This window comes from Rutidosis leptorrhynchoides, chromosome 1, assembly GCF_046630445.1.
Source record: "Rutidosis leptorrhynchoides isolate AG116_Rl617_1_P2 chromosome 1, CSIRO_AGI_Rlap_v1, whole genome shotgun sequence".
Classification (NCBI taxonomy): domain Eukaryota; kingdom Viridiplantae; phylum Streptophyta; class Magnoliopsida; order Asterales; family Asteraceae; genus Rutidosis; species Rutidosis leptorrhynchoides.
The window spans coordinates 510,827,792-510,899,880 of NC_092333.1; positions in this window are offsets into that span (position 1 = coordinate 510,827,792).

The following is a 72,089-nucleotide window of genomic DNA, read 5'->3' on the forward strand; positions in this document are numbered from 1 at the left end:
CAGGTGTTTATGAATCTGGATAATGAACTAATTTTCCGTCAGTGATAATAAACACACTAGACTTGTAGTTGAGAGTCCCACGGATGGCGCCAAATGATCAAGCATATTTCCACTGAATGCTAGAGATACGCTTAAGTGCAATAGAGGAGGGTTTATTATGTACAACGGCTTTAACCTCCGATCTGGATTCCGTGATAACCCTATCCGAGATGATGATCTCGGGAGGGTGGTTATGGCTATTTTAGGGAAAAACCCTACACTTGTGTAGGTAAAATTAGAGGGAGTGGAGAGCATTTAAGCTTCCAGGATATATTTAGGGTAGAGGTCATGCCCTTTATTTATAGAGGCAATATTAGGGTTTTGGGGGAAAAAGGCCAATGGACCGCTAATGGGCCAGGCTTAAGGACAAGACCAATTATTAGCCCGATGCGCTATGCGTATCATTAAACATGTTAAAAGTCATATTACAGAAGATCATGTCCATACATCTTACTAATTTTCCACAATCACAATTTCTTTAGACAAAGGCCGGGTTTAACGCGAAGAAAAGGTCCTTATTTTGTTTCGGTCATAACTTAAGTTTTGTAAAGCGAACACACGCAATATCTAGATGCAAAATTATTGTCTTTTCACAAGGATTACATTTATAAACTTTTAATAACCTAGTTTGAGATGACCCGTCAAGTACCCTTAACGGCTCCGTCACTTGGTCCCACAGCTTGATCGAAACTCTATATGAATTTAATAAATAACGTTGCATTCTTTATTTAAAAACGATTTCCTATAAAGGAAATCCACCAAAATATGCAGTTTAGAAAAACCCAACGTATGTATTAACCAATGTTGACCTAAAACAAGTCAACCAAAACACACACAATGAAACAAAACCAAAATAGAATGCAATGTTTATGTTTAAATCAAAATCTGTGAGAGACAATGCAGACTCTCTAAGCACAGCGGAAGCAATCAATCATGAACCTGAGAATAAGACATGCGAGTAAACTGTCAACAAAAATGTTGCGTGAATTATAGGTTTAATATTGCAAACAATAATTAATTTAAGCCATAAAAATTTATGTTTGAAAACATAAAGACTCATCTTGGACCACAAAATTATATGCTCAAAAACATATAAAAACATTATTTCATTTACCCGTGAGCCACCTGGAAATTCACTTAACAACTTCTTACCCTTAACAAAACCAATATAACAATATACACTGAACATGTATATCTTTCAAAATACGAAGTACTAATACATTTCGTCTGTAACTGCTAGCGCGACTAGCACGAAATAGAGCTGTCAGGCCCGATAGATCTATCCATAGGATTCACGTTCACCAGTAGAAACCATTGATTAAAATTACCAGATTAGGGAATATTTTCGTTCGACTCACAATGAATAATTTAAACCAATTTCCACTTGTGTCCAATATGTAAAATAAGTTGCATGTATTCTCATCCCAACAGATTTAAAATAGAAAAATGGGACTATAACTCACCTAAAAGTAAACAAAGGCAGCAAATGATAAAGTGATCAAGAATGATCACAACGCCGACCTATAAATAAAGCAGGTCGATATAAATAACTAACTTAGGTCATGTCTTAGTATGATAGTTATAGCACTTGTTGCAAATAGACATAGAACAACACTCAGTATGTTTTGGTATGATCAGGACAGCGTATAACACGTATTTTCTATTTTTAGAAAGTTTCTATTTTTGGCAGGTTTCCATTTCCGGAAAAAATCTATTTTTGGAAAGTTTCTATTTTAGGAAAGTTTCTATTTTAGGGAAGTTTCTGTCACGACCCGACTTTTTCCGTTATCTTTTGCCGTTAATTATTTAACGACCGTTAATTGTTATTCGTGCCACGTCATTTTTATGATCTATATTATTATTTTATAGTAATATATTAATTATTATGTGTCATATGAATATTTGTATTCATATCTTTAATTGTACGTTTCTACGTGTCGCGGATTTCTATCCGGCGAATCTTTTCGGTTTTCAAACCAACGGTCGAGCTTTTGGGATTTTTAAGTCCTAATTATTTTAAATATGATATTTTAATGTCATATGATCATATATAGTGTTTATATATTTTATTCGTCGCGTATTTGTTATCTCTTCGAAAAATCAATCGCGTAGCGGTGTTTTCGCGTTTAGGGCTTCGATCGGGCATCCGGGCCACAAGCAATTTATCTTAGCATCAATTTGGCCCAGAAATGGGGCCCACCCCATTGATTTTGGACGGACACCCCATGGGGAGGGGGGTATACCCCTTTCATTTTTGCAATTCTCCTCATTTTCACATTTTATTCCTAATTTTATCAACCCTAAAATTCATTTGGTGCTCTCTCCTCTTCTCCCTCCCTAGCCGTCACCACCACCACCATAATCCATCATCATCTTCATCAAATAATACTTGGATCAAGAAATCATTCACATATTCGGATTCTACACAACGATCTCTACGCGTTCATATTACTTGATTGTTGATTAGGGTATAAACCCTAACCCTAGATTTTCAATTTTTCAATTATTTTTCTGTTTTTACATGTTATATTGATAGTATGATGATAATATGTTATTGTATTGTTGATTGTATGCGTAGAATTGCTCGATTGCATATTTTTTCGGTTTGATAAAATTGGGACAGCAGCTTTTTCGTGTGTTTCTGATATTGTAACTGATGTTGATCATAAAATAAAGTATATAAATGAGTTCCTCTCATCAAGACATTAATTTTAGATTCCGGATTCATGTCGTTTCGATTCCCGGAGCCCTAGATACGAGCAAAGTGGTATTTTGTTAAGATTGAAATGTGATTTTGGTATGAACCAGGTTTGGTCCGACTTTGTGACCATATTTGGTGACTTTAGGGTGTGTTAGTGTGTTAGGACTGATGGTGGGACGAACTTTCATGTTCGGGTCATCTCAATCCGAGCCACGTATCACCCGTTACGTCTAAAACACGTTTTTGATTGAATTGAAGTTCCAAGTAGTGTATTGGCTGTATATCATGACTTGTGGGCTGTTCATTGTATGTTCTTGAGTGTACCAAAGTGTCGGGTGGTTTGCTTAGGCGGAGATATATGTAAGGCTCGCCGAAAACCGACACCCGGGGCTCAGGATACGACCCGATGAACTTTTGATTTAAAACTTGGGATTTATTATTAAACTTTTGATATAAATAATGGATTTCATTATCATTTAATTACTTATGATATAAAAAGTAATTATTATTATTATTTAAGACTTATGATATATATTTAATTATATCATTTAATTAATACTTATGATTTAATTAACATTTTAATTAAACTTGTGATTAATAATACTTTCATTATTAATGGAAAATACTTATGATAAGTATTAAATAAGACTTATAATAAGGATTAATTAATTATTTAATTATTATAAGGCTTAGTTATTATTTAATTATAATTTAATTATTAAATACTTATGATTTAATGATTATAATTAGAAACTTATGATATGATTAATAATTCATTATTAATTAATAATACTTATGATATAATTTAAAATTTATTATTAATGAATAATACTTATATTATGACTAATATTTAATTAATTAATTAAATACTTATGTTATATTAATTATATCATTTAAACTTATATTAACTTTAATAATTCATTTTAATTTAATTAAACTTATGTTATGACATAATTAGACATATTTAACTTTAATAAACGTTATAACTTATGTTATTATTATAACATGCACTTTTAAAATTAATGTTGACTATGTTTGACCAAGGTTGACTTTTGAGTTGACTTTCGTTTGACTTTGACTTTCAGTTGACTTCTGTTGACTTTCTAAATAAGGAAACTTTCCTAACTTAAAACTTTCTAAAAATAGAAACTTTCTAAATTTGGAAACTTTCCAAAAATAGAAACTTTCCAAAAATAGAAACTTTCCAAAAATATAAACTTTCCAAAAATAGAAACTTTCCTAAAATAGAAACTTTCCAAAAATGGAAACCTGCTAAAAATAGAAACTTTCTAAAAATAGAAAGTGTGTGTCCGTACGCTGTTCCGATCAAACCGATGCATGTTGAGTATTGCTCTATGTCTACTTGCAACATGTACAATAGCTATCATACTAAGACTTGACCTAAGTTAGTTATTTATATCGACCTGCTTTATTTATAGGTCGGCGTTGTGATCATTCCTGATCACTTTACTTCATTTGCTGTTCGCATATTTGTGTGGTTACTTCGTTTGCTATTAAGGTGAGTTATAGTCCCATTTTTATATTTTAAATCTTTTGGGATGAGAATACATGCAATTTATTTTATATTCTGGACACAAGTGATAGTTGGTTTAAATTATTCATTGTGAGTTGAACAAAAATATTCCCTAGTCTGGTAACTGTAATCACTGTTTTCTACTGGTGAACGCGAATCCTATGGATAGATCTATCGGGTTTGACAACCCCATTTCGAGCTAGTCGCGCTAGCAATTTGTTATCGGAATGTTTAGTACTTCGTATTTTGTTGTAGATACACTTGTTCGGTGTATATTATTTATTGTGTTTGGCAAGGGTAAATAAAGGGTTAAGTGGTTACCAGGTGGCTCACGAAAAATGGAATAATGTTTTATTATATGTTTTCTAGCATATAATTTGGTGGTTTAAAAAGGACTTTTATGTTTTCAAACATAAATTTTTATTGTTTAAATTAAATATTGTTTGCAATATTAAACCTATAATTCACTCAACATTTTTGTTGACAGTTACTCGCATGTTTTATTCTCAGGTTCATGATTGATTGCTTCCGCTGTGCTTAGAGAGTCTGCATATTTATGATGGCAGCTTTTGTTAAACATTAACTTGCATTCTATTTTGTTACATTAAATAGTGGTTGTTTGTTGACTTTGTTTTGGTCAACTTTTGGTTAAAGTATTATTGTATAGTTTTTCTAAACTTATACATTTTAGTAGATTTCCTTTATAGGAAATCATTTTTTTTAATAAAGAATGCAAGGTTGTTTTATTAAATTCATATAGAGTTTCGATCAAGCTGTGGGACCAAGTAACGGAGCCGTTAAGTGTTTTGACGGAGTCGTCACAGTTGGTATCAGAGCTCTGGTTGTAGGGAATTAGGCTGCATTGATGTCGTTACCCGAGTCAATAGGGTGCATTAGTGAGTCTAGTCTACAGCCCGGCCTATTATATATTACTATATATGATTATTTGTATCGTATTAGTATGTATATTGTTATCATACATACATCTGGTTATGTTCTGAATCCGGGAGGAACTCCCATTCTGATTTAAACGTATTCTTCGACTCATGCGAACTTATCCTTATAAGAACACATCGGGTAGTGAAACCGATGGATGTCATTCTTGACTTCTGAAATTCTCGACATTTCTATGTCATCTATTATGATTATGTATATAACGCTTGAGTTATATTACGCGAGATGTCATTCTTGACTTCTAAATGCTCGGCATTTCAATGTCAGCTATTATGTTTATGTATATAACATTCTTGTTATATTATGTGTCCTTGTGTCATTGTGCCTATGTGCTTTGGTTTTTGAACCGGAAAACGTCATTCTTGACTTTTAGAGATTCTTGGTACTTCGAAGACATTTTTATGTCATCGCTATTCCTATTCATTACTTTCGATGTCTTTGTCTCTTGTGCTATCCTTAGCACATTGTTAAGAAATTGTTTTAGGGAAATTGTGTTGAAATTCGAGGTTGACCACGTGTCCTGACCTTATGTAGTGATATTGGAATGGAACTATGAGTTAGTGAAATATAATGGCGTCAGGCCAACGTGATTATATTACGTTAATTCATAAAAAGTCCCAATATTGTGACATGAGGAATAGAAAGCGAGTCAGAGAAAATTTATACACCACTCATTCGGAAATTCTAACGTTGTTACATGAGTAAGGAAGATACTCATTATCTTATTTGTTGATATACGAGAGACTCATCTTAACCGAACTACTTACCCTATGTTTTATCATTCATAACTCGCTTGTTAGTGACAGCTTCGCACGTGAAGAGTTTTGGCCCAAGGACTTATGTCCTGATAATAGTCAAAACAATATTTAACTCATTGGTTTTCATGACCTCGTAGCATTTATTGATTAGATGTCGCAAGACGATTCAAGTCCATCACCCGAGCTTTAACGATCTTACTTCAACTCGTAACCTCTGTAATGCGGATACCCTGCTTTTCATTAAAATTTTTACACATTTGTGCAATTGGGCGGTTCTCACGAGATTTATGGGCGAATAGAAGTAATGAAATATTTTGTCATGTATACTATTTATAAAATCATATATGTACGTATGAATTCAAATGGACTAATTTACCCTCACCTATTTTGGCTATTATACACTAAATTATACCTTCAAAATTATTTTAAAAACCACTCTTGTTGAGTTGTTTAGTTAACTCAAATTGATTTACGTAAAATGGTACACGTTGTACATACTTCTAAATTTACTAAGAGCTTCGTTCCATTTATGGGGTTACATCAGACGTTTCAAGCTTTTTCAAAACTCCTTTGATTGATTACATTAGAATTTTCGCATTACTCTACCGAGTGTTTGGATCACAGTTCTCCTCATCCTCCGTTTAAGGATGAAACTTACCATTAAGTTCATTGATAGAAACTCATACACCACTTTGGGGGCCGGCTTTGTAAATTTGTTGGAGAGTCTTTGCGCTCATTAGATTTTATCTCTTATGGTTGGACATGGCTGAAACGCGGACCGATAAATCAATTTTCTGGGGTACCCTCGATGGTCACCTTATTGTAGAAAAGGCGCTAGGTGGGTTTCTACCCCAACTGTTGTTATAATGGGTATCATGGATATATATTACTCTAGACCGTTTGAGGAGTTTCTACTCTCAATTTTCACTGTCAACCGCAACACCCTCGTAAACATCAATCCTAGGATTCGATACTTTAGGGTGCACGAAATTATTTTTGGAGATTCATCTAACCTGGAGTCGGCCATTCTTTATAACCCATGATTCGCGTTCTTTTCATTCGCACATAAATTTAAGAATATGGATGAATCCTAGATTGCCTCGCTCATTGTACAAGGAAGTTCACTCTCGTTGAAATATCACACCTTTCGTACGTCTTCCTTTCGGAAATGTAATCAAAATTTACTTTGAAGTCCATGATCCTCGTTATCTCCTTCGAGAGAATTGCCTTAAATATCTATGCCACCGAAGTGACTACTTCATATATTTCTTCCCTCATTGTTGCAACTACATTTCATTCATCCCAGTTCATCCCCTTGGGGAGCTCCTATTTTGTTTGTAAAGAAGAAGGGTGGTTCGTTCCGATGGTATAGTGATTATCGCGAGTTGAACAAGCTTACAGTTAAGAACCGTTACCCTCTTCCGAGAATTGATGATCTGTTCGATCAACTTCAAGGTTTGTCCGTTTATTCTGAAATCGATCTTCGTTCCGGTTATCATCAGTTGCGTGTTAAAGAATCTGATGTTTCGAAAACTGCTTTTCGCACCCGTTACGGTCACTTTGAGTTTCTTGTTATGCTGTTCGGATTGACAAATGCACCTGCTGTGTTCATGGACCTAATGAACCACGTTTGTAGACCCTATCTGGAGAAATTCGTTATTGTTTTCGTCGACGATATCCTTATTTATTCCAAGAGTGATGAAGAGCACGAAGAACATTTGAAGTTGGTGCTTGATTTATTGAGAAAAGAAGAGTTGTACGCTAAATTCTCTAAGTGTGCTTTCTGGTTAAGAGAATTTGAATTCCTTGGACATATTGTTAGTAAACAGGGAATACAATTTGATCCTGCTAAGATTGAGGCGATCGAAAAGTGGGAAACTCCGAAAACTCCTACTCAGATCCGTCAGTTTCTAGGATTGGTAGAATATTATAGAAGGTTCATTCAAGATTTCTCTCGTATAGCGACACCTCTGACTGCTTTAACGCATAAGGGGGAGAAGTATGAGTGGAAGGATGAACAAGAGACTGCTTCTCAAATTTTGAAGAAGAAGTTGACTACCGCTCCGATATTGTCACTACCTAAGGGTAATTATGATTTTGTTGTTTATTGTGATACTTCGCGTCAAGGCTTTGGGTGTGTTTTGATGCAATGAAAGAAGGTTATTGCATATGCGTCATGTCAGTTGAAGATCCACGAGCAGAATTATACAACCCATGATTTAGAATTGGGAGTTGTTATATTCGCACTCAAGAATTTGAGACATTACTTATATGGGGTCAAATGTGCAGTGTACACTGATCACAAAAGTCTTCAACATATTCTTGATCAAAAACAGCTAAATATGAGACAGCGAAGATGGGTTGAGACGTTGAACGATTATGATTTTGAACTTCTATATCATCCTGGAAAGGCCAATGTTGTAGCCGATGCTTTGAGTCGAAAAGAGAGAGTTGAACCTCGTAAGTTTAGGGCCTTGAATATGACCATACGAACAAACCTCGCAAGGCAGATTCTTGCAGCTCAACAAGAAGCCTTGAAGGGGGAAAATTTCGTAACGGGAAGGTCAAAGGCCTAAGTAGACAGTTTGAGGTACGAACCGATGGCACTCGGTATTTTTGCGGGATGCCTTTGGGTTCCGAAGTTTGGTGATCTACGAAACTTGTTTTAGATGAGGCTCATAAGTATGGGTACTCTATTCATCCTGGTTCAGGAAAGATGTATCATGATCTTAAGGAGCTGTATTGGTGGCCTAATTTGAAAGCTGATATGGCTACGTATGTGGTTAACTATTTGACCTGTGCTAAGGTTAAGGCTGAACATTAGAAACCGTCTGGACTTTTGGTGCAACCTGAGATTCCCGAGTGGAAGTGGGAAGGTATTACAATGGATTTTATTACGAAGTTATTGTGAGTTGTGGGTGGTTACGACGCCATTTGGGTGATTGTGACCGACTCACAAAATCAGCTCATTTCTTACCGATTAAGGAAACTGATTCGAGGGAGAAGCTTACCCGTTTATAATTGAAGGAAATTGTTTTGAGGCATGGTGTTCCCGTATCTATTATTTCGGATCAAGACAGTCGATTTACGGCGAGGTTTTGGCAGTCTTTACAAGATGCTTTGGGAACTAAATTGGATATGAGCACCGCTTATCATCCACCGTCGGACGGTCAGAATTAAAGGACCATCCAAACGTTAGAAGGCATGTTGAGGGCGTGCGTAATTGATTTTGGTAATTGTAGGGATAGATACTTGTCGTTGGCTAAGCTTTCTTATAACAACAGCTATCATGCAAGTATTAAAGCCGCACAGTTTGAAGCTCTGTATGGTAGAAAGTGTAGGTCTCCTGTCTGTTGGAATGAGGTTGGGGATGCTCAACTCACAGGTCCAGACATTATTCATGAGACTACCGAGAAGATCGTACAGATTAAGGAAGGATTGAGAACCGTCAGAAGTCGGCAAAAGAGCTATGCCAATAAGAGAAGGAACGATATTGAATTTCAGGTCGGTGATCGTGTTATGTTGAAGGTATTGCCTTGGAAGGGCGTGATACGTTTTGGTAAAAGGGGGAAAGTTGAATCCTCGATTTGTTGGACCTTTTGAAATTATTGAGAGAGTTGGACCCGTGGCTTATCGTTTGAAATTGCCACAAGAACTCAGTGCTGTTCACGATGTTTTTCATGTATCGAATTTAAAGAAGTGTTTGGCCGAGGCCGAGGAAACCATTCCTATGGAGGGACTTCATGTTGATAAGAAACTACTTTTTCTTTTAAGGAACCTGTTGAAATTATGGATCGAAAGGTTAAGACTCTTAAACAGAGTAGAATTCCTATTGTTCGAGTTAGATGGAACGAATCGGTCCCGAGTTCACTTGGGAGCGTGAAGATTAGATGAGGCAGAAGTACCCGCATTTGTTCCCAAATGTTGAGTCAACCCCTGCACCTGTTTAAATTTCGGGACGAAATTTCCGTAACGGGAAGGTACTGTCACGACCCGACTTTTTCCGTTATCTTTTGCCGTTAATTATTTAACGACCGTTAATTGTTATTCGTGCCACGTCATTTTTATGATCTATATTATTATTTTATAGTAATATATTAATTATTATGTGTCATATGAATATTTGTATTCATATCTTTAATTGTACGTTTCTACGTGTCGCGGATTTCTATCCGGCGAATCTTTTCGGTTTTCAAACCAACGGTCGAGCTTTTAGGATTTTTAAGTCCTAATTATTTTAAATATGATATTTTAATGTCATATGATCATATATAGTGTTTATATATTTTATTCGTCGCGTATTTGTTATCTCTCCGAAAAATCAATCGCGTAGCGGTGTTTTCGCGTTTAGGGCTTCGTTCGGGCATCCGGGCCACAAGCAATTTATCTTAGCATCAATTTGGCCCAAAAATGGGGCCCACCCCATTGATTTTGGACGGACACCCCATGGGGAGGGGGGTATACCCCTTTCATTTTTGCAATTCTCCTCATTTTCACATTTTATTCCTAATTTTATCAACCCTAAAATTCATTTGGTGCTCTCTCCTCTTCTCCCTCCCTAGCCGTCACCACCACCACCATAATCCATCATCATCTTCATCAAATAATACTTGGATCAAGAAATCATTCACATATTCGGATTCTACACAACGATCTCTACGCGTTCATATTACTTGATTGTTGATTAGGGTATAAACCCTAACCCTAGATTTTCAATTTTTCAATTATTTTTCTGTTTTTACATGTTATATTGATAGTATGATGATAATATGTTATTGTATTGTTGATTGTATGCGTAGAATTGCTCGATTGCATATTTTTTCGGTTTGATAAAATTGGGACAGCAGCTTTTTCGTGTGTTTCTGATATTGTAACTGATGTTGATCATAAAATAAAGTATATAAATGAGTTCCTCTCATCAAGACATTAATTTTAGACTCCGGATTCATGTCGTTTCGATTCCCGGAGCCCTAGATACGAGCAAAGTGGTATTTTGTTAAGATTGAAATGTGATTTTGGTATGAACCAGGTTTGGTCCGACTTTGTGACCATATTTGGTGACTTTAGGGTGTGTTAGTGTGTTAGGACTGATGGTGGGGCGAACTTTCATGTTCGGGTCATCTCAATCCGAGCCACGTATCACCCGTTACATCTAAAACACGTTTTTGATTGAATTGAAGTTCCAAGTAGTGTATTGGCTGTATATCACGACTTGTGGGCTGTTCATTGTATGTTCTTGAGTGTACCAAAGTGTCGGGTGGTTTGCTTAGGCGGAGATATATGTAAGGCTCGCCGAAAACCGACACCCGGGGCTCAGGATACGACCCGATGAACTTTTGATTTAAAACTTGGGATTTATTATTAAACTTTTGATATAAATAATGGATTTCATTATCATTTAATTACTTATGATATAAAAAGTAATTATTATTATTATTTAAGACTTATGATATATATTTAATTAATACTTATGATTTAATTAACATTTTAATTAAACTTGTGATTAATAATACTTTCATTATTAATGGAAAATACTTATGATAAGTATTAAATAAGACTTATAATAAGGATTAATTAATTATTTAATTATTATAAGGCTTAGTTATTATTTAATTATAATTTAATTATTAAATACTTATGATTTAATGATTATAATTAGAAACTTATGATATGATTAATAATTCATTATTAATTAATAATACTTATGATATAATTTAAAATTTATTATTAATGAATAATACTTATATTATGACTAATATTTAATTAATTAATTAAATACTTATGTTATATTAATTATATCATTTAAACTTATATTAACTTTAATAATTCATTTTAATTTAATTAAACTTATGTTATGACATAATTAGACATATTTAACTTTAATAAACGTTATAACTTATGTTATTATTATAACATGCACTTTTAAAATTAATGTTGACTATGTTTGACCAAGGTTGACTTTTGAGTTGACTTTCGGTTGACTTTGACTTTCTGTTGACTTTCTAAATAAGGAAACTTTCCTAACTTAAAACTTTCTAAAAATAGAAACTTTCTAAATTTGGAAACTTTCCAAAAATAGAAACTTTCCAAAAATAGAAACTTTCCAAAAATATAAACTTTCCAAAAATAGAAACTTTCCTAAAATAGAAACTTTCCAAAAATGGAAACCTGCTAAAAATAGAAACTTTCTAAAAATAGAAAGTGTGTGTCCGTACGCTGTTCCGATCAAACCGATGCATGTTGAGTATTGCTCTATGTCTACTTGCAACATGTACAATAGCTATCATACTAAGACTTGACCTAAGTTAGTTATTTATATCGACCTGCTTTATTTATAGGTCGGCGTTGTGATCATTCCTGATCACTTTACTTCATTTGCTGTTCGCATATTTGTGTGGTTACTTCGTTTGCTATTAAGGTGAGTTATAGTCCCATTTTTATATTTTAAATCTTTTGGGATGAGAATACATGCAATTTATTTTATATTCTGGACACAAGTGAAAGTTGGTTTAAATTATTCATTGTGAGTTGAACAAAAATATTCCCTAGTCTGGTAACTGTAATCACTGGTTTCTACTGGTGAACGCGAATCCTATGGATAGATCTATCGGGTTTGACAACCCCATTTCGAGCTAGTCGCGCTAGCAATTTGTTATCGGAATGTTTAGTACTTCGTATTTTGTTGTAGATACACTTGTTCGGTGTATATTATTTATTGTGTTTGGCAAGGGTAAATAAAGGGTTAAGTGGTTACCAGGTGGCTCACGGAAAATGGAATAATGTTTTATTATATGTTTTCTAGCATATAATTTGGTGGTTTAAAAAGGACTTTTATGTTTTCAAACATAAATTTTTATTGTTTAAATTAAATATTGTTTGCAATATTAAACCTATAATTCACTCAACATTTTTGTTGATAGTTACTCGCATGTTTTATTCTCAGGTTCATGATTGATTGCTTCCGCTGTGCTTAGAGAGTCTGCATATTTATGATGGCAGCTTTTGTTAAACATTAACTTGCATTCTATTTTGTTACATTAAATAGTGGTTGTTTGTTGACTTTGTTTTGGTCAACTTTTGGTTAAAGTATTATTGTATAGTTTTTCTAAACTTATACATTTTAGTAGATTTCCTTTATAGGAAATCATTTTTTTTAATAAAGAATGCAAGGTTGTTTTATTAAATTCATATAGAGTTTCGATCAAGCTGTGGGACCAAGTGACGGAGCCGTTAAGTGTTTTGACGGAGTCGTCACAGTTTCCATATTTAGAAAGTTTCCATATTTAGAAAGTTTCTATTTTTAGAAAGTTTTTAACTTAGAAAAGTTTCCTTAAATAGAAAGTCAACTGAAAGTCAAAGTCAACCGAAAGTCAACTCAAAAGTCAACCTTGGTCAAACTTAGTCACTATTAAATTTTAAAGTGTATATTATATTAATAATATAAGTTATAATGTTATTTAAAGTCATATATGTATAATCATGTTATATCATAAGTTTAATTAAATTAAATTGAATTATAAGTGTCATACCCCCAAATAGGCCCGGGGAAATATGACTTCACAATATCATAACACAAGTATGTATAAACGAGAACGACTCTATATGAGACATTTTAACTGATAACCAATGTATTATAAGCAGCGGAAAGTATTAAGTTATTACAACAGGTGTTCTAATGCAATAATATGAATGAATAAATGCGGACTCCAAAAGCAGCAAAGTCCAAATAGCAAATAATCTTTAGCAATCTTCACCTGAGACAAAACATGCTTAAAGTGTCAACCAAAATGGTTGAGTGAACAACATAGGTTTATCAATAATAACCAAGTTTTTAGACCACAAGATTTAATTTTAAAGTTTAATCAGTTCGGTAGTAGTGCTGGTGTATATGATATCGATACTAACCATAAGTTACCCTAAACACATCACGTTCGTGTGGTGTATCATTATTATGTATCCATTGACCAACGGTCATCCGGATAGAGACGTCATTCTCCATAGCGCTATTCACAATAACTAAGCTTGCCTTTATACGTAGCAACTAACGATATCATGGTAGGGATTTAGCATGAATCAAAGCATGTTAGCACAGTTTGAACTAATCAAAATAAAGTTTGAGTACTCGTGTCTAAGCGTAAAACAGTTTAAAAGCAAGCATGTGTCTCACCCCAAAGTTATAAAACATTTAAGAAATAGTAAAAAGTGGGGCTATGAAGTTCACCTTGGTAGCACAGAAGATTTATTCCACAAAAGAATGAACTGAATGGAAGAACGTGATCAAGATCTCAACCTAGAGATAGAACGTATGATCAGATATTGCCTAACAGACAACGTATGTACTAATATAGTAACTATAGTAATAGTGTTGGTTTCCTAAAAGAATTTTCATTTTCGAAAGGTTACTATTTATGGAAAACTTCCACTTATAGTAACTTTTCAATTATAGAAAGTTCGGGTTATAATCTTTAGCAAGACGTTGTACAACTTTACTCAAACTTCGTTGCAATCAAATAAGTTAGGAATGACCAGATGTAACCGAGGACCCAGGACTCTTGACCAGAATCTAAGTCATGGCATTCGAGATCCACAAGCTATCCCCATAAATGGCAACCTAGACATCATTCACTTACGACAGTGAGTAGCGGTGAAGTTCGCATAAGTCATACCTTATCTTGATTAACCTTCTTTAGATTATATTATATGTTATTATATAATTTATATTATATTCATTAATGTAATACAATTTAATTATTTTATATTATACTATAAGTTTTTAAATTAGTATAATATTATTCTTTTACAATATTATAGTATAATAATAACTTAAGTATTTAATTACTTGTATTACATATAATACACTAATAGTTATATTATATTAAGTATATATAAGTTTAGATTTATTAAGTTATTATTGCCTAATATATCATAACAATGTTTATTATTAATTATATACCTTTGATATATTAATTATTTATTATATATAATACTTATACATACATCTTTTATACATGTATATATTACACAAAATTCACGATTAATCAATTAATTATTAAATAATTAAAATATAAATTTTACAGACCTTATATAATTAGTATAACTTTATAAAAATTTATAAAAATTATTTATCCTTATCCTATTTTTATTTAGTATATATCTTGTATTTATTTTTAGTAAGTATGTAATAAGAGTTTAAATATGGCATAAATAATAATTCGACCTATATATTAATTTCTATATTTTTTACAGGTTTCTATATATTTTATAAACTCAGGAAAATTATATATATATTTTATTTTCTGTTTTAAATATTTATTACGAATTTTGCATTGTTTAACCATATAATTTGAATATAATTAATAACAATACACCAAACTTCCAAAATTTATTTTTATACATACCTTAACTGTTCTAAGTATTTTTAATGCAAAACCTACTGTTCTTATATTTTTATACGAATTATTACTATATTTTACATATATGTATATTGTTTTCAATACTAAATATGTAATAATTATTTAGAACATCAAATAAATTAGGTTTTCGATTCTAAAACTCTTTATACATTAAAAAGAAGTTACAAAAATTTTTGTTTCACTTTTTGAATTCGTTTGCTATTTTTTTTTAATTTTAGCTTATATAAACCCTAGCCGATAGATATAATTAAAATAAATATGTAATACATCATAAAAATAATATTTTCAACTTATATCATCTTTATAACATTAATAGAACCTGGTAAAATTGTTTTTACAAATTCTAATAGTTTATAGCTATTTTATTAAATTTTTGTACATATATGCATATATCGAAAGAAAAAAAATAAAAGAAAAGGAGAGAAAAAGTACCTCAAATATTTTCAAGGCTTGGGAGAGTTTCCAGAAATTTTTATAAAAAAATGAGGGTTTTTAATGTGTATTTATAGGGGAAAAGTTTCTTGAAGAAAAAGGTATTAGAATTCTATTTAAATTTAGCATTATCTTAATTAATTAATTAAATCCGAATTTAATATATTTAATTTAAATATTTTGGTTATAATAAAATAAAAATAAAATCTTATCTAATATTTTAGAAGTTTCTAGATTTTATTTAAATTTGTTATTATCTCTTTTATTTATTTATTTATTTATTTTTCCAATTAGTAATAAATATATAAATATTATATCATTTAATTCAATAATTATATTAATTAATCATTTAATTCGTTTATAGTTTTACATTATAGTTTTATATTTTATAATTGTACCACAATTATTTATTACACGTTAATATCAATTATAGTATATTATGATTAATATAGACTTTAATTATATCGTATTAATTAAGCTCGAAGAACAACACTAGACATTAATACACATAAAGATGCAAAGAAACCCTAGGGGTATAATAGTCAAATTAGAAGTGGAAAAGTGAGGGTTGTTATAGTACCTCCCCGTTAATTTAAACTTCGTCCCGAAGTTTCAAGAAGACTTCTCGGATGCATCAACGGTTGAGAATAGATGTGGATATTTTCGCTTCATCTGGTCTTCACGTTCCCAGGTATACTCGAGGCCTCTTCGTAAATTCCAATGGATCTTAACAATAGGAATAGAGCTTTGTTTCAAACGTTTAACCTCACGATCCATAACTTCTATAGGTTTTTCGATGAAATGAAATTAATGCGAAGATCATTCAAGGGAATAACGAGTATGTCGTCAACAAGACACTTTTTAAGATTCGAGATGTGAAATGTATGAACTTTATTTAACAGGAAGTGTTGACTAAAAATTAGCATTCGGTCAACGTTTTGTTAAAGCAAAGTCTATACTTAATTACAGTGGGGATCTACTCGAGTGAGAGTTGATATTGTATGAAATTTTAGCTAAAAGAGCCTAGGTGATTAGAATATCTAGTCTTATAGACTTCCTCCATGACTAGTTCTTGAACATTTATGATTAATGGTGATTTTTATAGGATCGACATGTATTCCTTCACTATTAACTACATGTCCAAGGAATTGTACGATTCGTAGCCAAAGTTCACACTTGGAAAAACTTGGCATACAGTTGTTCCTTCTTTAAGAGCTCTAGAATCAATTACAGATGTTGCTCATGCTCTTTCTCGCTCTTGGAATAGATTAAGATGTCATCAATGAAAACGGTTACGAATTTATCAAGATAAGGTTTGCATGCACGGTTCATAAGATCCATGAATACAGCAGGCATGACAAGAAACTCATAGTGTCTACAACAAGTTCGGAAAGTAGTCTTAGAAACATCAGTTTCCTTGACTCTGAATTGATGATGACCCGACCGAAGATCAAGCTTCGAATGGATACTTGACCCTTGCAGTTGGTCAAACAGGTCCTCAATAAGCAAGAGTGGATAACGATTCTTGATGGTTAGCTTGTTGAGTTCTCGGTAATCAATACACATTCTCAACGTGCCACCTTTCTTTCTAGTGAAAAGAATGGGTACTCCCCATGGAGGCGAGCTATGACAAATGAAACCTTTCTCCAAAAGTTCTTGGAGTTGGCTGGTTGATTCCTTCATTTCAGATGGAGCTAATCGGTATGGTACCTATGCAATAGGTGCAGCACCGGGTGTGGATAATTGACAAGTAAAGGATATATAATATCTAGGGTTGATATTTTTAGTTGACAATATAGTGATAAGGAGTATGTAATGGTACACAATGGTCCTAAGGTTGATAAAATCTTATTCCCATCATGATCCATTAGGATTTCTGTATGACTTATCATAATATAATTACGTTGATCAAGTGTCATTATATTATTGTAAATCATACTTTTATCACTCCATAAGGTTACTACTATGTCATCTAGTCAATATGCATCTTCTTCGAGGCGAATAATTCAATGGAAAATGAAAGGAAAGAAAATAACATCATTCATTCATTTAAAAGAAAATGACCAGAGTATTACAGAAACTTAACGAAATCTTCCAAAATGTAAAAGTACTAAATGGTAACATAAAGAACACTATGAAAATGAAAAATTTAAATGTCTAGTGGTTTCCAAAAACTCTTCATTGTGCCTCTTCATTCTTCTTCTTATCTGAACATTGATTTTTGAAATGCCCTACTCCTCCGCAGTTATAGCAAGTAGGAACGGTTGCATTTGCCTTTGTGGCTGGAATTTTGGTTGATGGAATAACAACTCTACAATTCTTAGCTACGTGACCCACCTTCTTACACTTGGTGCACTTGGCCTTACACCATCATTCATGATGTCTCTCACATCTTTTACAATAAGGACGTTTTCCCTTATACAACTTGTTGAATTTTCCCTTATAAAGCTTGTTGAATTTGCTTTTAGAATTTTCTTGCTCCATTCCTTCTCTCTTCCTCTTTGTACCTTCTTTCTCCTTATGTTTGTCGATGAAATAGCTTTCCATGCAAGCAGCTTCTTGTATGGTGCTCGGGTTCTCCAAGATAACATCTCTCCGGACTTCATCAGGTAATCCATTGATATAGCATTGGATCCCTAGATACTCGGGAGTAGCCATGAGAGCAAACTCTTGAAATTGGTTGGTGTAGCTCATGAGATCAGCATTCACCATTTCTATATTACTGAGCCCAGGTCCTTTAGTACTCTTGTATGTAGGGGGCGGGTAGCTTATAAAACTTTGATAAGAACAAATAGTCAAAAGGTTTCGCGGTACGCCATTGTTGCCATTTCCTTGAACAGAGGGCTCAGACTTGGATTCTTCCTCGAGTTCTTCCTCGGAAGGCTCTTTCTCAACTTTTTCTTCTTCAATCATCTCCTCCACAAACTCTTCCTCCTCGTCATCTCCATCATACTTATCATTAGTGTGGGATTCTTTCAAATGAGGGGAGTGTGGTGGACTAGCAGGGATATAATATGGGTGAGTTAGTGATAATGGCGGGGAAACGGGTCCATAAGCCGGTGTGCAGACTGATCTTTCGGAGTACGATTCCTCGGAGTCAGAAATGACAATTGGGTTAAGGCAAGACATCCTAAATGAAAAGAAAGAGAGATAATTAGGTAGGTTCTATGGATGACGCAAAAGCACGAATAGAATGTAAGGGGAAAATGCACTAGAAACTAAAACAGGAAAGGTTATAGTCCTATAGATTGCTAAGGCACCTAACTAACACATATGGCACACATAATATGCAATCCTGGTTCTCTATAACAACCTGGCTCTGATACCACTCTGTCATACCCCCAAATAGGCCCGGGGAAATATGACTTCACAATATCATAACACAAGTATGTATAAACGAGAACGACTCTATATGAGATGTTTTAACTGATAACCAATGTATTATAAGCAGCGGAAAGTATTAAGTTATTACAACAGGTGTTCTAATGCAATAATATGAATGTATAAATGCGGACACCAAAAGCAGCAAAGTCCAAATAGCAAATAATCTTTAGCAATCTTCACCTGAGACAAAACATGCTTAAAGTGTCAACCAAAATGGTTGAGTGAACAACATAGGTTTATCAATAATAACCAAGTTTTTAGACCACAAGATTTAATTATAAAGTTTAATCAGTTCGGTAGTAGTGCTGGTGTATATGATATCGATACTAACCATAAGTTACCCTAAACACATCACATTCGTGTCGTGTATCATTATTATGTATCCATTGACCAACGGTCATCCGGGTAGAGACGTCACTCTCCATGGCGCTATTCACAATAACTAAGCTTACCTTTATACGTAGCAACTAACGATATCATGGTAGGGATTTAACATGAATCAAAGCATGTTAGCACAGTTTGAACTAATCAAAATAAAGTTTGAGTACTCATGTCTAAGCGTAAAACAGTTTAAAAGCAGGGTAATGAGGATACACCACCGGGTTTTGCCACTGCTCAATCACAAACCAGACCACAAATACACCAGAACCAGTACCAATACCCATTACAGAACCAATTCCCTCAACATGTTATGCCACCATAGTTTAACTACCATTATCAAAATCTCATGAAGATGAACCAAGCTCAGCCGCCCATATACCAACAACCATTTCCACAACAACAATTTCAACAACAGTTCCAACCAGCAAAAAGATGTACCTTTAAACAATTCTGAGATTGTGGACCGTCTCCCTACTCATGAAGTTCTGACCCAACTACGACTCTCAACTGGTTACGGGAGGTTGAAAAGGCATTCGAGGCATGTCAGTGTGAGCCAGAATTGAAAGTAACTTATGCGAGTAGGTTGTTTAAAGATAGAGCAATGGTGTGGTGGGATTCTGTGATAGCTAGTGTCCCTCCAGAGCAAGTTAGAATGATTATTTGGGAACAGTTTTATGCGAAGTTATGTGAACAGTACTGTAATGTGTTCGATATGAACAGAATCAAGATGGTGTTCATAGAAATGCGGATGACACCACAGATGTTAATTGATGAAGTAATTGAGAAATACATGGATAAGTTAAGGTTTGTACAACAATGGGTGCCTGATGAACAATCAAGAATCCAACATTTTGTAAATATGATCTTGCCGGAATACATGACATTTGTAAGGTCCACGCCGACGTTATCTCAGGCTTTTGTGATGGCAAAGATGGTGGAAAGTGATGTACGAGCAGCAAGGAGTATGAATTTGGGAAACATTATATCGCGGGGTAGTCAGGCTACCAGTCAGTCAGGTTCTAAGTCTAAGAAATCTTTTGGGTTTAGACAAAAGGGTAAAGGTAATCAAGCAAGTTCAGGATCTGGTTCAGGAAGGAGAGAATGGTGTAAAGGTTGTAAGTCTTCTCACAGTGGGCAGTGTTCAGAGGTAAAAAGAAGGTGTTTAAGATGTGGTATGGTAGGTCATGAATCTCAGGGGTGTTCCTTCAGGGAGAATGTGTGTTGGAGTTATCATCAGCCAGGTCATCGTTCAGCAAGTTGTCAGGCATCAAAGGGCACAAGTTTCGGGGCATGGTCAGGGGCGCGTTCAGCATCTGTCGGGGGTTCCACATCCTCTAGTGGACAGAAGAGAAAGAACCCGCTGACTACGAAAGCCAGGGCCTTTCAGATGACAGTTGAGGCCGCAACTAATAATGATGACATCATAACCGGTATATTCTTGATCAACTCAATACCTGCTAGAGTATTGTTTGATTCGGGTGCAAATAGGACGTTTATGTCTATAGATTTCTGTACCAAGTTAGGGTTACCTGCTACTGTGATGCCTGAGCCTGTTAGAGTAGAGGTAGCTGATGGTAAGACGGTTCCAGTCACAACATATGTGTCTGGGGCTAGTATAGAAATTGATGGTAGATCACTTGCTATGTCCTGTTTAGTGTTGCCTATCCCTAGTTTCGACGTAGTATTAGGGATGAACTGGATGAGCCTACATAAGGCCCATATTAAGTGTGATAAGAAGATTGTGACTTTCCGATTGATCGACGGAACCCGTATTGTGGCCCGAGGGGAATGAAGTGGGTTCAGTTTTTCATTGATATCTATGATGAAGGCGAAGAACTCACTTTCTAAAGGGTGTGAATCTTTTATGGCTTATGTTATTGATGCTAAGTTAGAGAAGAAATCTTTTACCAATATTCCGGTAGTTTCGAAATTTCCTGAGGTATTTCCTGATGAGTTACCGGGGTTGTCGTCGGTTAGAGAAGTAGAGTATAAGATTGAGTTAGTTCCGGGAACAACTCTAGTAGCTAAGGCTCCTTATAAGTTAGCACCTTCTGAAATCAGAGAGATGATGTCTCAGATACAAGAATTGTTAGACAGAGGGTTTATAAGACCGAGTTCCTCACCGTGGGGTACGCCGGTGTTGTTTGTAAAGAAGAAAGACGGTACTCTGAGAATGTGTATAGATTATTGAGAATTGAATAAGAGGACGGTTAAGAATAAGTATCCGTTTCCTAGGATCGATGATCTGTTCAATCAGCTTCAGGGTGCGTCGTATTTTTCAAAAATAGATCTTAGATCCGGGTATCATCAGGTTCGGGTTGCAGAATTAGATATACCGAAGACAGCTTTTAGAACAAGATATGGGCATTACGAGTTCTTGATTATGCCATTTGTGTTAACAAATGCTCCAGCAGTCTTCATGGATCTGATGAATAGGGTTTGTAAACCGTATTTAGATCAGTTTATTATTGTGTTTATCGATGATATACTGGTGTATTCCAAGACAGAGGCTGATCATGCGACACATCTTCAGTTAGTGTTAGAATTATTAAAGAAATAGCAGTTATACGCTAAGTTCTCGAAGTGCGAGTTTTGGCTTCGAGAGGTGCAGTTTCTGGGTCATGTTATCTGTGACGCTGGTATTAAAGTGGATCCGTCGAAAATAGAAGCGGTAATGGGTTGGAATTTGCCGAAGAAGCCAACAGAAGTTAAGAGTTTCTTGGGTCTTGCAGGTTATTATCGCAGGTTTATAAAAGATTTTTCTAAAATAGCGGGTCCTTTAACCAGATTGACCAGAAAAGATGTAAGTTTTTGATGGAGTGACCAACAAGAACAGGCCTTTCAGACTCTGAAACATTTGTTGTGTCAGGCTCCAGTATTAGCGTTACCAGAGGGTTCAGACGACTTCGTGGTTTATTGTGATGCGTTAATTGCCGGGTTGGGGTGTGTAATGATGCAGAGAGATAAAGTTATTGCTTATGTTTCTCGTCAGTTAAAGACACACGAATGTAATTATCCGGTTCATGATATAGAAATGGCCGTAATGGTATTTGTGTTGAAGCTTTGGAGGCATTACTTATACGGTACAAAGTGTGTGATATGTACAGACCATAAGAGCCTCCAATATATTTTCACGCAGAAAGAACTGAATATGCGACAGAGACAGTGGATTGAGCTTATAAAAGACTACGATTGTGAAATAAAGTATCATCCGGGCAAAGCTAATGTTGTTGCCGATGCTTTAAGTCGTAAAAAGACCGTAGAGATCGTGAAATTTATGAGAACCAAAATAGTTTCAGACCTTATTGAACTGATAAAACAAGTTCAAGCCCAAGCTTTATTGGAGGAAAATTTAAAGACTGAATTAATGACCAAAATTAAAGACCAATTGATTGATGATTCCCGTAGACTTAAGACGTTTAAGAACCGAATTTGGGTGCCTATGCTTGGAGATTTAAGAAAATTGATCTTAAATGAAGCGCACAAATCGAGGTTGAACGTCCATCCGGGTAGTACCAAGATGTATAACGACTTGAAACTGATGTATTGGTGGCTAACAATGAAGAAAGATGTTGCTCAATTAGTAGAGAGATGTAATATTTGTTCTCAAGTTAAAGCTGAACACCAGAAACCTTATGGTTCGTTACAACAGTTGAAAATTTTAGAGTGGAAATGGGATCATATTACGATGAATTTTGTAACCAAATTACTAGATCTCAGAGAGGTAATGATATGATATGGGTAATTATTGATCGACTGACGAAGAGTGTACATTTCTTAGCTACAAAAGAGACAGCTTTGTTGAGTACTTTGGCAGAATTGTACTTGAAAGAAATAGTTAGTCAACATGGAGTTCCGTTGTCTATCGTATCTGACAGGGATTCTAGATTTGTGTCTAACTTCTGGAACAGTTTACAGAAAAGTTTGGAAACGAGGGTAAATCTGAGTACAACGTATCATCCACAGACCGACTGTCAGAGTGAGCGTACGATACAGACACTAGAGGATATGCTTCGATCCTGCGTGTTAGAGTACGGTGGTCCGTGAGATATACATCTACCATTGATCGAGTTTGCTTACAACAATACTTATCATTCGAGTATTGGTATGCCGCCTTATGAGATGTTGTATGGTCGCAAATGTAGATGTGATGACCAGGAAATTTCTGGCCAAATTTAAACTTAATCTTTAACGTTTCCGACACGATAAGCAAAGTCTATGAAGTTGAATCTCAAAATTTTGAACTATTCAATTACCCTTCGATTGTTCTCAACAATTCGCGAACAATTATAGATACATATGCTATAACTTGAAAACGTAACAAAGTGTTATGAAAATGATACTGTGCATTAACCTTACCGGTTTGATTATCTGATTGATATTTAGATAAGTTAACTAAAACGTATAAGATAAACCAGTAAAACACTAATTTGCTATAGTATTTTCGAATTGCTACGATACCCAAAAAGCTACAGTGTTTTCGAAAATCACTATTTGCTACAGTAAAAAAACTTTGCTACAGTAACTTTGCTACAGTAAAACACCATTTTAAAATGTATTTTAACAAATCACGAGACAATGATTTATAGAAGTAAATGACCAAAACACTCGAAAGATTAAGATATACTTTGAGTGGTATAGTTTATGGATAATTTAAGACTATATTTTGACAAAGGTACGTGACACGAAACGTGAAATGCAAGTTTTCTAAATGTATAAAAGGACATTCGAAAAATCGGAACCGGGACATAAGTCGAGTGATGACGTACGACTTATCGGAACAAAAATTTCAAAACAACTATGCACGTGAATTTAATATAATATATAATTAATTATATAAATTAAATATATTATATTTATATTTATATTATAAAAACATGTCGACAAGCAAAATGTTAAAACAATGTGAGCTGGATCCCTTAGCCATGCGATCGCATGGCCAAGAAGGCTAAACCCCATGCGATCGCATGGGGTACTATTTCAGGCCAGGTCTATAAATTTCGAAGTTTTCAGTTCGTTTGTGGCACACTCTTTTCTCTGATATATATTACTCCGTAAGTATTTATTTATTTTATTTATATTATTATTATTATTATTATTATTATTATTATTATTATTATTATTATTATTATTAAGATTAATATTAATCTTATTATTATTAATATTATTAATTAGTATTATACATAAAATACTACGACGAGGTTATGAGCGTGTCACTTTCAAAATGGTTTTCAAGCAGGATAGAGCTAAGGAAATTATGGGTTATAGCCAAGGAGGTTATGGGTAATGTTCGGGGGTATATTTGTGAATCAAACCTAGTGTTTATCATCTCCGTTGCGTCTACGTACTTTTCTACAATATTAAATCACAATATTGATACGTAAGCATTCATATCTTATCTTTTATATATTAATTGTGTATCCATGTCTAGTGCTCGAGTATATATATTTATGTATGCTTGTATGCTAAATTTTGTCGTTAAACAGTTATGATGAATCACGAAGTAAATACATATATTACTGGTAAAAGGTATATGATATACATGTTTTTGGAAAGCTAACGAAAAATCAATAACTTTTCATTTAGATATCGAATAGTTTCGATGAACGGATTAAAAGATATGATCAACTGAATTATGATTGACGTTAATTGAAATTACTTTTGAATCTGCAATTAAGATTTAAACAAATTGTTTACAAGATTGATAAAATGGATTTTTAAATATTACCAGCCGAGTAAATGAATCCTTATATAAGGTACGTCTCGTTTTGTTGAACTATTGTCAAAATTGACTTTTTGAAATGACTTTGGATAACTTTTGTATGTCGATCTCGAGCATTAGGATTGTGATACACTATGACCTGACCTAGTTTGATAGACATTTATTGACCAACATATGTTCTCTAGGTTGAGATCTACGATTAATTGGTAATCCGAGTTTCGATCACATTTTGATGAACAACTTTATATGTTGCTAAGTTAAGTTTCATTTGCTCCCTTTTTAAATGATTTTGCAATATATATTTTTGGGCTCAGAATACATGCACTTTATTTTAAAAAACAATGGACACAAGTAAATACTAAATTCTATACTGAGTTTGAATCGAAAATCCCTTAGCTTTGGTAACTAGTAACTGCCGGCTATAAGAACTGGTGGGCGCGATTAGTAGTATATGGATCCATAGGGCTTGATATCCCCGTCCGAGCAAGAGCGCTAGCCTTTTAATGGACGTATGCTATTTGAGAAGCGTACACGTTGGTTTGCGTGTATTATTAAGATGATTATACAAAGGGTATAAATTATATATTCGTTAAGTTTAGTTACCTGAGTGCTCAATCTTGTAGAATATTTTGATAAACGTTTCTGGACGAAACAACTGAAATCTTGTGATCCACCTTTATATACAGATTATATGAAACTATAAAACTATGAACTCATCAACTTTTGTGTTCACACTTGTTAGCATGTTTATTCTCAGGTTTCCTAGAAGTCTTCCGCTATTTTCTTATGTGTTAGACAAGCTATGTGCATGGAGTCTTACATGACATATTTTTCAAGGAAATGTTGCATTCACCAAATCATCACCATGTATCTTATTTTGACTGCATTGTCAACGGAAGTATTATTGTAAACTATTATTTACGGTGATTGTCTATATGTAGAAATCATCAGATGTCGAAAACCTTTTATTTAAATATTCATTTATGGTGTGCCTTTTTAAAAGAATGCAATGTTTACAAAACGTATCATATAGAGGTCAAATACCTCGCAATGAAATCGATGAATGACGTGTTTGTCCATATGGATTTGGAGCGATCGTCACAGTAGAACGCCGACTTGTTGGTTAGAAGTCGGAGAGAAACAGTTTGCAGGTCCAGAATTAGTTCAGATAACAGCTGACAAGGTAGCAATAGCACGTGAAAAGTTGAAAGCGGCACGCGATAGACAGAAAATGTATGCCGATCCACGTAGACATCCGGTAAACTTTGAGGTAGGTGATCGTGTTTACTTGAAAGTTTCGCCCTGGAAAGGAGTTATCAGGTTTGGTAAGCGAGATAAGTTAGCTCCAAGGTACATTGGGCCGTTCAAGATTATTCAACGGGTTAACGACCAGACTGTTATGTTAGAGCTTCCATCAGAGTTGGCAGGGATACACAACACTTTCAACGTATGTTACCTTAGGAAGTGTAAGGTCGATGATGAGACGCAACTGGTTCCGTTGAGTGATTTGAGGGAAGACCTAAATCAAAAGTTAGTTGAAGAACCGGTTAGGATTGTCGATAGAAAGGTGACAAAGCTGAGAAAAAAGAAGATCCATATGGTGCTTGTTGAGTAGAAGCATAGTTTAGGATCGAACCTTACATGGGAGACCGAAGAGCTGATGAAGGCTCGTTATCCACGTCTGTTTGACCAAGACCAGATTCTGAGGACGGAATCTCTTTAAGGGGGTGGATTTGTAACATCCCCAGATCAGGCCTAGATGTAAGATGACTTTATTGCCCTTAGGCATAATTGTGTGATTAATTATGCTTTTATTTTAATTATATATTTGGTGTTATTTTATTATTTGGTTAAGACCAGTTTGTGACAAGGGTCACAGAACAAGTTCGTTTATTTAATTTGGACTCCGTTAGGGCAGTCAAATAAAGTACGAAAGATATCAGATAACTGATAAATACCCGTGTGTGATGGGGTATGTTATTTAACCCGCATATATAAGCTTGTTACAGCTCATTTTTATCTCTTTCTTGAAACTTCTAAATTACTCCGTACCTTAACTCTCACCACTTGAAAACCCTAGATTTCTAATTTGTGTTCTAGAGCTCAAATCATTCATATCATCTCGTTCTCTACGATTTAGTGAGTTTTTAGAGGTAAGAATCAAAGTATTTCAAGCTCTAATCTTTGAGAAAATGATGATTTTGTGTTAACTTTGTTAAAAGAGCAATTTTGAGTCAAAATGGTTGATTTTGATGTTGTTTGTGTTAAAATCTTGTGGGTTTATGTTTATTGATGTTTAGTGTAACTGATTTGGTCAGTTTAGAGGTAAGAAACGAGCTCTAGAGCACCAATTGGTGATTTTCGGTCGAAACTCGTCAGTTTTCTGCTGATGCTGCTCGATGAACAGAACTGTACGGTTGCAGATTGCAACCGCACGTGTACACGGTGCAACCGTACGGGTGCATGTGCAACTGTACGGATGCAGTGGCGTTGGTACAACTGGGCAGAAAGTGTGAAACCGTACGGATGCACTATGCAACCGTACAGATGGACTTGCAACTGTACGGATGTAGATCAGTGATGCAGTATTGTGTAATTTAGTTGTTTTCTAGCCGTTATGCTGTCCGCGTGACTTATGATGATCAGGATGTAAATTCTGAAAATGCATAAGTGTTAGGTGGACTTTTAGTGGTGCTTTTTGTGACTGATTTACTGTATTGTGCTGTTTTGTGTTAGCAGACAGAAACTAATTTGAATTGCCTTATGTTCAGGTGATAGGATAAGGAAGCCGTTCAGTGATAGATTATCTGAGCTAGTTGCTGGTATTCGGTGAGTGGGTCTATCTCCGGATAGAGTATTAAGTAGCTGACATGCTACTTGTTCAGACTCTTTACTCTTATGTTTGTGTTCAGTATGAATACCATGTGTAGTTAGTTATTGCCATGCTAGTTAGGACGATTGCATGACTGATTATCTGTGTCTTATGTGCGCACTGTTAGTTGGACACCAACCGAGGCGGCAAGGTTGGGAACCCACCGAGGCAGCAAGGTAGGGTTGATGTGAGGTTGACTGTGGAAGTCTGGTCGGGTCATGGTGTTACTGATTGTTCAGTATAGCATAGAAGGACGCATGTGTTGCGTCTGGACGGTTATGCAGTGGGGTCAGTAAAGCGGACTATCGGTAGACTGTAGCTTGATCAACTAAGTCGTGTGCTCGTACAAGCCGCTGATCCTCATATTGTCAGTTGTTGTTATATGCTAGTTCAGGACGTTAGCATATCTATGTTCTTTGCATGTTTAGTTGCTTATGCTTAATCTGTTAGATAGTATCCATTCACTTAGCAGTTGTGCTAATTCCCCCACATTTCCACCCTTGCAGGTTTAGGTACTGCTGTTTAGGATGGGTGTTGCGGACGGGTTTGAAGACATGTTTGACTTTGTGATTAACTCTGATGTTTCAATTTTAATAATGTTTTCACGTAACACCGATGTTTTGGAATATTGTAATAACAGTAACTAAGTTGATTTGTTAACTATGGTTTGTAAGTATTAACCAGGATTATTTTAGTAACTAAATGTACTTCCGCTGTGATTAAAAAAAATCAGGGTGTTACAAAGATGCATGGTACCTTTCAAGTATCTAAAGATTATTTTGACCGCTTCAACGTGAGACATCTTGGGATTTTCTTGAAACCTTGGATGCAAGTACACGCTATACATAATATTGGGTCGGCTTTTCGTTAATTATAGAGGAGAACCTATCATTCTTCTATACTTGGTGCTATCGAATGAATCTCCTTCTCCTTCGAAAGTAAGCTTAACATTGGTGGCCATAGGGGTGGCCATTGGCTTCGAGTTTTCTATTCGAAACTTTTTGAGCATATCATGAATATACTTTTGTTGATTGATGAATGTTCCATCTTCTAGTTGCTTAATTTAGAGTCCGAGAAAGAACTTGAGTTCACCCATCATGCTCATTTCAAACTCATCATGCATTAACTTAGAAAACTCATTGCTAAGAGATTCGTTGATAGTAAAAATACAATATCATCAACATATATTTGAACAATAACTAAATCATTTTCATGCTTTTTGACGAATAATGTATTATCAATTTTTCCCATTTCATATCCATGATTAATAAGGAAGTTCTAATTCTCTCATACCAAGCTCTAGGAGCTTGTTTGAGTCCATAAAGGGCTTTCTTAAGTTTAAACACATGATATGGTTTTTCAAAATCTTCAAAGCCTGGAGGTTGTGACATAAATACTTCTTCATTTATGACACCATTTAGAAAAGCACTTTGACATCCATTTGATATAGTTTTAAGTTTTTAGCACATGCATATGCAAGAAGTATTCTAATAGACTCAAGTCTACCTACGGGAGTAAAGGTTTCATCATTATTGATTCCTTCTTGTTGGCTATACCCTTGAGCGACCAACCTAGCTTTGTTTCTAGCAACCTTCCCATCTTCATCTAGCTTGTTCCTATATACCCATTTGGTTCATATGATATTTTGCTCACTTGGTAAGGGAACCAAATCCCATACATCACTCCTTTAGAATTGATTTAATTCCTCTTTCAAGGCTTCTACCGAACTCTCATCTAATAGAGCTTCCTTAATGTTTTTGGGTCTATTTGGGAGACGAATGCATAGTTTGCAACTAGATTGAAGATTTGTGATCGTGTGGTTCTAGTGTTGATGTCTCCTATGACTTGTTCTGTTGGATGATCCTTAATGTCTTTAAGATCAGTTGTGGGTTCTAGATTATCTTTGCTAGGATCATTTTCCCAGTGAGACTCTTTCTCATTGGTTTCCTCGACTTATTTGGACTCATTTTGGGTTGTTCTAATCACAATGGCTTCTTGTTTAACCACATCATCATCTATTAGTGGTTTGGACATAGGTGGAGGAGTTTCATCGAAAGTGACATCTAACGACTCTTCTACGACATTAGTGTACTTATTTAGAACTCTATAAGCTTTACTCTCCAACGTATATCCTAGGAATACTCCTTCATAAGCCTTAGGTTCAAATTTCCTTAGGTATTCCATTTTGTTTAAGATGAAACACTTACATCCAAATACCCTAAGGTGACTTACGGCGGGTTTTCTAGCGTTTAGAATTTCTATAGGGTGTTTTATCCATTGAAGGCCTAATTAGAACTCTATTTTGAATATAAGTGGAGGTTGCTACGGCTTCACACCAAAATTTTTGAAGGATTGATTGTTCATTCAACATTGTTCTACTCATTTCTTAAAGAGTTCATTTTTTCCTTTCAACAACCCCATTTGATTGAGGAGTGCGAGGAGCCAAGAAATTATGAGAAATTCCATGTAAATTACAAAAGAATCCAAATTGGGCATCATTATCAAATTCTCTTCCATGATCCGTTCGTATGGTAACAATTGTACACCCAAGCAAGTTTTGTATTTTTGTAGCATAAATTACGAACCTTTCAAATGCCTCATTTTTATGTTTTAGAAAAAGTCTCCATGTATATCTAGAAAAATCATCAACGATTACCAAGGTGTATAAATTCTCACCATAACTTTGAACGGATGATGGACCAAACAAATCAATATGTAAGAGTTCTAGATATCTTTTAGTTGAAACGTAGATCTTAGGTTTATGACTAGCATGCACTTGTTTTCCTAATTTACATGCATTTCAAAAATGACTTTCATACTTTAGCTTAGGTAAATCTCTAACCATTTCTTTAGAAGATATGTTGTGAATTAATTTCATATTAGCATGCCCAAATCTCCTATGCGACTAAATGGTATTGTCATGAATGGAAGTAAGAAAAATATTCGATTGTTTGAAGTCATTTAGTTTACATGTGTAAAGACCTTTTTTCTAATTCCATTTATAACATTTTTACCATCTTTAGTTATGTGTGATGAGGATTTGGTAAATGTCATGTTATAGCCTTTATCACATATTTTTCCAACACTTAGCAAATTAAAACTTAGGTTTTCAATATGTAAGACATCTTCAAGAGTAATTTTAAAGTTAGTGATGTTACTTTTACCGACGATTTTACCTCGTACATCGCCACCAAAGATTACGTCACCACCGTTATGTTCTTTATACTTTGTAAAGAAGTCTTTGTTCCCCGTTATGTGCGTTGTACATCGATTATCCAATCTTCTTCTTTTACAACGCCATTTAGGCAAATCTCATTGTCGATTTGTCCATCTAGGCATGCTTCATCACCTTCTTCCAAGCTTAGAGCTTCAACGGCCATGAGTCATGTCTCCTTTACTTCTTCTTGTGTCTCATTCTCTTCATCGTCCCATGGACCTCCAAGAAATGCTTTTTCGTTCTTTCTTTTGGGACATTCACTTATCAAATGATTTGGATCACCACACCCAAAACATTTCCTCACGAACTTCTTCTTGGAATTAAAAGGTGCCTTCTTTGAGTACATTGGGGATCGGACGTGATTCCTGAGTCTTTGGTAGAATTTCTTGAATGATCGAACAATAAATGCATGTTGTTCATCATCGTTTAGGATATTATCTTCATTCTCTTCATATTCGCCTTCTTTACTTGCTTTGGCCTTCAAAGTAATTGACTTATTCTTTTCTTTCTTAACTTTATCCGCTTCTTCACCCTTGTCTAGGATGACCTCACGGACTTTGAGATTTCCAGGCCTCCGTTGATTGTGTACCAGAAAAATACGAGTCCAAAGGCAAGGTAAGAATAAGAAAGGCAATGAGCTCATCAAGAGACAATTTTTCCAAGTCCTTTGACTCATCTATTGCCGTTACTTTGGGTCTCCATTTTAAGGGCAATGCTTTTAAGAATTTTCGAACATATTGCTTGTTCATGTAGCTAATACCAAGAGCTTTCAAACTTGAACAAATATTGTTAAATATAGAATAAGCGATATCAATTTTCTCATCAGCTGAGATAACAAATTGTTAATATTGAGCTACTAGTAGTTCAATTTTATTTTCAATGACTTGCACATTTCCTTAATGAGTAGTTATTAAACTATCCAATATTTCCTTTGCACTCTTAAACATAAAAACTCTTTCATATTCTTTTCTAGGCAAGGCATTAAATAGGACAAGTTTAGCTTGATAATTTTTCCCTACATCCGTTTAATTTTCTTTAGACCAACTATCTTTGGGTATGATTATCCTAGTTTTCCTATCCTCACTAAGTTGGAATGGAACATAATCACCCTTAGTGATGATGTTCCAAACATCTATGTCTTTTGCAGGGGACGTAAGTTTTAAATCTTTGTTTCCAATAGAAAAATCCTTCACTCTCGAGTAGTGGAGGTCTTTGCATAGAGAAGCCTTCACTATAGCTCAATTTCTTAAATTTTTGATCCATGATCTTTAACTCAAAAGTTTACAAAAAAAAATTTTTATCTTAAAAATAACAATTTTAGCAAAACATTTAGAGCAACCACTCTGATACCGATTGTAAGTAACTATAGGGGTGAATAGTTACTTCATACGATTTTTAAAACTTTTTTGATTTAGAACTTGAAATTACTATAGTGTGATTTAATTTGTTTGTTCACAAGTAAAGTAAATGTAAACATAAGGGATAAGAGAACAAACACGGAGATTTATAGTGGTTCGGGAAGATGTTAACTAATCTTCCTTAATCCACTCCTTAATTCTAACGAATTGAGAGTTAGTTTCACTATGATGCTCCAAACTCGGTGGATCATCCGGATACAACACTAGCTCCTCGATAAGCCGCAACTTATGAACCCTTACATCCCTTTGAAGAATTCACAATCACCAAATGCTCTTACCACAAGATCCTAATGCTCCAACTAAGTGAAACCTTACTTATCTTCTAGATCCCTTTAAGAAGATAGTTTACAAGTAAACTTACAACTAAGTTCACAATCACTCTTGCTTGAATGACTCTAAATAGATTACAATAATATTTGAATGATATCAGTAAATATATGGAAATGTAAATGCAAGAGGTGAGTCTTCAGATGTTCCAAGGTTTGGCTTTTATAGGCAAGAGAAATTCAAACCCGGCTAACTGCGGCTCACCTCACGGTCAACCGTGGCTCGACTGTGGGTCGCCGTGCAGGTCTCTGACTTCTGAATTTGTAGCTGTTTGAGATCTTTAACTTTTCCATTTTCCCTTATTGGAAGGCTGCAACTAGATGCCAAAAATGTCTGAAAATACCTGCATTACCCCTTTTATCTTGGATGTATTCTTTGAAGTTGACCTTGGCTTATAAGAGGAAAGTTCCATAATACTAGTGGTGTGTCATTGATTCCCTTTTATGGTAAATGCAGAATTTTGATCCTTTGGCAACCACAAGCTTCCAAACTTCAAGTCACATGTCTTCAAGGATTTCGTCAACATTAGTTTTGCAAATATATGCATCCATTGGTTACTTGCAATCTTCCTAATAAGAACATTTCGTTTTTACATGAAGACTTTTGGGAGTATTGATATCGGCCAAAAAGTCACGTTTTTACCGCCGATATTGAGCCCTAAATCAATAAAGTTCCAAACTTTTTCTCCAAAATAATCGTTTTATCACTTGATTTTGTAGATTAAGTAATTACAAAGGTGATGCAAAAAGAATCAAGTAAAACAGAGCTAAAATGAAGAATCTATAGCGAAAACGGTGAAAGACAAGTTATGACCAAGAAAATCATGTTACGATCCAGGAAACAAGCTGATCACTCATTTTTACACACACTCAAATTGTAATTCACTTTATATTTTCAAGCTTTTTAGTTAGTTTTTAGTAATAGCTAGCTTAACTTTTATTTTCGGGAGGATATCCCGGCGAGTCCCTGCGATCTCGGGCAGATTCTTCAGCCTTTTCGGGTTTTTATCTGAAACGTTTGTCTTTTGTATTAAACATGTTTTGTTACCATTTATATTTAATAATGCGTTCTGATATTACCATGTTAGCTTAATTAATCTGTATGTTGCCATGATAGAAGTTTGGGTTAGTGTAGTTATGTTAATTTAGTACGGTTACTGTTGTTATGCTGAACTTGTGAGTCTGATAGATTTGTGTGCTAACATCTTAAGGATTGACCAACCTAGGTTGTGATCAGGACTTGTCCACCTATATGAACTTAGCAACTTCAGAGGATTAAGACCCCTGGTTATACTGTATCTGAATATTCTATGAACTCGGTATGGCCGGAGTTCTCGAGAGGCATTTAATGCGCTTTTAGGACACGAATCTTAGAAATTAAGACATGAATGACCTAGTATGCCTATTGACTATTTCAAAGAGACCTCTTAGGAGCTGTTAAGATCTAGATAGTGCCTTGACTGTATGACCCAAACCTATTGCATGTTCTTGTTTGATTGTTGCCCTAGGATTAAGTCATATCAACTGTTCGGGTATCTGTTAGGTTTCTATCTGCTTTACTTTCAGTATAACAACTGTAATACTACATAATGTTTGGATTGGTAGGAGCTCATTAGTATGATGAAATGATTGTTAGTTTTCGTTTAAGGTTTTGTCAACTTAACCCGACGGGCTCCTTCCATTTGTGATCTGTGTTCATTCAACATGGCATGCTGTTATTCAATTAACTAAACTGATAACGAGGATTAGGATTAGAGCTCAACTCACTAATAAACCTAGTGCTTTACTGAGAATAACCTTCGAGGTATAGTCACCTTTCAATTATACAACCAAGTCACATACTTTTCACTACTCGACGAGAACTCCGAGAGTTTAGAGATAAGTAGGTCTGTGTAATTGGCTCATCCAACCAGATCTACACCATTCTAATCTTAGCATTAACATAAACATAATTACCTTTCCCTAGCCCAAACTGATATCTTGGTCAACATTTCCCTTATCTGCATACTCCAGATATCCTTCCACTTCCTTTACTTTTCCGCAATTATGACTATTAGCTTAAAACTAACTACTATCCTTTAATTAGGTAATTTAACTAAAGACAATTATCCACTTGATCTTCAATTTGTTAAACAATTTAAAAGTATGACCCTAGGTTAACTTACACCTTCTACCATTAGAAAGTAAAAAGTAAATTTAGGCGCCACAAAATATAAATAATAAACCACTGTTCACTACTCTGATCAGCCGATTCTGACGCCTTGCGACTTAATGACACTACACGAATAAAATTGTCCGTTTCGGTCATATCAAGGTAGTAGCAAGTTTTTGGCGCCGCTGCCGGGGATTGCATATTTTAATTGAGAAAGATTTTAAACAGACAAAAGTATTGTTTGGTGGTGTCTAAGAAAGACAATTATACACAGACTTGGTTGTTGAATTTTCCGAACAGTCTCCAATTATATTGTAACCAAAAGGATCCTGCCTCTCCGTAGTCGGCCTGGCCACCTAGATACGAAGTAATATGTAAGAAGTCCTATCAGTTGAAATATCCGATAAAGTTAGCGATCGAATTTCAAGAATAATTGTTTTAATTAAATTATCGATCCTTTTAGTCAAATAATATTTTCTAAAAGTTACTTTTAAGTCTTTTTAAACAGAAAATCTAAAAAATGGAATCTCAAAACACCGTTGCTTCTATGCAAAAGTCATGCTCAGAAGAAAGAGGAGGACCAATCACCTTAGGAACCGAAGAAATTCCTGAAATTAGTTCACACATGATTAAACTGGTCAGTATGATCTGTAAATTATAAGGATTACCGACTGACGATCCAAACTTTCACTTAAACAAATTTATCAGTCTGGTTGACTCTTTTAAGAAGGAAGAAAACAAGAAAAACAATTTAAAACTTCTTCTTTTTTAATATTCTCTGTCTACACGCGCTTTAACATGGTTTGATGAGCTTAATCCGAATTCAGTACATTCATGTTAGGAATTAGCCACAAAGTTTTTAAACAAATTTTATCCACCCTCCCTGTAAACCTGTTTAAGAAATGACATCACAAACTTTTCTCAAAAAGAAAACGAGTCATTGTGTCTAGCATGGAATAGAGTAAAGATGGTGTTTAAAAGATGTCTGAATCATTCGTTAGTCGGGAAGACATAATCTGCATGCTTTACAATGGTTTGACCAAGGATGATAAGTCTCTCTTAGAAATGGTCTCATAAGGAAATTTCATGTCAAGAACAACAAACGAAGCATGGAATCACTTGGAAACAATAGATGCACAACAGGAAGATTGGAGCAATGAAGCTGCTGTGAAGGATGACATCTTCACTCAGACGGTAAAAATGCTGGAAACCATGTTACAAGATCTCACCCTCACTCTTCAAAGTTTACCAATTCCTAAAAGTACCGATGCTACACGAACATACTCTCCACTCTAAGGAAGCTTTAGTTGAATTTATGAAAAAGCAATACACGATAAACCTTAAAGTCATAAAATTCCAAAAAAAAAATTGATACTTTGATAAAGACTTTTGAAGAATTAATAACCAATTTTCAGCTTACGCTAAAACGTTTAACCACTAAAGTTGAAATAGAGTGTAGTGAGTTTGATGCACTATTAGTCACTAGAGGTGGGAAAGAAACAACTGTTAATATACCCATACAAGTTTTTTCCGATACGGAACCTGTGTCAATTGACCCAGTTGTCAATCCACCGGTACCTATCTCTCCTAAAGCCCCTGAAATTATTTCGCGAGCCCGCATACCTTTCCCAGGTAGGCTTAGGAAGGAAAAATAAGAAGCGCAATTCGCTAAGTATTGGGATATTATTAAGAATCTACATTTGAATGTACGACTAGTAGATGCTTTGGTAGAAATGCCAAACTGCGCTAAATATTTCAAAGAACTGATTTCAAACAAAGAGAGATTAAGAGAGATAGTTAGCTTACCCTTAAGTGAAGAATATTCATAAGTGTTACAACATGGTATTCCCCCTAAGTTAGGAGATACAGGAAGATTTACGGTACCTTGCTACCTGCAAGATGTCCAAATTAGCAATGCGTTAGCAGACTTCGGAGCCAGTGTAAACCTAATGCCCTATTCATTATTCAAAAAGCTAGGATTAAATGACTTAAGGCATACCAGAATGACTATCCAACTCACGGACAGGTCAGTTAAGATCCCTCGAGGAATAGCTGAGGATGTCCTAGTCAGAGAAGATAACTTCACATTCTCCATTGATTTCGTCATTATGGATATTGAAGAAGACACGAAGGTCTCACTCATACTTGGAAAACCATTCCTGAATAATGCCAAAGCCGTAATTGATGTATACAAGAAATCGTTAAAATTAAGAGTTGGAAGTGAACAAGTCACATTTAATGTTGACCGACTCATGATCCATCCTCGCGAAGATCTCAATCTCACTGATTCTTTTCAAGAACTCGTCAATGAATATCTGGAGGGTACCATGGCTATATGTAGTCAAGATCAAATTTTTAAGGATCTGTTCTTTACACCTCTTAAAGGAAATCTCGACATCCAATCCGCCATGGATCCTGGTCAAAATAAATCTCCCCTCTCCGAAAGTAACTTTCTCAGTAAGACTATCCGAATAGCACCGCTAGGTCAAGGCATTCCCCTACCTCTGTTAAGGAGAAAATCGAATGAAGAAATAGATTTCATTTCGGTACTTCAGGAATCGCAGTTAAAAGAGGACTGTGTTGAAATTCCTGAACCAACCTTCAAAACTAAAGAAGACATTTTTGAAGAGGAAGCATTAAGAAGGACAATTTCTAGAACCAAAGAACAGATATCATCTATGACCGCTATTATGGAAGAAGAATCAGAATTCCAGGAGAGGTATGACTCGTTAGACAGAGCATAAATAGCTAGAATGAAGCCATCTATTGAGGAACCTCCGGAATTGGAATTGAAGAAGTTACCCGAACATTTGGAGTATGCATTATTAGAAGGAGAATCGCAACTCTCTGTAATCATTTCTAAAGACCTCATGCCACACGAGAAGGCAAAATTGATTCAGGTTATGAAATCACATAAGAAGGCAATTGCTTATAAAATTTCTGACTTAAAAGGAATCAGTCCCAACTATTGCACTCACAAGATCTAAATGGAAGGTGATTTCAAACCATCAGTTTAGAGGCAAAGAAGGGTCAATCCAATGATTCAAGTAGTCATCAAGAAAGAAGTAATCAAACTTCTGGACGTCGGTCTGATCTATCCTATTTTCGATTCGCCATGGGTCATTCCTGTTCAAGTGGTACCCAAGAAGGGAGGAATGACCGTAATCCAAAATGAGAATAATGAACTTATTACAACACGGGAGGTCACCGGTTGGATGGTTGGCATATGATAGTGCTCCAAATGAACATATATTTAGTAGCAATATCCTTCCAATATGTAAAGCTTTTATTTGCAATTGTTCTATTTTTATGTAATATTCGTTTAAATAAATAAGTGCGAAGACAAAAGGCGAAAACGACGATTTGAAGACGCAAACGTCCAAAAAGCTCAAATGCACAAGAATAAAATATAATATATAAATAATTATATAAATTATTTATATATTATATATATATAATAAATATGTCGACAAAGCTATGATCCAAAATTTGGTGAGCTGGAATCTGAAGCTCTGCACTCGCGAAGCTGTAAAGGGTAAAAACTCCGCACTCGCGGAGCACATAATTTCAAAAGCTGCCTATATAAGGCCACGAAGTCTGCCGAGTTTTAGACCACCATATATCAATATCTCTCTGTATCTTAATATATATATATATATATATATATATATATATATATATATATATATATATATATATATATATATATATATATATATATATATATATATATATATATATATTAGTTTAGTTTTATATTAGTTAGTTTGGGTAATGTAAAGGTTATTTTACGGGTTTTGAAGTCGAAGTTCTGTCCGTGTAACACTACGCGATAAATAATCAATGTAAGCTATGTTCTTGTTTTTAAATTAATGTCTCATACTTAAGTTATTATTATACTTATTTGAGCCGAAGTAATCATGTTATTGGACTAAATATTAAGACGGGGTTATTGGGCTTTGGACCATAATTGAGGTTTGGACAAAAGAACGACACTTGTGGAAATGGGACTATGGGTTATTAATGGACTTTATATTTGTAATGACCCGGAAATTTCCGACCAAATTTAAACCTTAATCTTTATATGTTTCCGACACGATAAGCAAAATCTGTGGTGTTGAGTCTAGAAAGTTTGAAATCTATATCCAGTTAATTAATTACTCTTCAACCATGCCTGACGATTTACGAACAATTAACGGTAACTAGATATGTGTGTATATATATGGTAATGTATAAGTAATAAATAGTAAATATATGTTATTATATATATAACTATTAAATATTACAAAATTAATAATTTGTAATGTTAAATGTAATTACAAGATAAAATATAATTATTATAATAGCCTTATTATTTACATTAATAACATTGATATCAGTACTATCTATAATATTATTATATATAGATATGAAATTGGTCAAACATAAATTGCTATGTCAAATTTTATTAGGGTTGTCTTTATTAATATCATATTATCATTTATATAATTACTAATATCATTATTAAAATTATCAAGAAAAACAATTAATATTATTTTTATTAAATTTAGTGATCATTAATATTATTATTATTATTAATATGTTATTAATTATTAATATTATTATTTTTAAATAAACTATATAATACAAAAACAGATATATAGTCATGTGCCAACTATTCTGTATCTATCTTTATCAATGTATTTTTTTATCTTTCTCTTTCAAATTCTGTATACCCGTGATTATGTGTTGAACGAATCTCGCCTATAAATAAACCGATTGTATCATGTTTTGGAGAAAGTAAGTCCTTCAATCCTCTCTCTTTTCATTTTTATTCTTTTATAATCAAACCCAAAACACCACCCTTTCTCTTGTGAATCATCTCCACACTAATCACCTTGAGTAATCACACACCAATTGCAACTATGTACTCGTTTACTGTTGGAAGATTAACAACACCAAACCACTTGAACACCATGAGAACCCATCTATTATTCACAGCTGTTTTATGGTTCGAAAAACTCAACATCACTTCACCTGCAACTTCTCTTGTTGTTAATTGTTACGGTTGTCCGATGTTGTCACCATTCGAAGACCACAACCTACGGATCACCCACTAAGAACGTCACCCATCACCATGTCAATCAAAGAACACCACCACCAACTCTTTTCCCTTTTATGTTTCCATTTGAATCACAAATACCGCCACCACCTCAATCAAAACCGCCATCACCTACACCTCAAACCCACCACTAAACTCATCTTCGTCAAATAACTCTTGTTGCAGACTGCGACTGTTATTCATGAATAACCACACACCACCATCAAAATTATGTTTCTGTTTCTACTCTCATTTACAAACCCAAGAACCTATTTCAAACTATAAACAACAAGCACCATCTTCTCACCATAACAACCATGAACATTTCCTGTTTCTGTTTCTATTCCGAATACCCACCAAGGACGACCCAAAACACCACCACCATAACCCTAGCGATCTCCTCTCTCTCCTCTCTCTCTAAACTTATGTAACCAAAACCCACAAGGCCACTCTCACCACCACCTTGGTTTCTCTGTTTCCATTTATGTTCTACAAACACCACTATCACCTTCAAGCTTACGATCATCACCTATAACTATTTCATATTTCTTTGTGAAACTACTACCACAACCATACGAATATCTTTTAATCATGAAAGGACATATATGAATTATGTGATTATGTGATGTATTAATATTGGATCCAAATTTTGGACAAAAGTGACCGACAAGTATTAAATTAATAACCCCACTATGCAACTTACACTACAACTTGTTGTGTCGGTTTAAACGTGATTAAAACACCAAAAATTGTTTCTTCTTAAAAATCGTAATCTAGTCTGAATGGACTAGTAGGCTTCGGTTTATTTAGTGGGTTATTAGATTGCTAATGGGTTCCTATATATTTAAATGGTTGGGCCGAGAAAGGGGAAGATAGAAAAGAGAAGCATTTAAATCGGGTTATAATTATTTGGGGTCAGATTAAATCAGAAAAATGTGAGTAGCGCAGATGGTCAGGAGTTATGTTGAGAACTGATAGGTCTAGGGTTCGAGTCCCTCTTGTGGCTTTATATTTTTGGCCAATTTCTTTAAAGGTAGCCTATTCTATTTATTATCATTAATTATCATTATTATTATTAATATTATCATTATTAACAATATAAATATTGTTATTATCATGATTGTTAAAACTATCATATTTTTTTGTGAAATTATTATTAACATAATTATTATTAATTTTTATTATTATTATTATCATTATTATTATTATTATTATTATTATTATTATTATTATTATTATTATTATTATTATTATTATTATTATTATCATTTAAGATTATTATTATTAACAATAATATTATCATTACTTTCATTATTGTTATTATTACTTTCATAATAACGGTATTAATGTAACAAATAAATATTTTAAAAATAAGAGTATATTTATTACAAATACCATAATATTACATATAACTATTTATTTATATAAATATTTATATATAACGAATTAAAAACATATGTAAATAAAACTTTATAAACATTAAAATAAGATATATATTTTCAGATATAATATATAAATTTGTTCGGTTACAATTATACGTGTTAATATATATACCTGATATAGGTTCGTGAATCCGAGGCCAACCTTATACTTGTTCAATGATGTTATATGTATTTTTACTACAAAATACAGTATGGTGAGTATATAGTCCCCTTTTAAACTCTAAATATTTTTGGGTTGAGAATGCATGCGCTACTTTTATAAATGATTTACGTTATGGACACAAGTGACTAAAATTACGTTCTACGTTGAGTTGTACCACTGCATATCTCCCTATAACTTGGTAACTATTAATTACATGGGCCAGTGTAAACGCGAATCCTGTTGATAGATCTATCGGGCTGACATCCCCAACCGGACTGGACGACCAGTATTCAACGGTTCCACAGTACTTCATTTAGGTGGCTACACTTGGTACGGTGTAGTACGATTATATATAAAGGGAATATGTGCTGTTTTAATGCTTGTAAAGTTTGGTTACCAGGTGCTCAATAAACTTAGAATGTCTTTCATACACTTGCGAGTGTACTATGTTTAAATATATGAAATCTTGTGGTCCATAGTTATAACGCTGCTAGCAACAAAACCTATATATCTCACCAACTTTATGTTGACGTTTTAAAGCATGTTTATTCTCAGGTACAAATTAAGTCTTCCGCTGTGCATTAGCTCATACTAAAGACATTACTTGGAGTCGATCATCGCAATGGAACCAAATGTTGAAGACTTTGTCCCGGTGGATAAGGACGGGTCTTTACAGGTGGTATCAGAGCGGTGGTCTTAGCGAACCAGGTCTTGCATTAGTGTGCCTAACAGATAGTCGTTAGGATGCATTAGTAAGTCTGGACTTCGACAGTGTTTGTGTGTCAAAAGTTTTGCTTATCATTTCTAGTCGGAAATCATCTGCTTATCATTCTTAAGTCTAGACACGTCTTACTGCATTTACTGCATTGATAGTGTATAGACAAAATTTATATCATAGCGTATCTGATAATTCATATTTTAGCACATCTGTAGACTTGCCCAACATATGCCGTAGGTTCCTCTGTAGTCTACGAAATCTTTAGTATTATATATATAGATATTCTATATAGCTAGAATATCATCCGATATCCGAAAATCATTTCACATCGAAGATCCCTTCCATCCACCAAATTGCCCTCTTGGCGATGCACCTGAAGCACTTACCAGCGAAACCGTTCGAGAAACCATTTTCTCTCTCATTTCCAGAGTGTCTCGTCACGATTATATACTATCCCATATTTTGAATCTTGTTCATTCGCTCGCTCCAACCGTCAATCATCCCGGTGTACTAGCAGAAGTTAACGAACTTCGCGCTCGCGTGACGGCTTTGGAGAATATGGTGCGAAGGTTACAAACACCAGCAGCAGCACCAGCAGCATAATTAGCACCACCATCATCAACATCAACAGTACTCTTATCACCCCCAAACCACAACTGTGCCGTAACTCTCAACATCACAATCTGTATCTTGGATATCAACCTCACACGCTTCAATATCACCATCTGTACTTCGAGTATGATCTTCATTCTACATATCATTCTACATCGATTATCTCCGCTTTACGTATCATTCTACCTCATTTATCTTCGTTCGACAGGACGATTATGTAGTCTCTAATGTTTTAGAGATCATGTAATCTAGTGATAACGATAAACCAAATGAGTTTAATATCCTATTAACTCATTAAATCCATGATTACATCTGAAGAAAATATATATGCAAGTATATTTTCATAAATATTGTAATTAAAAATACTTTTGTACAAACTGTTAATGATGAAAATATTTTAACAGGTAGGTAGCACCCGAGAAATATTTAGATTTCACATTAATAAGTTACACTGTACATTCTTCGAATCCGATTCAACATTCAGTTACTATCCTACTTACAACTACCGATATACGTATCCGTTCACCGCAGAATAACCATTTTCATTCAAATTTCATATTTGGATTTTGACCTATCGGAATCCAACAAGTGGCATAACGAAGAAAACATTGGACAAAATAAAAAGTGTTAGAAACAAACGGATTAACTAATTGAAATATCGTTAAGATTCCACGTTAACTGTTCCTAGCTAACTGTTCCCAGCTAACTGTTAATTTCGTATTACATTTTAACGCAATTTAATTTATTGTCATTTCTGTTATTTACTTTTATGCACTTTAAATCGGGACACATGTACACAATACGTCGGATTAATTCTGAGACAATACGTTGTACACGGGTCATGATATATATTTATTTATTTTACGCACTATAAATAACGGGACATGTATACAAGGTTTCGACCTATCATATCGACCCATCTATATATATATTTCGGAACAACCATAGACACTCTATATGTGAATGTGGGAGTTGGCTATACAGGGTTGGAGTTGATTCCAAAATATATATATGGTTTGAGTTGTGATCAATACTGAGACCGGTACACGGGTCACGATACGTATTAATTAATTTGAATATTATAAATTAAATTATATATGAATTTATTGGACTATTGGACAATTGGACTATTAGACTGCTAACTTTGGACAATCAAAATAAATTAAAATATTGATTATAACATATGAAACTAAACAATTCTTCAAGTTTGCCACTTGATTTTATCCCAAACCTCATTTGTACCCCGACAATTTCAATCCGCATTCAAATCTTTCATGATTTTTGAAAACACCTCGATCGGGAGGATGAACCAGCCGCACTTCAACTACGGTAGAAAAGATTTATGCACCTGAAAAACTCTCAAACCCAAATTCATAGTTTAACTCGTACCCGTGTTGAATCCTTTACCATTTATTAGCAAAAACAACCTTTCAATTCCTTTTCAAAGTAGCCAATTTTCGTCATTGCTCCAGCAAATCATCTTCATTGGTTCATATGAATAAGCCTTATTATAACCTCGATATATACACGTTGTCCTTTCGCTGTCGTTACCGGAGAATATTTTATATTCCTCGACATCATCAGCAGATGTACCAGCAGCTCGACATCTCTTTGGCGGAATCCGCAAACAAAATTTTGAAAATCTCGCAGGACTTCCCCAGCTATACTTATAACGTCTACCCTTAAGAATTTCATACTCTGAATGTGAAGTTTCTAAAAAACACCTTTAACTGCGAACTAGTTCTTGAAATGCTGATGAAGCAGCAAAAACTGTAAACGACTATAACAAGTCAAAAGTTCACGATAAAGTACAGTGCGTTTGAAAAGCTCAGAAAAAGAGAAGGGTTGGAACTGGAAAACGGATTGAGCAAAGTGTGAAGGAGACCGTGGACAAATCGTGAAAGCTAAACCTGACTTCAAAGAATCCAAACGATTCTGTACCTGCTGAAATCATTAGCAAACACCTTACCCCTCATTCTAAACCTTCACAGACAAATCTTCTTCATCATTCATCGATGATAGAAAATCTAAGATATCATCGTGCCTTTCATTATAAATATCCTCTATATTTCTGAAGATATTTTCACAACTATCCTTATCTGAAATCATTTATCTCTCCGTAATATCTGCGTTACAACATAAAAGAAACTGTGTTAGTTTCTAAATTCTGAAACCTCCGAATTTAAAATATGGATGTTTTGAAGTAGTGTTGGGAACTGATGCATGAATTAGTATAATATAATGACACTTGATCAACGTCATTATATTACAGTAAGTCATGTTGAGTTTCTAATGGAATGTGATGATTCACAGTACCATCATCATGTCCCATGTTACACGGCTCTTACATTCTATATAAATTCTAAAAATATCAAGAAAAATATTTCTTGATGACTCGATCTCTTCCAGGGTATTCTGGTAATTTAACAAATCAAGATTGTGCCATTACGATTTCTTTCTTAAAACATTAACAATGTTCATTCCAAAATTCATATTTGTGAATTCCGGACCATTACAAGAGATGCTTAATCGCAAGAAGAGGAAACGAAAGAATGAAGCTCCAAAATAGAAATTGGAGTATAAATCGCAGCAAATAGAAGAAAGTATTAACTATGGATGACAATGATTATAGAAGACAGAAGCAGGGACATCGAAGTATAAGGGAAAATATAAAACCCAACAACCCCCCAGAAACTACAAAACCGTGTATATCTATGCATATAGCAATATAAAAGACACGGGAGAACTAGAAACACTATAAACCCAAGAGTATAGTAGAAGTAAATAGATTCTTTCGGTGGTAGATGAAAGAGAAGGATGACAGATGTAAAAATTAAGAGTATATCAAGGATCAGAATGGGATGGAGCATATTGACGAATGTCTTAAAGTAGGAAATAAGGAGAAAGAGTAGAAGATGTGAGTTGTGGAAAATAAAGAAACGAAGAGGTGGATTTATAGTGAAATATCCGACAGAGAAATCGGAACAGATTACCGCATTAAATCAAAGAAGATCCTGATAGCCGAAGAACCAAATCTTATTACGTAAGATTTTCTTTAAATCCCTTAAATCCCGGAATTTCTCATAACTACGTCATCGGTTTAAACGAGTATATTTTTACTCATCTCACTCTTTTACGATAACTTCATTTATATTCTTCGCGTAATCGAATCGTTTTATCTACATTACTCAATGATGATAAAACTCCATTATCAACTTATATTCATCATGAAAACATTCTTATCTCTATCCATAACGACCTCTATCAAATTTCGAGGACGAAATTTCTTTAACGGATAGGTACTGTAATGACCCGAAAATTTCCGACCAAATTTAAACCTTAATCTTTATATGTTTTCGACACGATAAGCAAAATCTGTGGTGTTGAGTCTAGAAAGTTTGAAATCTATATCCAGTTAATTAATTACTCTTCAACCATGCCTGACGATTTACGAACAATTAATGGTAACTAGATATGTGTGTATATATATGGTAATGTATAAGTAATAAATAGTAAATATATGTTATTATATATATAACTATTAAATATTACAAAATTAATAATTTGTAATGTTAAATGTAATTACAAGATAAAATATAATTATTATAATAGCCTTATTATTTACATTAATAACATTGATATCAGTACTATCTATAATATTATTATATATAGATATGAAATTGTTCAAACATAAATTGCTATGTCAAATTTTATTAGGGTTGTCTTTATTAATATCATATTATCATTTATATAATTACTAATATCATTATTAAAATTATCAAGAAATACAATTAATATTATTTTTATTAAATTTAGTGATCATTAATATTATTATTATTAATATGTTATTAATTATTAATATTATTATTTTTAAATAAACTATATAATACAAAAACAGATATATAGTCATGTGCCAACTATTCTGTATCTATCTTTATCAATGTATTTTTCTATCTTTCTCTTTCAAATTCTGTATACCCGTGATTATGTGTTGAACGAATCTCGCCTATAAATAAACCGATTGTATCATGTTTTGGAGAAAGAAAGTCCTTCAATCCTCTCTCTTTTCATTTTTATTCTTTTATAATCAAACCCAAAACACCACCCTTTCTCTTGTGAATCATCTCCACACTAATCACCTTGAGTAATCACACACCAATTGCAACTATGTACTCGTTTACTGTTGGAAGATTAACAACACCAAACCACTTGAACACCAGGAGAACCTATCTATTATTCACAGCTGTTTTATGGTTCGAAAAACTCAACATCACTTCACCTGCAACTTCTCTTGTTGTTAATTGTTACGGTTGTCCGATGTTTTCACCATTCGAAGACCACCACCTACGGATCACCCACTAAGAACGTCACCCATCACCATGTCAATCAAAGAACGCCACCACCAACTCTTTTCCCTTTTATGTTTCCATTTAAATCACAAATACCGCCACCACCTCAATCAAAACCGCCATCACCTACACCTCAAACCCACCACTAAACTCATCTTCATCAAATAATTCTTGTTGCAGACTGCGACTGTTATTCATGAACAACCACACACCACCATCAAAATTATGTTTCTGTTTCTACTCTCGTTTACAAACCCAAGAACCTATTTCAAACTATAAACAACAAGCACCATCTTCTCACCATAACAACCATGAACATTTCCTGTTTCTGTTTCTATTCCGAATACCCACAAAGGACGACCCAAAACACCACCACCATAACCCTAGCGATCTCCTCTCTCTCTAAACTTATGTAACCAAAACCCACAAGGCCACTCTCACCACCACCTTGGTTTCTCTGTTTCCATTTATGTTCTACACACACCAATATCACCTTCAAGCTTACGATCATCACCTACAACTATTTCATATTTCTTCGTGAAACTACTACCACAACCATACGAATATCTTTTAATCATGAAAGGACATATATGAATTATGTGATTATGTGATGTATTAATATTGGATCCAAATTTTGGACAAAAGTGACCGACAAGTATTAAATTAATAACCCCACTATGCAACTTGCACTACAACTTGTTGTGTCGGTTTAAACGTGATTAAAACACCAAAAATTGGTTCTTCTTAAAAACCGTAATCTAGTCTGAATGGATTAGTGGGCTTCAGTTTATTTAGTGGGTTATTAGATTGCTAATGGGTTCCTATATATTTAAATGGTTGGGCCGAGAAAGGGGAAGATAGAAAAGAGAAGCATTTAAATCGGGTTATAATTATTTGGGGTCAGATTAAATCAGAAAAATGTGAGTAGCGCAGATGGTCAGGAGTTATGTTGAGAACTGATAGGTCTACGGTTCGAGTCCCTCTTGTGGCTTTATATTTTTGGCCAATTTCTTTAAAGGTAGCCTATTCTATTTATTATCATTAATTATCATTATTATTATTATTAATATTATCATTATTAACAATATAAATATTGTTATTATCATGATTGTTAAAACTATCATATTTTTTTGTGAAATTATTATTAACATAATTATTATTAATTTTTATTATTATTATTATCATTATTATTATTATTATTATTATTATTATTATTATTATTATTTTTATTATTATTATTATTATTATTATTATTATTATTATTATTATTATTATCATTTAAGATTATTATTATTAACAATAATATTATCATTACTTTCATTATTGTTATTATTACTTTCATAATAACGGTATTAATGTAACAAATAAATATTTTAAAAATAAGAGTATATTTATTACAAATACCATAATATTACATATAACTATTTATTTATATAAATATTTATATATAACGAATTAAAAACATATGTAAATAATACTTTATAAACATTAAAATAAGATATATATTTTCAGATATAATATATAAATTTGTTCGGTTACAATTATACGTGTTAATATATATACCTGATATAGGTTCGTGAATCCGAGGCCAACCTTATACTTGTTCAATGATGTTATATGTATTTTTACTACAAAATACAGTATGGTGAGTATATAGTCCCCTTTTAAACTCTAAATATTTTTGGGCTGAGAATGCATGCGCTACTTTTATAAATGATTTACGTTATGCACACAAGTGACTAAAATTACGTTCTACGTTGAGTTGTACCACTGCATATCTCCCTATAACTTGGTAACTATTAATTACATGGGCCAGTGTAAACGCAAATCCTGTTGATAGATCTATCGGGCTGACATCCCCAACCAGACTGGACGACCAGTATTCAACGGTTGCACAGTACTTCGTTTAGGTGGCTACACTTGGTACGGTGTAGTACGATTATATATAAAGGGAATATGTGCTGTTTAATGCTTGTAAAGTTTGGTTACCAGGTGCTCAACAAACTTAGAATGTCTTTCATACACTTGCGAGTGTACTATGTTTAAATATATGAAATCTTGTGGTCCATAGTTATAACGCTGCTAGCAACAAAGCCTATATATCTCACCAACTTTATGTTGACGTTTTAAAGCATGTTTATTCTCAGGTACAAATTAAGTCTTCCGCTGTGCATTAGCTCATACTAAAGACATTACTTGGAGTCGATCATCGCAATGGAACCAAATGTTGAAGACTTTGTCCAGGTGGATAAGGACGGGTCTTTACAATATTTGATTAATATAGAGAGTTACAATTTGACGTAGTTATATATAACCACATACGCTCGATCGAATACGATGAGCGGGATATTTATAAATACGAATTATTATTCATTTGACCGGACACGGGGATGAATTAACAGTCACCGGACTCATTAAAACAGGGGTGGATTACATTCAAGGGTAATTGGTGTAATTGTTAACAAAGTATTAAAACCTTGGATTACACACAGTCGATAACCTGGTGTATTCATTAAACAAAGTATTAAGACCTTGTTACAGTTCGAATCCCCAAATAGATGGAATATTTGACATCGGGTATAAGGTTAATTTGGTGAAGACCCTCGCACTTTATAATTATGACCGATGGACTATTATGGACAAAACCAGATGGACTTATCGAATAATTCAGGACAAAGGACAATTAACCCAGGGTAATAAATTAAAATGTCAAACATCATGAGTACGGAAGTTTAATTAAGCATAATTCCTTTATTTTATTTCTTATCGCATTTTAATTTTCGCTACTTTAATTATCATCATTTATATTTTGCATTAGGTTTTAATTGTGACTTAAAATATAAAATCGATAAACCGGTCATTAAACGGTAAACCCCCTTTTATATATTATTACTATATATAATATATTTTGTACAAATATAATTGTTTAAAAATATAGTGTAAAATAAGTCGTCTCCCTGTGGAACGAACCGGACTTACTAAAAACTATACTACTCTACGATTAGGTACACTGTCTATAGTGTTGTAGCAAGGTTTAGGTATATCTCATCTGTAAATAAATAATTAAAACTTGTGTAATTTGTAACGTATTTCGTATTAAAAATATATAGTATTTCGTACCCCACCTCGCACACATCAGCATAGATTATCGTAAACTTAATGATGTAACCTGGAAAGATCATTTTCCATTACCATTCATTGATCAAATATTGGAACGTCTATCAGGAAATGAGTTCTATTGTTTCCTTGACAGTTTTTCCGGCTACTTTCAAATTCCCCTTGATCCAGAGAACCAAGAAAAGACAACCTTCACATATCCTTATGGAACATTTGGCTATCAACGCATGCCCTTTGGGTTGTGCAATGCACCTGCTACATTTCAGCGATGCATGGTAGAAATATTCCACGACATGATTGAACGTTGTATGAAAATCTTCATAGATGACTTCTCAGTTTTTGGTAGTACCTTTGATTCGTGCCTTTCTAACCTTGACAAGATGCTCACCCTGTGTGAAGATTCGAATTTAGTTCTAAATTGGGAGAAATGTCACTTCATGGTAAAAGAAGGAATAGTTTTAGGACATATGATTTCAAAGTCAGGAATAGAAGTCGATAAGACTAAGATTGAGACCATAACTAAGCTTCCAGAACCTACCACAGTAAAAGTTGTAAGGAGTTTCCTTGGACACGCCAATTTCTACCAATGTAACGACCTTGGATTTTCCAACGTTTACTTATTAATATTTATTATTAATGCTTGTGATTTAACGAATGTATTTTATTACATTTACTCGTTACCATGATTGATCATACATGACTTTGAATGCCCGAAACGTCTTTGTGACACACGTACATTACACGAATAATACTTTCGAGTATTATTTACATTCATGATTAAGTTTTATTAATCATTTTAATTAACTAAGGTTATTAGTTGATTTCCTGGGCCTTTATTAGTGTTAATGGACTTTTACTTGAATTATTACTTAATTGGACTTGGGCTTGTGATTAGTGGACTTATAAGCCCACCCTACATCTTACAAGGATTATTTAGCCCATCATTAATATGTAAGTATTACCTTGAAATGAAACTAGCTAGTTTATTACATGAAGAATCTAGTCACATAATACTTACACCATAATCCCCATGCAAACACCCCATATATCCATCTTTTATGACACATACATGCATGAACCTTGTGGACATTTCCTTCCTCCCTCCCCTTTGTGAATGCCGACGGCTAGAGGCTCCTTGGGAGTGGTTTTTGTTTCAAATTTTGCTTACTTCTTTCACTAGTATCCTTCATTCATTCACACACACTTTTACTTGCTTCCATTTTCTCTCAAACTTTTCTCTCTTTTCTCTCAAGATTTTAAGTATTATGATCATCTTTTCTCTCTTCTTTTCTTGGCCAAAACCGTAAACATACACCTTCATCATCATCATTCTTGTTCTTGTTTAATATCTAATTACTTACTAGTTGTTGTTGTTGTTTGTTACTTACTAGTTGTTGTTGTTGTTTGTTACTTACTAGTTATCAAGAATCAAACTTCTTAGTTTGTTCTTCATTTATCTTGTTCATAACAAGAACATACAAGAACTAAACTTACTAGTTTATGTTCTACATTTATTGTTTCAAAAGATTGTAAGTTCATAGTTGTTAAACTCATACTTGTAATTCATGTTTGTAAACTTAAAGTTTACTTTCTAAAGATCAAGACTTAGGCTTGAATCTTTAAAAGTATGAAACACATGAACTTATTACTTGTTTACTTAGTTTATTTCTTTATATTATGTACTTTAATTTCATGTTTGTTGGTTAAATGGTCAAGTATTACAAGTTAGTCTTGATCTCATACTTTCTTGAACTAAAATTAACTTTAAAAGTTCAAGAACATGTAAGTTAACTTTCTTTAATTATAACTTGGTACACTTATGTTAGATCTAGACTTTTGGGTCTGGGATCTTCAAGATCTAACTAAGAACTATGTTCTACAACTTAAGATCTTGATTTTATAAGTTTATTTTCAAGTTGTAACTTAATATTAGTTTTAAAGTTCATGTATGTGTTGGATCTAAGACTTTGATGTAACTTTGGTTCATCAAACTTCATACAACTCTTAAGTGAGTTGTGCTACATGTCTTAGACCTACACTTGTGTCATAATAGTCAAAACTTGGTTAATATTACTTTTATATTTCATGTATGTGTTAAATCTAAGACTTTGATGTAACTTTGGTTCATCAAAACACTTGCAACACTTAATTGAGTTGTGCTACTTATCTTAGACTTACACTTGGGTTATGATGGTCAAAACTTGGTAAATATGATGTAAACACATCAACGAGTTGTACACTTGAAGCTATATGCATCAAGGATGAGAACCGTGATAAGCATCGAGTACCAAGAAACCCCGGAACCTACTGTTTACTGTTACTGGGTCTGATCAGTACGACCTGGGCTACTGTAAAGATGATTTTCAGTTAGATCTGTTCTATTATATAACTTTTCATTTAGGACTCGTCTTAATCCGAGTTAAGGTTTAAGATTTATGGCCCTCCGATAGTCAATATGTCCTTTTAACGTTGTGCTGAAAAATTCTGACCTACTCGCACTTAGACCGTCGCCACGGTCAAACGAAGACGAGTTTGTTTCTGGAATTTTTACCACAGCTAGAGGACTCATACATGGAGCCATGGCCACTGGTCTCACCTTATTTCAGTAGGTATAGAGGCTGTGGTGACTGACCGAAATCAGCCTTTGTTTTAAACTCTTTTCATGAACGAAACTTACTTTGCACCTTTTGTTTGATGATGATTGATGATGACCCTTAAGACCTTATTTACATACATTTAAACCTATTGAGACGATTTACTGACTTAGTACTATTTGACTTAGGTTGAGGACTTTCCGGACCTACGTACTTGCTTGTTTCCCGACTCGACTTTACCACTACTTTATCGCTGTGAGTTATAGCATTCCCTTTTTACTTTAACTATTTTTGGGAACTGAGAATACATGCGCATTTTACGTTTTACATACTAGGCACGAGTACTTAAACTTATATATATGTGGGTTATACAACGGCATAAACATTCCCTTTAGCTCGGTAACGTTTAGTCATTGGTTTTTGAACCGGTGAACGCGAATCTTAGATATGGATCCATAGGGTTTGACATCCCCACTCGGGCTAGTAGCGCTAGCATTTAACGGGTGTTTAATACTTCGTATACATACGCACTTACCAAGTGTACTTTCAGGGGGTATAAACGTTAAGTTAGTTACCAAGTGCCCACGGTTAACATATACTTTATCATACTGTTTTGAAACGCTCTTTGTAGCACTGAAATCTCGTGGCCTACCTTACATACTGTTATACTTAAACTATAGCTCACCAAGCTTTGTGTTGACATTTTTAAGCATGTTTTTCTCAGGGGCTTAAGGTTAGCTGCTTTCGCTGTGTACTAGTCTTGCTGTAGACACTCGTTGCTTTAGAGATGTCACTGCATGAACTACTTTATCTTGCATTCAAACTTAATTACTTTTGAAACTATGATTTGTAACGACCTAAGGGTCACACACTATTATATTTGCTTCCGTTCATTGAAGCATACTTTTGATGTAAAACATTCGACGTTAGTTATGACGTCACCTTTTATCTTGAATGCAAACGTATTTTGAAATAGCATATAGTGTTTGACCTTGTAATGATCCTGTTGTTGATGATTCGTACACGATGTTTTTGTACGGGGCATCACATTTGGTATCAGAGCATTGGTTGTAGGGAATTAGGTTATATTAGTGAGTCAAGACCGACCCGAGTAGGATTCACTAATAGGACTAATCTATAACTTGCTAGTTTACTTGTTTCCTCTGAACTTACTGCATGCTGCTGCTTGCTTTTACTATTATATGCCGTATGCTACTACATGATTTCACTACTGCATGATACTACTTGCTTTCGATTGCATGCTACTTTCATACGATTTGCTATTATTGCCATGCTATGTACTGTTATACATGATTTAGACTGTTGGCCTAATACGTGCTTGCTTTATGACTTACTGACATGAAAAATTTATTTTTCCTTGTTCAGATGTCGGATATTCCACCTGCTATCATTTTAGGTAGTTCAGACTCGTCAGCCACCACACCTACTGCTGCTGCCGACACATCGATCCCGTTACCTACGAGTGACCCCGGCGCTTCATCTTCCGGAGCTAGCAGCCATACACCGGCTCCAGTGGTTACTGTAGACGGAACCCAGGACCCTCTGGAGATTCCAGCTCCATCTGCCCCCGGACCCTCGGTGTCACAGCCCCGCTCCGGTGAGATTGTGATTCCCGCAAAATTCAGGGAAGGTCCATTCCGTAACCGGTATCCTCGTTGGTGCCGACGCGCCCCTGATGAACGTCTCATTTTGATCGGACCCGCCAGATACCGAGAGATGATGGCTGCCCGAGGAGAGCCAGTTTAGCCACCCGTGCAGCCACTACCGCATGATTCTGATGATTCTTCATCCGATGACCCATCCACAGACGACTCGAGTGATGATGACTCTGACGAGGAGGACCCTGATGCACCTGTTCAGCCACCCTCCACCCCGCCGAAGAAGCGGTACCACTTCGATGGCACCATTATTCCGGGGATCAACGGAGGACGAGCATTCACTGACGCATTTGGTCGGCGTCGTAGGGTTACTGCCCGTAAGCGGCTTGTGCCGTACCCTGCCGACCCACTCGTGCGTAAGGCACCCCGTTACGTACTGACTATTTGTGGAGCAGGACCGTCTACATCTGCACCACCGGCACCACCTGCACCGCCTGCCCCACCATCTCCCACTGTCGAGGAATTGACAAGGGAGGTGGGGATCCTCCGAGCTTGAGTTTCTGAGCTCGAGGACCAGATGTCTCATGTATTGGATATCCTACACCCACCTTCACCGTAGGGTTTTTGTATTTAGATTTCATTATGTAATCTAGTTGTAGTTTTATGTTTCACTTATGTATTGTACGAACTTATTCAGATGTATGCAACTTATTATTATTAATGGAACTTTGCGTTATTTAATTCTTGCACGATGTTCTATTTACATTACTGTATGATTCTGTGGTATTTGTACCTAGATGCGTTATTTAATAAACATGTGATGTGTTGATTCCATGTTGGTTACCATATACTGTATCATTACTATTTGAATACTGGATTTTGACTTGAGTCAAAATTTTTGTTTAGAACATCATGGCCAACGGACGATCCACACCTACCGCAGCCCAAATCGAAGATATTATCAATGAACGAGTCACCGCAGCCTTAGCAGAAAGAAACCGCCAAGCTCCACTACCACCACCACCGGTTATCCCGCCCATTCGTAATGGATGTACGTACAAAGAGTTTCAGAGCTGTAAACCCCATAAATTCAGTGGAACAGAGGGGCCGGTTGGTCTCACTAGATGGTTCGAGAAGTTAGAATCTGTGTTTCGAGTCAGTAAATGTTCAGAGGAGAATAAAACCAAGTTTGCTTCATGCACGCTGTCTGATGGCGCGCTAACGTGGTGGAACACGTTGGCTCAAGCAAAAGGTATTGATGAGGCATTTGCTACTCCATGGGAGGAGTTCAAAGGGGCCCTGATTGAGGAATATTGCCCTAGGACCGAGATCCAGAAGATGGAGATGGAATTTATGCAGTTAAAGGCCGTTGGGAACGACCTTGATGGTTATAATAGGAGATTTTTGGAATTAGCCCTGATGTGTCTGACAATGGTTACCCCGGAATTCAAGCGTATGGAAAGATACTTCTGGGGACTTCCTAAGAGCATTAAGGGAAACGTCACCTCGTCCAATCCACCAAATGTCTCGGAAGCGATGCCATGACGCATACTTTAATGAACCAAATTATCATCGATGAATCGGAGAAGGCTAAGTCTGAAGCGGGTAGTAGTGAGAAGCGCAAATGGGATAACAACAGGGGAAGGACCTATGATCAGAACCCGGCGAAACGACATGAGGGTTTCAGAGGAAACAACAACGGTGGAAACCCCAATTCGAACACCAACTCAAACCCGAACTACAAAGGAACCTTACCACAATGCAAGAGGTGCTATAAGCACCATACTGGGTATTGTAATGTTGTTTGCGAAAAGTGCCAACGGACTGGGCATATCGGGAAGGACTGCAAGGTCACCACTTTGAATGGGAAGCCGAACACCAATGGACCGCGCTGACTCACAAAGGGAAGAAGTTCATTTGGGAACCCGCACACGAATCAGCATTCCAAACATTGAAGAAGAAGTTGACCACCGCACCTATCTTATCTCTTCCTGAAGGCAGTGACGATTTCGTCATTTATTGTGATGCATCGAAAAGTGGTTTTGGTTGTGTATTGATGCAAAGATCAAAGGTTATCGCTTATGCCTCTCGACAACTGGAGATTCACGAACGGAACTACACTACTCACGATCTCGAACTTGGAGCCATTGTCTTTGCGCTCAAATTGTGGAGACACTATCTTTATGGAACTAAGAGCACTATTTTCACTGATCACAAGAGTCTCCAACACATCTTCGATCAGAAGCAACTGAATATGAGATAGCGTCGATGGATCGAGATGCTCAATGACTACGATTGTGAACTTCGTTATCATCCTGGCAAGGCCAATGTTGTAGCCGATGCCTTGAGCCGAAAGGAGAGGATGGCACCTCTTCGTGTTAGGGCACTGAACATCACCATTTATTCGAATCTCAACAGTCAGATCAGAGTAGCCCAAGATGAGGCTCTCAAGGAGGAGAATATATCTCATGAACATTTGAACATACTTGTCTCTCGATTCGAGGTTAGGGAGACTGGACTCTGATGTTATGCCGGAAGAATTTGGGTACCTCTTTATGGAGATCTACGAAACCTTATACTTGATGAAGCCCACAAGTCGAGATATTCGATTCACCCTAGAGCGGGCAAGATGTACCACGATCTTAAGGAACATTATTGGTGGCCGAATCTTAAGAAGGACGTTGCTACTTATGTTGGTAAGTATTTGACTTGTTCGAAAGTTAAGGCCGAACATCAGAGACCTTCTAGATTACTTCAACAACTAGAAATCCCATAATGGAAGTGGGAACAGATAACAATGGATTTCATCACCAAGCTACCAAAGACGGTGGGCGGATACGATACTATTTGGGTTATTGTTGACCGCCTTACCAAATCTGCACACTTTCTAGCGTTGAAGGAAACGTATACAATGGAGAGACTTGCTCAATTATACATCAAAGAGGTTGTATCTCGTCATGGTATACCTTTATCGATCATCTCAGATCGCGATCCCCGTTTTGCTTCTAGATTCTGGCATTCTTTACAAGAAGCCATGGGAACTCGTCTCGACATGAGTACATCATATCACCCACAGACCGACGGGCAAAGTGAACGAACGATTCAGACTTTGGAGGACATGTTGCGTGCATGTGTCATTGATTTCGGAAAGGCCTGGGAAAGGCATTTGCCGTTAGCCGAATTCTCGTACAACAACAGTTATCACTCGAGCATTAATGCCGCACCTTTTGAAGTGTTGTATGGCCGCAAGTGCCGATCTCCTATTTGTTGGGCCGAAGTAGGCGAAGAGAAAATCACCGGACCCGAGGTAGTCTATGAAACAACGGAGAAGATTGCTCAGATTCAAGCGAGACTTAAGACTGCCCGCGATCGTCAAAAGAGTTATGCCGATCTTAAATGTAAAGACTTTGAATTCAACATTGGTGATCGTGTAATGTTGAAGGTTGCACCTTGGAAAGGTGTGATTCATTTTGGAAAACGTGGAAAGTTGAACCCACGATACATTGGTCCTTTTGAAATCTTGGAACGTGTTGGACCCGTTGCTTACCGTTTGGATCTACCAGCACAATTGAGCTCAGTTCATCCTACCTTCCACGTGTCAAACTTGAAGAAGTGTCTTGCTGCACCTGAACTTATCATACCACTTGAGGAACTTACGATTGATGACAAACTCCACTTTGTGGAAGAGCCTGTTGAAATTATGGACCGAGAGGTCAAAACTTTGAAACGCAACAAGATTCCGATCGTCCGAGTACGATGGAATGCCAAACGAGGACCTGAGTTTACCTGGGAGCGAGAGGATCAAATGATGCAAAAGTATCCTCACCTTTTCCCAACTCCTCCATCTACCTCAGCTTAAATTTTGGGACGAAATTTTCTTTAACAGTTGGGTAATGTAACGACCTTGGATTTTCCAACGTTTACTTATTAATATTTATTATTAATGCTTGTGATTTAACGAATGTATTTTATTAAATTTACTCGTTACCATGATTGATCATACATGACTTTGAATGCCCGAAACGTCTTTGTGACACACGTACATTACACGAATAATACTTTCGAGTATTATTTACATTCATGATTAAGTTTTATTAATCATTTTAATTAACTAAGGTTATTAGTTGATTTCCTGGGCCTTTATTAGTGTTAATGGACTTTTACTTGAATTATTACTTAATTGGACTTGGGCTTGTGATTAGTGGACTTATAAGCCCACCCTACATCTTACAAGGATTATTTAGCCCATCATTAATATGTAAGTATTACCTTGAAATGAAACTAGCTAGCTTATTACATGAAGAATCTAGTCACATAATACTTACACCATAATCCCCATGCAAACACCCCATATATCCATCTTTTATGACACATACATGCATGAACCTTGTGGACATTTCCTTCCTCCCTCCCCTTTGTGAATGCCGACGGCTAGAGGCTCCTTGGGAGTGGTTTTTGTTTCAAATTTTGCTTACTTCTTTCACTAGTATCCTTCATTCATTCACACACACACTTTTACTTGCTTCCATTTTCTCTCAAACTTTTCTCTCTTTTCTCTCAAGATTGTAAGTATTATGATCATCTTTTCTCTCTTCTTTTCTTGGCCAAAACCGTAAACATACACCTTCATCATCATCATTCTTGTTCTTGTTTAATGAATAATTACTTACTAGTTGTTGTTGTTGTTTGTTACTTACTAGTTATCAAGAATCAAACTTCTTAGTTTGTTCTTCATTTATCTTGTTCATAACAAGAACATACAAGAACTAAACTTACTAGTTTATGTTCTACATTTATTGTTTCAAAAGATTGTAAGTTCATAGTTGTTAAACTCATACTTGTAATTCATGTTTGTAAACTTAAAGTTTACTTTCTATAGATCAAGACTTAGGCTTGAATCTTTAAAAGTATGAAACACATGAACTTATTACTTGTTTACTTAGTTTATTTCTTTATATTATGTACTTTAATTTCATGTTTGTTGGTTAAATGGTCAAGTATTACAAGTTAGTCTTGATCTCATACTTTCTTGAACTAAAATTAACTTTAAAAGTTCAAGAACATGTAAGTAAGCTTTCTTTAATTATAACTTGGTACACTTATGTTAGATCTAGACTTTTGGGTCTAGGATCTTCAAGATCTAACTAAGAACTATGTTCTACAACTTAAGATCTTGATTTTATAAGTTTATTTTCAAGTTGTAACTTAATATTAGTTTTAAAGTTCATGTATGTGTTGGATCTAAGACTTTGATGTAACTTTGGTTCATCAAACTTCATACAACTCTTAAGTGAGTTGTGCTACATGTCTTAGACCAACACTTGTGTCATAATAGTCAAAACTTGGTTAATATTACTTTTATATTTCATGTATGTGTTAAATCTAAGACTTTGATGTAACTTTGGTTCATCAAAACACTTGCAACACTTAATTGAGTTGTTCTACTTATCTTAGACTTACACTTGGGTTATGATGGTCAAAACTTTGTAAATATGATGTAAACACATCAACGAGTTGTACACTTGAAGCTATATGCATCAAGGATGAGAACCGTGATAAGCATCGAGTACCAAGAAACCCCAAAACCTACTGTTTACTGTTACTGGGTCTGATCAGTACGACCTGGGCTACTGTAAAGATGAATTTCAGTTATCTCTGTTCGAGTAGATAACTTTTCATTTAGGACTCATCTTAATCCGAGTTACGGTTTAGGATTTATGGCCCTCCGATCGTCACTATGTCCTTTTAACGTTGTGCTGAAAATTCTGACCTACTCGCACTTAGACTGTCGCCACGGTCAAACGAAGACGAGTTTGCTTAGGGAATTTTTACCACAGCTAGAGGACTCATACATGGAGCCATGGCCACTGGTCTCACCTTATTTCAGTAGGTATAGAGGCCGTGGTGACTGACCGAATTCAGCCTTTGTTTTAAACTCTTTTCATGAACGAAACTTACTTTGCACCTTTTGTTTGATGATGATTGATGATGACCCTTAAGACCTTATTTACATACATTTAAATCTATTGAGAAGATTTACTGACTTAGTACTATTTGACGTAGGTTGAGGACTTTCCGGACCTACGTACTTGCTTGTTTCCCAACTTGACTTTACCACTACTTTATCGCTGTGAGTTATAGCATTCCCTTTTTACTTTAACTATTTTTGGGAACTGAGAATACATGCGCATTTTACGTTTTACATACTAGGCATGAGTACTTAAACTTATATATGTGTGGGTTATACAACGGCATAAACATTCCCTTTAGCTCGGTAACGTTTAGTCATTGGTTTTTGAACCGGTGAACGCGAATCTTATATATGGATCAATAGGGTTTGACATCTCCACTCGGGCTAGTAGCGCTAGCATTTAACGGTTGTTTAATACTTCGTATACATACGCACTTTCCAAGTGTACTTTCAGGGGGTATAAACGTTAAGTTAGTTACCAAGTGCCCACGGTTAACATATACTTTATCATACTGTTATGAAACGCTCTTTGTAGCACTGAAATCTCGTGGCCTACCTTATATACTGTTATACTTAAACTATAGCTCACCAACCTTTGTGTTGACGTTTTTAAGCATGTTTTTCTCAGGTGCTTAAGGTTAGCTGCTTCCGTTGTGTACTAGTCTTGCTGTAGACACCCGCTGCTTTAGAGATGTCACTGCATGAACTACTTTATCTTGAATTCAAACTTAATTACTTTTGAAACTATGATTTGTAACGACCTAAGGGTCACACACTATTATATTTTCTTCCGTTCATTGAAGCATACTTTTGATGTAAAACATTCGACATTAGTTATGACGTCACCTTTTATCTTGAATGCAAGCGTATTTTGAAATAGCATATAGTGTTTGACCTTGTAATGATCCTGTTGTTGATGATTCGTACACGATGGTTTTGTACGGGGCATCACAATCGACGTTTTATCATTTCAAAGGTCACGCGACCTATCACTCATCTCCTCAGAAAGGAAGTTCCGTTTGTCTTTAATGAAGAATGTGTTCAAGCACTCAACTATCTAAAGGAACAGCTCACACATGCGCCCATCATGATAGCTCCTGATTGGAGTTTACCATTCGAAATCATATGTGATGCGAGTGACTTTGCGGTTGGAGCTGTACTAGGACAATGGAAGGTTAAACACTTTCGCCCAATCTATTACGCCAGCAAAACCTTAACCGGAGCTCAAAAGAATTACACCACTGATAACACCTAAATTATACAGTTTTTTGATAACATTTTGAGGAGTTATCTTAGTATTTTAAAGTTATTTTAATCCTAAAACACACTAAAATGGGTAAAATGGGAAAAAAGGTATTTCTAATAATTTTATCAAAGTTATGTATCAAACAGCATCAAAAAAAGAGGAAGTTGCAGAAAAGGATGTGAAGCCGCCGGCATGGATTCAAGGAAGCCGCCGGCCTGGGCTGAATATGCCAGAATGTTCCAGAATCTCTGCAAAATTGAAAGAACTTGTTGACCAAGTAAAAAACAAAGGAAGCCGCCGACTTCATCCTGAAGCCGCCGGCCTAAAGAACACAGTTTCTCAACTTGTCGACCAAGTTCTTGTAAAAATGGAAACAAAATCAAGAAGATTTACAGGATCGCTGAAGCCGCTGGCCTTCCATGAAGCCACTGGCTTAATTATGACGGTTAAAAGATTTATGCTTGCGTATTAAGTTAAACTTGCAGAAGGAGTCACCGACCTAAGGCAAGCCGCCAGCTTCTCATTGAAGCCGCCGACTTGGCCACCGTTTCTGAATATTATAAATAGAGGTCTCTGGTCTCAGTTTTCATATGCAGTTTCAGAATTCAATAATTCCGCTTAGTTAGTTTTTCTTTTTAGGGTTTTCTCTAAACCCTTAGATTAGATTTATTCATTGTAATCAAGAATCATTCAAGTTTTCAATTCAAGTTTCTTGCATCTACCTTTTTAAGGTATGAATCTATCTTTAGCTTATTGTTTAATTTATTTTATTTACTGCAATTGTTTCTGTTCGTCTTCTGCTATGAACTAAACATTCATAGTGGTTACGTGGACCAAAACTGAACTTCATCTAGGAATCAGATGAAGTCGCCGGTCTCACCAGTCCAAGCCGCCAGCTTGGCTGGAACAAAGCTGCCGGCTTCGTGTGCTTTATCCGTACAGTTCCTGGTTCTTTTCCAGATCTGTATGGTCGAGTTTATGTAATGATGTTTGAGCTGTTTCGAATCTGGTTTGCTTAAATACACTTGTTTACCATGCTTAATGATTAAATAACATGATTTTAGGGTTGATTAGTACTTAATCCGAAGATCTATTATTCGATTCATGCTACTTGTTTAGATCTAGTCCATCAAACTTGTTAAATTAGATTGCATGCAACTAAGTTAAAAAGCTTAATGGTGATAAACTTGTTTAATTGGAATTACGCTTATATAATAGAATTTGATATTGTTAGGCTTAATCAAAGAACCTTTGTTTGGATTTGTTTAATTAATGATTGCATGAGAACTTAGTAGTAATTGACTTTCAGCTAGTAACTTGAGTTGATCTACTTGGTGTTTAATAACTTATATAATTTGTCAGTCTATTTGCATATTGATCCTCATCACAAGATTAATGTGTATCAGGTAATTGAATTGAACATGAAGAATTAAGATGTTAGTTATGCACATCACATATCTAGCATATGCTTTAAGTCCTACTTGTTGAATGATATGCGACACTTAGCTTAACCTATTAAGGGATAATAGTTGGTCTATGATTATTATTCTGCCTTGTGTTAATATAAGTTATGAAACTTGCCTAATATGATTCCCGTATGAGTTGGTTGTTCATGTAACTGCTTTTACTTTTATCTGCTTATTTTAAATTTTCAATTCCTTGTTTTATTTTATTACTTTGTCTATCTTTAAAGCATCTCTTTTCTAAGAGATAAGAATCTATCCCATAAAAGATATAAACATCTATATTTAATTCTTTAATAAGAATTAAATAATAAAACAACTCTTATCCGCATCCACGCTTTCTTGGGACGATAACCTAAAATACTACATCTGATCGGGTTTTGTTGCTCGTTAGGGTGTTAAAAGTGTATTAAATTAAGGTTATATAAATTTAAAAGTTTGAAAGGAAAATTAAGAATTGCACACTTTTGCACATCAACATTTTGGCGTTGCTGCCGAGAAGCGCAGTAAATACGAAAATTGGATATAATTTGGTTATTGATATTTCTTGAAAACAGGTGATGACTGTCTTCCTTTAGGGAAAGGTTGTTGGGCTTCCGATTTAAAGGGTTCTGTCGGAACCTAGACGCTGACAGGTCACTTAAGTATTGAAAGATTCAATAGGCCGTGTATGTTTGATTATTCGTTGTTATGCGATAAAAGTTGTTATTTAATTTATTTATAAGTTATTACTTAAATTTTATTCTATTTAGTTATTATTCAATTACTTAAATTATTTTCTCATTCAAATCTTAATTCCTCCTATAATTAAAATCTAAATCTCAAATCTTATTTAAAAATATGGAACAACCAACAAAGAGAGAATAAGAGAGAACTTTTATGGAAATGTTCAGTAAAGAAAATAAAGATGAATATAAAGCTGATCCATTTTCACCAAAACAAATACAATCAATATTAGAATGGAATGAATACATGAGACAAGTAAAGGAAAAGGAAAAAAATGTTCAAACTCAACAAACGATAACTATCGCACAATATCTTTCCAATGCGTATTATTGGACTAATAATGAGGAAGAGTTGGCTAATGAGGAGTTCAAACCAGTCAAAGAAGAGGTAAAGGAGATTGGGGTTAGTGTTAGAAACATGTCGATAGAAGAGATGATGATAGTTGAGGGATTTTGCCCATGTTTTTATGGACCTTTTCAATGTTGCACAAATCCATACGTAAAACATTCATGTACCCCATCTAATACACAACTACCTACCGATTCAAACCTAGAACAATTAAGTAAGACATAATCTATTCCAATACCACAACCTACCATTCCACCACCTATGTTAGTAGACCCGGATAGTATATTTAGCGATGAAATTTTAGATGAAGAATCACCGGATATAGATTGGGATCCTTCAGATACCGAAGACGATGATGAGTTTCATCCAATCAAATGGGATTCTTCTGATGATGAAGAAGATGATTCTTATCCTAATTTAGAGGTGGACATATTGTTAGAAAACACTAGGTTAGTGGAAAATGTTGCCATGTTAAGGATAGATTCGCCGGTTGTTAAAGAAACTACTTATTTAGATCCATTTTATGAATTATTACAAGAATTTCCCGAGTTACAAACTTGCCACTTAATGGTAAATATGATAAAGAAGAGGATTTGTTAGCTGTTTTGATTGCTAATGGTTATGAGCCAACAACTGAGGAACTAGCTGAATTAAGGATAGAGGTTGACTCCAAGAACATTAAATAAAATTATAGCAGATCAACTGCACATTTTGAGTTTCTCGATGTTGAGATAAATGATTGTTTGTATGCGAGTGGATATCACAAGGTATATAGTTTGGAAAAGATGGTTTATAGTGATCCATTTGATATTAGCATAATCGAAGGGTACATTCGGGTGTCCCAGTCAGATTTTAAGTATGATACGAATTTCAAAAGTCGAGTTATACCAGGGTTCTACACGAAAGAGAAAGGAGAACTCCCGAACTTCATATATTCAACCCGCGATGTTAATAATTGGCTCACGTTACTAATTCGTGGAACATTTTCCATCGATTTTATATGTCGCCCGATAAGTGTGGGGGAAGTTAAATCCCACTAAGGAAAAATTTAAATGGGGTCGAGTCATGCTTATGACTCGTTAATAAAGAAGAACGTATTTATTTCCTTTTTATTAGTGATTGTTTGAATAAATGGGGTGATTGGGCGAGTGTTCTTCAAATTCAACTTCTGCAACTATCCTGTAACTACAATCTAATTCCAAGTAACATCATTTTTCTCTCTATTTACATTTTTGTCTTCCTTTATTTTATCGTTGTAGTATAAATTCATGCAAGTGAGGACATTGCATGACTTTAAGTATGGGGGAAGAAGTGAATTCTTCACTAAATTAAAAACCAAGATATATATATATATATATATATATATATATATATATATATATATATATATATATATATATATATATATATATATATATATATATATTTTTTTTTAAAATTGTTAAGGAAATACTAATAAAATGAGATTTTTATGATCACACTTGATTTTGTTTGTCCTACATATAAAAAATTGCTGCTTTGTGATTAATAATTCATACACTTAAAAGTAACTTGTTTTTTACTCCCTATATGGTGAAATTTTTAAATTTTGAGATGGAATAAATTGTAAAACACCTTAAATCAGGTAATGTAAATGATAAAGAAGTATTTAGGATTTTAAATTTATGTAAGCCTTTTTAATTTTACACCTTTTTAAGCCAGTTACCCAGGTCATGAGTACTCAGTATAGAGTATGAACACTCCAATTAGTTACCATTAGAAACTTTAACCTTTTTAGGAATAACCCATATTAAACCAAATTTCCATTCCTAACCCTATATTTTTGGAAGTATAAATTCTTAGTCAAACTTATGTCTTTTCATTAGTTTAAATTTAAAAAAGCTAATAGAATTACTCTCAACTTTGAGATCGGACTACCTGTTTAAGATAGGAAGTAAACGCCAAAAATTGTGAAATGATTGCAAAATTATAGCCACTACCATATGGCATAATAAGCATGGACCACTGAGGCAGCAAAAGAGTCCCAATGAGTGCCAACTTAGAAAAAAATTACCGAGTGCAAAAGAAATGAAAAGCAAAAGAGACCAATGAAGGCCAAAAGGAGTGATGAGAGCGAGCGAAAAGAGTTCCAATGAGAACCACACACTTTTAAAAGCTCTAGTTAGAAAATAAAAGAGTCCAATGATGACCAACTGTTGTATAAATCTGGATTAATGAACATTAGGACCACTTGTACTCCTTGGTCTGGTTCAGACTAGTTCTTATAATAATAACAAAACTTTAATGATTAGACATCTTTTTGACTTTGCATTTTGCTTCCGCTTTTAAACCAATTTTATCCGTGTTATGACCAACCCGATAAACCAAATTCCGATATAAACTACCCATTTAATATTTCTTTTGATACATTACTTAGGTGAAATTCATAAATAAGTGTTAATCTTAAAAAAAATATGAAGATAATTTTTAGCTGAAAATACAAGATTAACCAAAGTATTGTCAAAACATCTCATTAAATACTATGTTTGATAAAAATGCCTAAGGGAGTATACTTTTTATCTTTATTTGCTTGAGGACAAGCAAAAGCTTAAGTGTGGGAGATTTCATAACTCCTAAATTATACATTTTTTTGATAACATTTTGAGGAGTTATCTTAGTATTTTAAAGTCATTTTAATTTTAATCCTAAAACACACTAAAATGGGGGAAAAAAAGATATTTCTAGTGATTTTATCAAAGTTATGTATCAAACAAGATCAAAAACAGAGGAAATTGTAGAAAAGGTTGTAAAGCTGCCGACATGGATTCAAGGAAGCCGCCGGCCTGGGGCTGAATACGCTAGAAGGTTCCACAATCTCTGCAAAATTGAAAGAACTTGTTGACCAAGTAAAAAGCAAAGGAAGTCGCCGGCCTAAAGAACACGGTTTCTCAACTTATCGATCAAGTTCTAGTAAAAATGGAAATAAAATCAAGAAGATTTGTAGGATCATTGAAGCCGCCGGCCTTCCACGAAGCCGCCGTCTTAATTATGACGGTTAAAAGATTTATGCTTGTGGATTATGTTAAACTTGCAGAAGGAGTCACCGACCTAAGGCAAGCCGCCGACTTCCCACTGAAGCCGCTGGCTTGGCCACCGTTTCTGAATATTATAAATAGAGGTCTCTGGTCTCAGTTTTCATATGCAGTTTTCAGAATTCGATAATTCTGCTTAGTTAGTTTTTCTTTTTAGGGTTTTCTCTAAACCTTTAGATTAGATTTATTCATTTTAATCAAGAATCATTCAAGTTTTTAATTCAAGTTTCTTGCATCTACCTTTTTAAGGTATGAATCTATCTTTATCTTATTGTTTAATTTATTTTATTTACTACAATTGTTTCTGTTCGTCTTCTGCTATGAACTAAACATTCATAGTGGTTACGTGGATGAAAACTGAACTTCATCTGGGAATCAGATGAAGCCGCCGGCCTCACCAGTCCAAGCCACCAGCTTGGATGGAACAAAGCCGCCGGCTTCGTGTGCTTTATCCATACAATTCCTGGTTCTTTTCCAGATCTGTATGGTCGAGTTTATGTAATGATGTTTGAGCTGTTTCGAATCTGTTTTGCTTAAATACACTTGTTTGCCATACTTAATGATTAAATAACATGATTTTAGGGTTGATTAGTACTTAATTCGATGATCTATTATTCGATTCATGCTACTTGTTTAGATCTAGTCCATCAAACTTGTTAAATTGGATTGCATGCAACTAAGTTAAAAAGCTTAATGGTGATAAACTTGTTTAATTGGAATTACGCTTATATAATAGAATTTGATATTGTTAGGCTTAATTAAAAAACCTTTGTTTGGATTTGTTTAATTAATGATTGCATGAGAACTTAGTAGTAATTGACTTTCTGCTAGTAACTTGAGTTGATCTACTTGGTGTTTAATAGCTTATATAATTTTTCGGTCTATTTGCATATTGATCCTCATCACAAGATTAATGTGTATCATGTAATTGAATTGAACATGAAGAATTAAGATGTTAGTTATGCACATCACATATCTAGCATATGCTTTAAGTCCTACTTGTTGAATGATATACGACACATAGCTTAACCTATTAAGGGATAATAGTTGGTCTATGATTATTATTCTGCCTTGTGTTAATATAAGTTATGAAACTTGCCTAATATGATTCCCGTATGAATTGGTTGTTCATGTAACTGCTTTTACTTTTATCTGCTTATTTTAAATTCTCAATTCCTTATTTTATTTTATTACTTTGTCTATCTTTAAAGCATCTCTTTTCTAAGAGATAAGAATCTATCTCAAAAAAGATATAAACATCTATCTTTAATTCTTTAATAAGAATTAAATAATAAAACAACTCTTATCCGTATCCACGCTCTCTTGGGATGATAACCTAAAATACTATATCTGACCGGGTTTTGTTGCTCGTTAGGGTGTTAAAAGTGTATTAAATAAAGGTTATATAAATTTAAAAGTTTGAAAGGCAAATTTAGCACTGCACACTTTTGCACATCAACCACTACGGAAAAGGAGCTGCTAGCAGTAGTTTTCGCCTTCGACAAATTTTGTTCCTATCTCATCCGGTCCAAAACTACAGTTTACACAGATCATTCAGCTCTGAAATATTTATTCACTAAGCAAGATGCTAAACCAAGACTCCTACGATGGATCTTACTCCTTCAGGAATTCGATATTACCCTATCTTCTATTACCACAACAAAATGCTCCCCTCCTATTGGCTCAAAAGAAATTGTTCATACTATTCAAAACTAATTCAAATCCTGGTCAACGAAAGTCAAAAAGCCAGCTGGTCAACATTGTAGTCTTCACAGAGATTTTTTGGGGTATTTAATTTAATGGAAGGGAATGGGAATTGTGTACCTTTAACAGAAGGCTGTCTTGGGAAGTTGAAATTCATAATATAACTCTGTAAAAGCTGATCAGACATCCCATACCTTCACGTGTTCACTTTACCTTCAACCCATACCCACACCTTCATTTTTTCTTCTAAACTCACCATCACAACACCACTTACTTTCTGCAAGCAACAATTGAACATTTGGAGCAAGTATTAGAGTTTGAGGGAAAAAAGGAAAACGATCGATCACAAATTTCGATCCGTCTAAAGGATTGAAACCTCGATTTCAGTTAGGTTCTCAAATCATTCAAAGAAATCAATGAGATGCAATTATGGTTCACAAATCATTCCGACTTTTAATATTTTTTTTCATAATTTTGATCAGAAGTTAGGGCTTTTAATGGTCTTTTTCATATAATGTGAGTTCATTTGTTCATTTTTTTTTTTAATTCTATGGATTTGATGTGGTCTTGAGACAAGAAATACTCCCAAAATTGAAACTTTTTTGTGGGTTTATCCTTTTCTTTTCAGGTTGTGATATGAACAAGATTCTCAGTTCTCAATACTCGACGATTACGCAGTTTTAGGGTTCTTCAACAGTTATGCACTCATGCTTATTCAAGGTTAGTACATGTTATTCAAGGTTAGTACATTTAGGGTTCTTAGAATCGTTATGCTTGATTCGATGTATGAAATTTTATAATTAATTTTGAAAATATTAAAATTGTTTAAATTATTCCTGTGTGATTTATTCAATGTTTAATTATCATTTGGTTGTTTTGGTTTATGTGGATGAAAGATAAGAAATCTTAACATTGTGTGTGATGTAGAATACTACTATTACTTATTGAACACTAAGTGTTCAATGAAATGCCACAAAGAAGTTCAAAATTCGTTCTCAGGGTATTATGATAATGTTTGTATAGTACATATTTTTTGAAATATTGTGCTATCCTATTGCATTCAACATGAGCATATGATCAGTGCTTTGGGTACTTATAGTAGTTGTCTAAAGTTTGGCTTCTTGATTAATTTCGATTCTAATATGTGTTAGTGTAGTTAAAAATATTTCAGGTGATGGAACATGAATACACGAAGATGGATGTTGCATGGTGTCATAATTTGAAGTAGGAGATTTTGACTTGATGTTTTTACTTGATGGGTTATTAGTATTATTTACAGAGATTTGGTTTTGTATGAAACTCTTGATATTAGCTCACTTGGAGACATAATAATAGTTAATGTGTTACTTTATACTTCTTATATGAACCATTAGTATTAGTGAAATGCCCCATTCATATTAATTATAAACGTTTCATATGAATTGGTTTATTTGCGAGGTTTTGACCTCTATATGAGACGTTTTTCAAATCTTGCATTCGTTTTAAAAACAACCATAACCTTTATTATTGAATAAAGGTCATAATGACATAATTTAGATTGTCTATCAAAGACAATCTCCTCAAATAAATAAGTTTTTATATAACCCATTACAATATGATCAAATATATTACAACAAACACTCCGAATGCAAGTTTAAACAATATAAACAATTATGCCGACTCCAAATCTTGACCTTGGGTTGGCATACGACAGCGGAAGTTTTTAATATTCACCTGAGAATAAACATGCTTAAAACGTCAACAAAAATGTTGATGAGTCATAGATTTAATTTCTATATAATAATCATAATATTTAATAAGCCACAAGATTTCATTTAATAAAATGCGCAGGATCATTACAACTGCAAAAATCATTCATACGATGAGTCGCCTGGTAACCGACCTTAACATGGAGCGCTTAAGATATCTGGCATCATACATTCCACTATTTAAATGTATGACAAGAACCCTTCGAATTACTAAAGCATTTTCACTATTCAAAAATGGGGGGTGTTGGTGCCCGTAGATCTACCTTTAGGGTTCGCGTCAATTAGTGTTTCTCACTAATTCTTAGGTTACCAAGCATAATAATAATAAGTACATATATCCGGTATAACAAAACAACCGTAGAATGTAGTTTCATGAACTTGTGCTTATTTTGTAAAACATTTATAAATTTGCATGTATTCTCATCCCAAAATAATTTAGATAGTAAAAATGGGATTATAACTCACTTGTGATGATTTCCGAATAGATGGTAATAAGACTTGGCCTTTGACAAATTCACGAACTTAATAATAATATTCTTGTGTCAAGATATATATATATATATATATATATATATATATATATATATATATATATATATATATATATATATATATATATATATATATATATATATATATATATATATATATAATTAATATTCCATACTTATCATACTTGTGATAATTTTAATTGTCCATTGTTAGTAGTCCAACGTTCGTAGTCCAATAGTCCGATAGTCCAACAGTATAAATATATATATAAATATAAATGCGTATATTGTGTTAGAATTTACTAACACTATAATATATTGTCTTAATATAATAAGACACATTAT